Source organism: Python bivittatus, unplaced genomic scaffold (assembly GCF_059951505.1).
Source record: "Python bivittatus isolate LINGU-HERP-01145 unplaced genomic scaffold, Pbiv_v1 ctg000340_np1212, whole genome shotgun sequence".
Classification (NCBI taxonomy): Eukaryota; Metazoa; Chordata; class Lepidosauria; order Squamata; family Pythonidae; genus Python; species Python bivittatus.
Window position 1 is genome coordinate 19,787,572 of NW_028277056.1, and position 52,470 is coordinate 19,840,041.

General features: G+C 39.0%; 1 protein-coding gene across 1 annotated transcript; it reads right to left on the reverse strand.

Annotated features, from left to right (window-relative positions):
• Positions 1-387: 387 nt before the first annotated feature.
• On the reverse strand, positions 388-51,126 carry LATS2 (large tumor suppressor kinase 2). The gene is made up of 8 exons (XM_088140672.1): positions 50,938-51,126; positions 40,791-41,433; positions 12,555-12,687; positions 10,386-11,932; positions 8,777-9,359; positions 7,146-7,328; positions 6,406-6,512; positions 388-2,749 (listed from the first exon to the last, which is right to left on the reverse strand). Exons 2-8 carry the CDS (start codon positions 41,130-41,132, stop codon positions 2,255-2,257), a joined length of 3,390 nt encoding a protein of 1,129 aa, XP_087996798.1. The 5' UTR covers positions 41,133-41,433; positions 50,938-51,126; the 3' UTR covers positions 388-2,254.
• Positions 51,127-52,470: the final 1,344 nt, after the last annotated feature.

Here is a 52,470-nt window from a genome sequence, read left to right on the forward strand (position 1 = left end):
TCATTCCATTATTCCTTATGTTAACATAGCTAATAAAATGCGTATTTTAAACAATTTAAAAAATATCTTAAAAGTATGTTTGCATTTTGATAGAGATGAAAGATTAGTTTGATCTATCATAATATATAACAATATAATGGACCAGATATAATCAAGACCAACATTTGGATGCTTCACTTAAGACAACTATGGCTGCAACCTAAATAGATTCTGTTCTGTATATACTTGGTTAAGATTAATCTCTCCACTTAAACAGGACATAATAATTCACAGTTCCAAGCAGCCCTGGGAGTGTCAGCATTGTTGCGTTCATGTAGTATAGATAAATCATGTGACTGCACGATCTCTAATTTTCTTTATACTGATGATATAGTGCTTACCTGCAGATTTAAACAAAATAAAACGACATGCTTTTTATCATGCATGCAGTTTCTAGGCCTTGAAATCATCACAGACAAGCAACAAGACATGCCAACATTGGTTGGTGTGTCTTCATATGGTCTCAGGGATGCCTAAATCAGGGGTGGGGAACTTTAAGATCTCCAGATGCTGACACGAAATAAAACCCAACATTATTCACTACAGACTATGCTAGGGAACTGATGGGACGGGAACTGTAGTTTAGCAACATCTAAAGGAAAAGTTCTTTACCCTTGCCTAAATGACTAAGGGCAGGTACACACGTTGATTTGCCACCATAAAATGTAATCACAATAATGAAAAACTGCATCTGAAGAAGGACTACAACCTATTGATGTATATGCCTTGTATATATAGAGTCCCATTTTCAATCTCCAGCATATCCAATAAAAGGTCTCAGATAACAGGGCTTGGAAAACCTCTGCTTTAAAGAAACAGCTTGCAAGATTACCCTGTACTGTCTGGAGACAGTACACTATACCTAATAACCTGAATCAATATAAAGGCAACTTTATATGTCCAATACATTCCAGAAATTCATTGTCACTTAGCATTATAGCTCAGAAGAGTCCTATAAAATTTAAAAAGAATATAAGGCTCTTGATTCAATTTTAAGGCACAGAGAATTGAACATTCTCATTATATATTTCTGCATACAGATACTAAATGATAATATTCATGAATACTATGTGGCAACTTACAAACACACTGAATACTGTGTATTGTGCTGGCCATAGATTCTGACCACAAAGTGATCCTGAAAGCTATGTTTTGCTATTTATCCTTTTATACCAGGATAAATATTTTATGAAATAAGACAACTGATTAAACCAAATTCTCCTTCCGCCTATACACACCATCAATCCCTACAAGAATTAGAGCTTTGCCATTTGTCTTAGAGAACATATAATAGATAGCACACAATCATAATAGAAAAACCATCCACACAATCAATACTTTATCAGCACACATTCTGAAGGTCTAAAGTTATAGATCTTCAGTTAAAATGGATACACAGGACCTGCCCGTGAATGGCAAGAAAAAGGTCATTTCAAACAGAAAAACAAAATAACACAACCCATGCAGCACTCTCCACACATCAATCATTGATATCACATCCTGACTGCCACTTGCTCATACTATGATTACACTAAATTCCAATATGTTTTTAAAAAAGGGAAATAAAGCAGCTTCAACAATTGTGTCAGAATTTTGAAATGTGGAAACATACACATAAAGATTAGAGTCTGAATACAAAAATGGCACTGGTAAATTTAGGACATTAGACGCAATACATTTTTTTCTCTTACTAAACATTATTGCACAGAGACTTTTAATCATATGTTCTTCAATCTTACGTATTTTCCTAAAATGTGACACAAGTGCGATGGATCCAATTTTTAACAAATGAGAAAAGAAGAACAGCAGCATGATTTGTCAAAGTTAATTCCTATAATTTAGTAGGAAAAAAACAACCCTGCTATAAACAAAAGTAAGTGCTCTTTGCTCACTTAAAACAAAAAATAGCACAATGCTATGGAAGCATGTAAATGCAACAGCAGATAAGAAGAAAAAGTTGGTTAAGAATGTAACACACCAGGCCTTAGAAACTAGAGTGAAAATCTGGATTTCAAGTGCACTCATCAACAAAGCTATTTACAGTTCTAAATGGCCTAAAATCTGAAACAGCTAGCATTTAGAACTTTCTCTTCAAGTCTTTCTTTCCCCAGACTTGCATGATCCTGAACTGGAACTGATCCCAACTAAGGACTATATAAGGAAGACCTTAACTTTATGAATAAAGTTTTTTTGGAGGGAGATTTTGTACAGTCATTTACACATATACAGGTTGACAGGCTCCATTCTGATCCAGCCCATCTTTGTTTTCTACATCAGAATTCTTAGACTGGCCTATATCTAGCCCAGAAGGTTTTGGGTATCTGAATGGGTAACCATTGTCATCAAAAAACCTTCGGAAAGTGAACTCATAGAAGGCATGTTCTGTATGTTTGCCATTAGATGAGGCCTGTGGGTCCCATGCCCTGGCACTGTCTTCACTGGTGTCATCCCAAGGCCCATCTTCCTCAACTGGATCAAAATTGGAAGTGTCCATTGGATGGCTGATCTTTGGGACATAAGGAGCTGGCTGTCTGCGGATGTCAGTGGAGAAGTCTATGGAGTCAAAGAAAGTATGAGCCTTGATATCATCTGCTCCGTTTCTTCCAAGCCTCTCTTCAGCAGAGCAACAGAGTTTTGTAATGAGATCACTAGCTTCAGGGCTAAGCTTGATCTGAGAGGGAATGTGCAGAGTATTCTCCCAGTTTATCACCTAAAAAACAGAAGTATATAGTTAATGTTGAATATTAATCCTCATGAAGTGCAAAACTTCCACATGTAGAATAACCTTGCTGCACATCACAACTGTATAACTGTGTTGTTCAGTCGTTAAGTCGTGTCCGACTCTTCGTGACCCCATGAACCATATTGCGCCAGGCCTTCCTGTCCTTCACTGCCTCCCTGAGTTTGCTCAGTTTCATGCTCATTGCTTCAGTGATGCTATCTAACCATCTCATCCTCTGCCGTCCTCTTCTCCTTTTGCCTTCAATCTTTCCCAGCATCAGGGTCTTTTCCAATGACAATTCTGCCTTTTGCTTTATTTTGTACGTATCATCTCACTTACAAAGAAAGCAAACTAAATAGATGGCTAGATCATGGCAAAAACAACCTTACTCCATAAAGGGATACCTTGAAGCAATTTAACTGCATATTTAGCATAGTCCCCAGTTGACTCACTTCTTTCACCATCACCATGTTGAAGTCTTGTACTCTCTGAACCAAGGAGAATACTGAATATTTAGTGAAACTACAGCTGGCACTGTTGCAAAGGGACCCATCTCATTGTTAAGTATTCCCTACTAAATGAACAGAAGGGGCAAAGGATTCTAATTAATGCACAGATAATTCCAATAATCCCCACACAACCCAAAAATTATTAAATTGCTTTACATTCTACATAAAGAGACCACTTGAGTTATGTGGCAAGCAATACAATATATATTAGGAATTTCTCTGTTAAATCTATTTAATATATAAGGACGTGTTATTTATAGAACATCAGTAAATGCAAATAATCAAGAGGTTCCTGTATTAAAGCTACAGATCCTCTAAACAAATCATATTCCAACAACTAAGATCTCTCTCTCCCCTCATTGTTTTTGGATAAATTCTCTACATTTCTTCAAAATGTAACACTGACATGTTTCATGCAGAGAGATATAATATTCTCCCCATGGTACTCCAGCCCCCGTCTGTCTGTCACTCTTATGTATACACAGTGTAAAAATCAAAAGAACTTTGATTGCCAACATATCTTTTTAACTCAGATATGAAACTATTTTAATTAGGAGTTCAATAACGATAATTCATATTTAGGGTAAACGGGTGTGTGTGTGTGTGTTTGTGTGTATACATGTGCCCTATCACTTTCTCAGCCCATGGCCAGATAGCATGCAGAAGAATATATCTAGATTTCTTTAGTCAAGGTCCTAAAAAGATCAGAAGATATATATTTCTCAACCCTCTTTTAGAACAAGTTCTGTCATGCTTTTAGTGCAAAGCATTTTCTTTTCTCTATCCTGAATTGCCAGCTCATTCTTTTGTTGCTGTTGTTGAACAGTAAGTTACAAACATTATCAAGTAACTGAATACCATACACCTGTAATGCATAGAAAAAAAATCACTAAAAAACAAATAAGAAATAAACAGATAATAAACAGGGTCATCTTTGCTGTATTTCATAAAACTTACCAATAGTAGGTCTGTTGCAATTAAAATAATACAAAAAATTCACCCAAATTTGGTAGACTTGTGGTTCCTGCCTCGGATGTTTCATTGTTTTAACCTTATATGTAACCTTATATGTAAACTCTTCTGATGTACTATGTTAGAATAGTTTACATATTTGAACAACTGAGATGTGGATTAATTCAATTAGTGTTTACATATTTGAACTGAGATGTGGATTAATTCAATCAGTATGTTAATTAAATCAAATTAATTAACATACTAATTGAATTAATCCACATCTCGATTGTTCAAATTATCTAAGGGTCTGCAATGCCGAACAATTATTATCTTACAGAGGTGTCTACAGAGTATGGGAAAAAAAGTCAAGATGGTGACTACAATGGTACAATCAAAGCTCCACCCATTTTTATGTCTGTTGCACATGCGCCACACATAAAACACAGGAGCAGCTTTCATCACACTGTCATAGCTACCCGAGATGGTAGCTCTATGGACATCCCTGTTATTTTAGCTGCTAAGATTAAGTATATAATAAGCTCTTTATTTTAAGCTTAAGGTTCAATCCCATAAATAAATGCTGTAATCTAACTCCGGGAAGCAGAATTCTTTGACTGGTAATGCTAATCTCACTGAAAATTCTATGTGAGGGTATAACTTTATCACCAGCTCATTCTATGACCTTAGAAACTATTTATGTATTTAATTTATAAGGCTGCCCAACTCTGTAATGATTCTGGGTAGCAGGGAACACACCCTCTCCATTTTATTTTCAGCATGTATAATTTTACACACCCCTATTACACCTACCCGTTTTTTGTCCTTTCCCAACTAAAAAGGGACAGATTTGTAACATTTCCTCATTTTTTTTTTTTTAAATCTGCGCTTAGTCATTACTGACTCTGCAGTGACTGCTTGGATGAGTCCTTGCAGTTTTCAAGGCAAGTGTTTCGGAAGTGGTTTGCCAGAGCCTCCTTCCTAGAGCAGAGCCCAGCTGGCGAGTGCAGGAGGCGGGGTTTCCATTGCTTCGCACCCTTTTTGGGCGAGTGCGGTTTTTGCGTTTTACTGGCAACTGCTCCCGACTCCTTTCCAAGGCGCCGCCAGCATTTTTCCTCCCACCGGAGTGAGAGTCCCCATTTATCTACTCCATGAGTTTTCGACCTGTTGGGTTGACAGGAACTGGGGAGGAAACAGGAGCTCACCCTGTTTAACGCGAAGGCTGGACTCGAACCGCGGAAGCGTCAGCCATTTCTGGCCGGCAACTTTCAGCTGCTGAAAGCCGCTGCGCCACTACGTCCCCCAACATTTCCTCACAAGAGTTGCCATATGATCATTCTGAATCTTCAGCCCTACAATATCCTTTTTCACTTTTGAAAACAGCTTTATTTGTTGGAAACTAAACTTGATAACTATGTAATAACAATTTCAAGATAGCTTTATCATTTGAAAAACAAGGCAAGTGAAAAAAAAAAAAAGGAGAGTTTTTAATTGTGTCCCTGGACAATACAAAAATATAACAATCAATAGAAGATAATATATGTGACTCAGGGTTGAACTGTGGAGTCCTTGGTGCTCTCTTGAGCTTGGTTGTTTGCTTACAGATGTTTCATTACCCAACTAGGTAACATCATCAGTGCTAGTGAGTGTGGGGTTTGCTCCCTGCTTATATGCAGTAGCTTGCCCTGCCAGTTTTGGTAGCAGTGCGGTTTTCTCCTTGGTAATTCCTTGATTAGGGTATTGTTTTCTGCTTGATAGTTTGCCTGGTGTTAATCAATCCCTGCTTATCTGGGTGTTAGCTGCTGGGGAGGATGTGTTCTGGTCTTTTGGTTTCCTTAGTTTTTTTATTGTCTCGTTTGAATGGTGTGTAAATATGGTTTGTTTCTATGTGTCTACTGATGGCCAATTTGTCTGAATGCCAGGCTTCCAGGAATTCCCTAGCATTTTGGGATTTAGCTTGGTCTAGGATGCTCACAAGTTTCTCAGTTGAAATTGTGGTTGAGTCTGCACATGTGTTGTGAGATTAAAGAGTTTTTATTTCTTCTGACCACATGGCTGTAATAGTCTGTTGGTTGTTTCTGAGATGTTTTTGATGTATGGTAGTTATCCTTTTCATAGCCTGTATGAAATATATAAAAATATAACATAAATATAAATAAATATAACAATTAGGAGTGAATTTACCTTTAGCTGAGTTTCTGTAGGAGAAGATGCCAAAAATGGAGGCTGCCCCACTAACATCTCAAAGAGAATTACACCAACACTCCACCAGTCACAAAGCTGAGTATATCCTAAAAGATAAGCAGAAAAAAAAAATACACTATTTCTTTTCACTGTTTCATGCTGGGTTTAAAGATCATCATCATCATCCCATTATATGCAGGTTTGGTTGAATCTTTGAAAAATGAATTTTAACCTAAAAAATGAAATAACTGAAATGGCTCCTGTAGATCCTGCTAATGAAAGCAAAATTTGCATTCAAGAATACTCAGCTTATTTTATTCCCTGAACTTGTAAAGCTAAGAAAACATACAAAGCACTGTATTCTTCATAAAATTTCACCTGTCCTGAATGTTAAGTCATCTGTTTCACCCAATATTTGGTGCAAAAACGGTTCTGCCCATATCTTTTTAAGTATCAGTGATGTGAAAACCTTCTAGGTCTGAAGGCAGCTATGGATTTTCTGTAATTTTATCTTTTGTTCTTGCTGCTTGCCTGCAAGAACAGCTGAACATCTTACACCTTTAAGAGCTTATCCAGATATGGACAGCATATTTATACTTTCACATGGTAAACAGTTGCTTAACAATTGGTGTTAAGCTTCAAGCTTTTCCCATGACATTAAATAGCACAAAGGAGAAAAACTGGAGTCAAAATAACAGTGTCTTTCTAACATATATATAACAGAGATAAGAATCGTCTACCTTTACGTAGAAGAACCTCTGGTGCAATATAGTTGGGAGTACCAACTAAGGAATGAGCCAAGCACCTCTGATGTTGCTTTTTAGCTCTCTGCTCCAAGGTCTTCAACCTGTCTCCGCATCTACAGTTAGACACATCATCCCAAAGATCACTTGGCTCCATGCTATCCTGCCTGATGTGATTCCCTTTCAAAAGAAGAAAAAAACAAAAACAAAGAAAGAGATTACAATCGAAGATCCATAAAAACATTCCCAAGTCACAAAACATAAACTGACATTACTCACTGTTTTATGTCAACTGCAATACAGGTTTCTAGTTATGAAGAGTGTAATTCATTTCTGTTGTAATTTATCTTTACATTTTTCTATGGGTAATTTATTAAAAAGAGTGTTCCACAAATGTTAGGAGCTATAACACATCTCAGCTTTTCAGCCTTTTATTGAAAAATAAGCTCTGGGGCATCAAGTATGTCCAGAAACAGTGACTTATGTTGCATGGTGACATACATTTAACCTGATGTTTTGAACATCCAAACTTCTATCTGACCAGGACCCTCACAGATCTTTCCAGGTTGCCTGATTTTGGACTATCATTTGTTGTATCTGTCTTACCTATGGTTGAAGTTTAGCACAAATGTTGGTGATTACCACTGCTATTTGTACTACAGTTCTATAATAATATATTCTATGTAATTTACTGCATTTTTAAAAGCTTTATTAATAATTACAGGTCTATGTATTTTATTCTTGTGCTTTGTGGCCCAAAGGCCATAATAAAGGTTTGATTTGAACATCTGCATACCTTGGTTCTCTTATTTCTATTCAGAATACTGCTACTAAAATAATTTACTTGTTTGCTGTAAACATCCAACAACTTGTTCCTTAATCCCTATACTGATTTTGTGTCTGTTCCTAGTCTAACATAAATGCTTATCTTTAAATTCCCGCTTAGCCTGCCTTCTACCTTTCTTTTTTCTCTATACTCTTTAATCCCAATAAATCCTGACCAAAGATTTCCTATTCCTTCAAGATACTTTTCTTGCTATCTTTTATGCTTGGAATTGCTTCCCATAACACTGCAGGATATTGCTGTTTTAAAATCTTTTACATGGTCCTGTTTAAAATATTGATATGGTGTTTTCAGTGTTCTGAAAACCATTCTGAGAATTTACCTAACAAGTGGGATATAAATTCTTACAACAAATAAACTTTGGACACTATTTTTAATTTCTACTCTATTTCTGAATTTTGAATTTTTCTGAATAGTTTTTTTCTAAACTGCTAATTGGGTCATATATTCCTCTACTTCAGCCTCCCCCAATCTGGCAGCTTCCATTTGCATTAGATCATAACTCCAAGAATTCTTAGCCAGCAGTGCCTTCCAAGGAAGATGTTAAATTGAAGAGGGTTGCTGTGTTGCATACCTAAGCCTATCTAAGTGTCAATAAAAAGAAATGCATACTTCTATTTAACCTGCACCCAATCCCTCTTCTTCTCTGTGCAATATAATCAGATTGTAAACTCTTCAAAACAGAAATCTGGTTCTTGTACTCTGTAAAGTGACAATTTACTAACCAAAATTTCAAACCTAGCATTATTAGTTATTTCTTCTTAAAACTATATAAACACACTACCTTTCTGATAGTATTTTGAGTTATGTGTCCACCTAAATCCAGTGCAGAGGCCAAAGTCAGTCAGTTTGATGTGTCCATCAAGATCAATCAGAATATTATCAGGTTTGATGTCTCTATGGATAAATCCCATTTTATGCACACTTTCTATGGCTAAAGTTAGTTCAGCTATGTAAAACCGAGCTAGCTTTTCTGGAAAAACTTCCATTCGAATCAACAGACTCATCATGTCTCCCCCTGGGATGTAGTCCATCACAAAGTACAAGTTCTCTTTATCTTGGAAGGAGTAGTAGAGCTTGACCACCCATTCGTTGTCTGCTTCTGCAAGGATATCCCTTTCTGCTTTGACATGAGCCACTTGGTTACGGTTGAGCACATCTTTTTTCCTCAGTGTTTTCATGGCATACAGAGCATGAGTGTCCACTTTGCAAGCAAGGCAGACTTCACCAAAAGCACCAATGCCCAGAGTCTTGATTTTAACAAACATCGATTTATCCATTTTAGCTCTTTTAAGCCTGTTATAGTTTGATTCTTTTTGGTAGAGAATTTTCCTCATTTGCTCTTGCTCTGCTTCACAAAGACCAGCCTTAATAAAAATCAGGTGGGGAAGAGAGGGAGAAAGAAGCAAAATAATCAGTATTACTGCAGAAATTATCAGAAACCTACACAAATATGTTAGTTGTGCTATAATTATAAATTAAAGCCAACCATCTTTTTGTCCCATTCTCGGGTTGTAAGCCAGTTTTCCCTAGCTTGGAGGACATCAGGTTGGGAATGGAGACTCTAAATATTTAAATATAGTACATATAGATTGTGTTCTGGTTTACTACCTTCATGTGTTTGATTAGACCCCTCTTTAAATAAACAAGCTTCTCTCTGGCATCTGCCTGGACAATGCAAAATCCTGCAGAGAAGGACCTTCACATGGGTTACTTTGTACAGATGATATCAGGGGAAGGGTATATTCAGCACAGGTCTCCCCAACAATGAGTTCTTCCCAATGGGTTCAGAACGATATTCATTTCATGACACTGTTGACAGACATAAACGCTGTTGGATTCAATACATTTAATTGTGAGAATTTACTCTGTTTAAGGTCATATGTATAAGAGAGCCAGTTTGATGTAGTGGTTAGGGCACCAGACTAGAAACTGGGAGACTGTAAGTTCTAGTTCCACCTTGGGGACAAAGCCAGCTGAGCGAACTTGGTCCAGTCACTCTCTCTCCACCCTAGAAGCAGGCAATAGCAAACCACTTCTGAAATCTTGCCAAGAAAATTGCAGGGACTTCTCCAAATTATGAAGGAAAGTCTGAGAGAAATCAATAAAGATTTCAGTGCTCAAAAGACAATGCTTAATAGTTTTCTTCTCTGTACTCCATGGCTGGAAGAAAATCTTATATCTAGTACTATATCCACATTTTAAAGGAACAGAAAAATGATGTCCTTTTGGTTTTAGATGAAATGATGCTATACTGTGTATAGAAAAGAGAAATACCTATAAACCTAATTTGTTAACATACAACACTGTTATGTGTGACTTATGTGTGGCTGAAGGTCCTAATTTATTAACTTTTGCAAAATCAAATACAGACACCCACAAAAATAAATCACCTTGGCCATTTCCTGCTCCAGCTGCAGCCGCCTATTCATTTTCTGCTGATAGGTCTTTATAACATTCTCCACATGCTGCTCCATGTAGAATTTAAAGGCAAACGGTGAGTAGCTCTTGATTCGGGACTCTCTCTTCTCTTCATCTTTGCCATTCTTCCGCACTGGCACTGGGGAGGTCTGTATTTGCTTTTTATCTTTGCCCACTTTTTCTGCTTTAGCTGTCTTGATTTTGTCATTCCTTTCTCCGTTTTCCTCAGATTTGCTGCTTGATGAGCTTGGGACTCCCCGAATGGTTTGTTCCATTCCTGGACGTAAACAGTTAATATCAAACTGCTCTGAACTATTGGGTAGCAGCAAATGTTTGGGATACGGTGGTGGTGGACACCTGAGTTCCTGATTACTATAATCAACATCTAACTGATAGGAATTTGCTCCCCCAACAGGAAGGGGGTGTTGCTCCATCATTCCTAAGCTCTCTAGTGCTGAAGACTGTGCAGGTAACCAGCCAGGATGTGCAGGGCCTACAGCAGTCTGAGGTTCAGGCCTCATCACTCTTGTGCTCTTCACCGGCTGGAGAATATGAGCAGCTGTGACAGCCGTGATAGTATTTGGAGAAGGAATGGAGGCATCAGCTTTACCTGAAGCAGCCTGCCTCATAGATACCGGCATTGGTGGTTGGTGGTTGTTAAAAGAATTGGTTCTACTCGGGACACAGGTATCTGGCCTGAAGGGTACATGTTGCCGTGGAGATGCTTCCAAGGCTTGGCTCTGTAGTGAATCACGACGGGATGAAGAGGAAGAAGAGGAGGAAGAGGTTGTTTGCCACTGCTGAATCTGAGAGTTATTCAGATCATACAGGTCCATGTTCAGGCTATTTCTAGATGGGGTTAAGAGACCTTGGGGTGGGCTGTCTGAAAATTCATTACTAAATGCGGCACCTCTAGTGATTACATGCATTGGATGAGAAGTTGGGATTGGCTGCTTGTGATGCGAATGTGGCATATACAGACTAGCCGGTGCCTGCTGGAACCCATGGCCAGAATTGTTAGGTGCAACAGCTGCTTTATTAGGAAGACTCGGATATGCTCCCTCTTGCTGCATTTTATTTTGAAAAGAATGGCTTCGCTGAATTCCATATCCAAGCCCCTCACTCTGCACCATCACAGGCTGTCTGCCATAATGTGGACTATTTGAACTGTGGGTACCCTGCAACTGCAAAGCTTGGTTGCTATGACCAGCCACTGGATAGCTGATGACTGAGGAATCCATGTTAGTAGGGTATGTTTTCTGCTGAAGATTGCCGGGAGTGTTGTGGGAAGCTAAGCATGGTGGTCTTTGCACAGGAGCATTCATAGTTGCAGACTGAGAAGCCGAAAGTAAATAGTCCATATATGGCCTGGGAACATCACTGAGCACATTAGCAGTTTCAGCACCAAAGCCAGTGCCTTCATAGGCTGGGTTGGTTATCTGGTGATAAGGTGGAAATGATTCAGTTGATCCTTCAAAACTTGGCCTACGGCTTACACTGCTTGGCATTATACCTTTTCCTATGGGGAATGACACAATAGATGGGTTAATATGAATAAATGCTGTTATTTCTCTCTCTCTCTCTCTTTCACACACACACAGAATCTTGGGTAACCATGCCAGATTTAAAACAGTTATTCACTGTGTTCACTGTTTATGCATTGGTTCTCAGTCAAGTTTACTTTTCACTGTGCATGAAATCAATTTTGGAGAAAGCAAAATGTTCTTGAATTATTCTTTATAAATATATTTGTCTTGCCCCACATGTAAAGGAATGGGGGAAGAAAAACAGTGAAATGCATAAGGGTATATTATTCTTTTCTTTTTTTGCACTGAAAACAGCACAGAATTCTTACAGGTAATCTGTCCTTGTGAATTCTATCCCAAACTTTTAACACTAAATGCAATGGGGTTCTGCAAGAGTTCCATTCAGTTGCATGAGAGATTATCACACCAAATGATCCAGCCATGGAACTTCACATACAGATTTCCAGAGTCCACAATCTCTCTTCCTCCTCCCTTACACTGTGGAACATTAGCCAAGTTAGGAGAGCTGAAATCTTAATCTTGTAAACAGACAGGGTGAGATCCACCTTAAAATAATTCAGAAAAACATGTAGAAGACTGAAAGAACTTGCTTACTTGAAGAAGTCTGCTTAATTACACGGACTATTTGTTCATTTCTAGGGTCTAGGTATCCCATCTTGCTAATGTATTCCAAAGCTGCTTCGATGCTTCTACTCCCAGTCTGCTTAAGAGCTCTGACAGCCATCTCCTAGACAAAATTAAACGCACACATGCACAAGAGATCTGTAAATGATCTGGAAGCATCTGATATCATAAATCAACAAGTACAACAAAACAGTGAGTTTCAATTTATTGATACATTAAATCTGAATATATTATGCATTTAAAGAAAAAATACAACTGCTTATATTTATTTATTATATCTTGCCTTTCCTCCAGCAGCTCAAAGCAGTATAAACTGCACTTCTCCAATTTTTCCCACAACAACCACTTTGTGAGGCAGATTAGGCTGAGAGTGGTCCAAAGTCCCCCAGTGAGCTTCTGTGATTAAGAGTAGACTGGACCCTGGGTCTCCCTGGTCTTAGACCAACATCTAAACCACTACACTCTACGTACAGATTTCAAAGAAGAATTATATCTTAAAAGGCATTCTTTCCTGCATAGGAGACTAAGATGCACCATCTTTCTGTAAACATTTGTAGGAAAAGTAATTCCCATTTTAAAAAACCACCACTTCTACCTGGTTGTTAAAAGGCTTTTGTTTAATCAGTTTCAAGCTTCAAAATGTACTAACTCAATTATTTGACTATTCAACTATAAGGCAAAACAATTGGACATTTGGAAAACAAGAAAACAGTGCTTTGGAATTTCATTCTGGAAACCCACATATTTTATCACTTAGGAATAGAACAGAGCTTTCTAGAACCAGTTGGCTGAGAATGTTCACCAAATTATAAAGCTTAGCAACTCAAGACAAAAACTCAAGTGAACCAAGTTTTGGCAAGTAGCTAGAATGCTCTAAGTATTTTTTTAAAAAATCAGTTCTGCTTGCAGCAGCAATAACACCCTGCAGCAGCTCTTCTTACAATATACTACAGATAGCAGGCTTCTGAGACTTTTATATTCTTTTAATATAATTCATATAAGAACAAATATATAAAACATGAAGGTAGGAGGCTTCTTTAAAAAAAAAAATCCTATGCCTATTAAAATCCTTTGTCACTTAATGTCTGAATTCACATGGATAAGCCATGGGATAAACATGGTTAATGTATAAACCACAATTGGCTGGGTTTGTATATCACACTAAGCCATAAGCCATGGTTTATGGATACAATTGTCAAGTTCGCAGGCAAACAAAACATCAAAAGAAAAGATGAGGATTTGGCACAGGCTGCAGAGAGAAAAAAGCCCATGGGAAGGATGCTGGAATGAAAGGAATGGTAAAATATGGGAATTAACTGAATAAGGAAAAAGGGAGGAATCAATCATTTTAGACTGCACGCCTGGCTGAAAAGATCACCAAACATCTGACAAAAAGAAAATTTGGACAAGAGGATGATGACAGCAGTATTGTTTGCCATCACATTAGACAAAGCAGAAGAATAACAAAAATCTGTCAGTTTTAGACACAGAATTATTTACTTGTTACCCATTTCATTGTTAATTAGTTCCTTAATCATGTAATTGTATCAAGAAGTTGAGATTAACAGGTTTTCTTCTAGCAGTCTAAGACACATTCACGGATATCTTTCTGAGTAAGTTCTACTGAAGATAAGTGAATCTGAGTTCTTGTGCATACTCCCTGTGTACCATGTGAAGGGAGCCATGAAAATGACCTTGAAGAAAGCATCCAGAAATTGTTAGGATAACAGGTGCAGAAGATCCATGTGTTAAGCGCAGGGAGGTGGAAAAGTATTAGATAAAGACTCAGACTGGCTACTATGATTTCCTGGGGTATAAGAAGGAGGGAAGGGGTAACACAGGCAGACTTGCAACATTCTGCTACTATAGTCTCTCTCAATAAAGTATAGTTCTAGTTCTCCTGTGGAATCAGGTTTCAGATCTGGTCTACCTTGTAGGGCTGACACTATGTGACTTGCTGTAAGAAAAAAAAAATCTTGGTAGATTTATTACTTGCCATAAATGCAGTAAAAACCCACTGGGTTTTACAGAGTAGTATTAGATAGATTAATTGGATAATGTCCATCACAAGAGAGAACATCAATATCTTTATAGCTTGAGAAACTGGAGTAGCAGTTAGAGAGAGTGAAAATCTATCTGGTCTTGACCATGAACTCTTTATATAAGCTTTGGCAAGGCATGCATTCTCAGTTTTAGATCCTCCCTTCCAAACTGCAATTTTGAGATAAAATTGGCCTAATTTACATGGTTGTTGTAACCAACTATGGATGACCTTCCATGGATCAACTGGGAATATGTTTGCCTAAATGACCCCTGGGATCTCAGCCCCAGAATGCAGGAACTGTCCTCTTTTGCCTCCATTGCCTGTTAGAGCCTGCATCTCGCTCACAACTCGGTAAGTGACATGACAATCCAATGCCATCTGATAGAACCTAGGAAGAAGGCCTTTCTTGTGGCACCTGCCCTATGGAACATCATCCCCCAGAGATTAGATTGGCCCTGATCCCATTGGCCTTTTGCAAGGCCTTGAAAACCTGGTTGGGTTCTCAGGCATGGGGATCAGAATGTAAGAGCCCATGAGGTGACTATACTGAAGGTTGTTTGCTGACTTATCTTAGCTGTCAGGTATGTATTTGATATGCTGTTTTTAATTATAGTTAAATGCCCTGAGTCACTTTGTTGAGATGGGCAGCCACATAAATTGAACTGAATTAAATTAAACTCTTTATCCTATCTAGCATAGATTGCCCTATGCACTGAATGGTTGTGACTAATCCACACCAGTGTTACTTAAATCCTAAAATCTTCTGGTGCTTAGAAAAGCTTAGAAGCAACCTGATCCAAAGAGATCCCAAAGTTTTCTGCTTCTACCATATATCCAAGGGACTTTCTATTTTTTGTGATCACTAGATCAACAGCCATTAGTGCCAGCTTAGCTACAACTCTTTGTTATCTCTTCCTTCTATATATTTTCTTGCAATCTATCCAGCATTTTATCCCTATCATATCAACCCTGCTGCAAGTGAAAGGACCTTCATCTGCATTCCCAATATATCTGCAAGTTGGAAGACTGGACTTGCTAGAAAACAATCATGGAATGGTGTGAGTTAATGCTGTCTGAATAGTGAGATTTCTGATTTTATATGTACATTCTTATGAGGTCGGAATAAATTCTACTTGTCACTGTCAAGTCAGATTCAATATAAAAGGGAAGGTCTGGTGGGGAGCTAATTATAACCTGAATCCAAACTTTAGATAGGATGGAGAAGTTTTGGATTTATGTTGAAGGATGGATTTATGTTGAAGTTTCACACTGGAGAATGTTATACTACACACTGTTTAACCTTCTGAACTTCTGCATTGGTTAGAAGGATATGTACAGAGATGCATACATTTAGAAAACTCTTTAACCACAATTAAAGAGTTTATTGTTAGGTTTAACCCTTGAAAAGATAAGAGCCCCCTTCCACAGATGAGGCTCCACCACCCTGCCATGCTCACCTCCGCTTCAACTCCCCCCACCCAATCTCCCCCACCATCTCTGCCCTTTTGGCCGCCCTGCACTCCGCAGCCACTGCCTACCCCTGCTGACCGTCGACATCTTCTTCCTCTCGCTGCTGACAAGGTGCACCAGGCCGAGGCAGCTACTGACCCTTTGCAAGGCCTCCGCGAGATGTCACGAAGGGCCAGCAGCTGCCTTTGGCAGGTGCACCTCATCAGCGGTGGGAGGAAGAAGATGGTGAAGGTCAGCTGGGACAGCGGGGGTAGGTGGCGGAGGGCAGGGTGGCCAAAAGGGCAGAGATGGGGGGAAGATAGGTGGGTGGGGGGAGTTGAAGCACATGCTGTGGTCATTAAATGCAGGGGGCTGCCAAGCACCCAAATTTTGATCACATGACCGGGGGGTGCTGCAATGGCCGTAACTTTAAGGACTGACTGTAACTACCATTCATTCAGCATTGTCACAACTTTGAACAGTCGCTGAACAAATGGTTGTTAAGCGAGGACTACCTGTAACCACCCCCACTTGGAGAAAACTAGTATTGTTTAATAGCAAACAGTTATTTCCATGCACCCTTTACCTAAATACTATTTCAAGGCAGGAATAGCAGCAGACAGCTTCCCCTGTTTTAGCCTCTGTGTTGGCTTTCTTCCCCACTCACATTGGCAGAGACTAGGACTCCAGTTGTTTTATAAGACTGCCCAGCAACATTTTTCATTGAGAGGAAAAAAAAAGATGCTGGTTGCCAGAGTATATTTATAATCACAAGTAAAGATTGTGAAAGAAGTTATGGAAAGATTCCTCCTCTCCTCAAAAACAGACAAAAACCCTTTCCAACTTAGTATATCTGAAGGAGACAACAGGCAGTTCAAGATGTGGACAAAAGAAAATTGCTAACGGTCACATACAGGTAGTCCCCAGTTTAAGAATGAGTTCCGTTCCCAAGGTCTGTCCTTAAGTCAAATTTGTATGTCACTGGAACAGTATTATTGTATAATACTGTATATGTAGTACTGTGTAATTAACTCGAATCACTGGGTATTTAACTCAAATTTTGCTACAATATGCTCCGTTCTTAACTAAGGGTTGTCCTTAACCAGGCATTCTTAACTTGGGGACTACCTGTATCTCACATCTTTATTGGAGCTGATGTGCTGTTCTCAAGAATGACTCAAGTGTACTTAATACAAATATGAAATAACTTGCTTTTCCATTCACAAAGAACGACGGGCAACAGATGCCGGAAAGAGATCAAGAGTTCTTCAAGGGAGGGGCAGAAGAAAAGGCCTCTTCAAAAGAAATGAGAATTAGCCTTTTAAGGAAAGCTCATTGTGATTATTCATGCTGCTAAGTATCTTGCCTACTGGAAGCTCAAGGAAGACAATATTGTTTCCCAGAACACATGGTAATTTCTATTTCTGGGCAATTTATTAATTAGTATACTCGAGGGCCCTAAAATTTGAAAACTATACCTGTTACATACATTAAGGTAGTAAGAAGCTAAATATGGAAAAAACTGTCCAAAAACACACATGAGAAAACTGGATCAACATTATTATAATAGACCTGAATTTAGGGTACTGGCTGAAGGGAGTTATTTAGCTAGTTGGGAGTGGGCCAGCAGCTATTCGATTCTATAAATATCCTGCTAGTCCTAGGAGATGCAATCCTGAGTAGGTAAATGAAGCTGAACCTTTTAGCAGGAAAACCTGAGGGGAAGCTAGCAGATTAGAGGAACATTGACAGAGCACAGTTCTCAGGACATGAGGGGGAGTCGAAGAGAGCACATATCTCAATCTACATGATAAATCATCATTATAATAGGAAGTTATGCAGACAGGTGAGTTTAGCAATGGTGCATGAAGGTAAACAAACTGAAATTAAGGAAGACAGCTATAGAGAGAGAAAACTAGCAAAGATATGGGGCTATCCAATAGTGCTGAGGACACTTTGAAAATAATCTGAATGAACTGCTTCAAACATCATGCAAGCACAACATCTCTCTATTTCTCATTAAAGCAGCCAATTTTTTTCATGCTTCCATGCAAGCCTGTAATGAAAGGTATGGCTCCTTTAATGAGTCCACACACAATCAACAATGAGTCAACAATCATTTTCACAGGGAAGCTGGAAAAAAGATGAGGCTATTTAATAAATAGCAGTTGCACTTGCATGAGATCTAGAACCCTTCTTTTGACTTTCTATAAGTATGCTCAGACCTATTATCTAGTACACTGCAGAGTATCTGCACTTGGATAGTGCTTTGTGGATTGATTTCTTTCTCAGGAAAGAAATTAGAAAACTGATGTGGAGAAATGGAGATATGCAGAGGTTGAAGGTAAGGTCTGCAGGGATAAGACAGTGTCATCCCTCTACAAGGGTAACAGTTCTTCTGCTGTCATGGAGTTTTTTAAGTTTTACGTATGGAAACTGTCATTCCAAAGAAAACGAAAATATCCTTGGTGATGAATGATACCCTCTTTTGTCAAGGATATGCTTCTGAGGTCTCATAGCGGTAGATGATTTGACAGAGACAAAGAGAGCAGGATATGTAAAATGCTGTATGCTGGAGCAAAACTATACATGTCTCACTTTAGCTTGGTAAACAGTTCTGGGACACGGGGGTATTGTCATCTCAGGATAAAAGCCTAGGAGAAATACTGTCACTTTGCACTTCAGAAAGAAGGTACAGTGTCATATAAACTAGAAATTTCAGAAGGGCAGATTCCTATGTAAGAGCAGTATGACTAGGCTATGTCCCCAAAGCATTTTAGTACTCAGCACATACTATCCTAGTGCAGATAGCTGTATCTGAACTGATAATTTAATGAGAGAAATCTGAGGAAAGATTGTGCTGACAAGGTATGTTTTACATCTAAATGGCAAATGGAAAACAAATAAATCCTCTGATCCAGATGGAATCTATCCAAGAGTTTTTAAAGAACTAAAACATAAACTTGCTGACCCTTTAGCAAATATATATGCAATGTCCCTAAGAACAGGACTGAGGAGTGGTTCATTTTTATACAGGAACCAAGAAGGATCCAGGAAACATCTGTTCTGGGTAAACTAGTGCTAGTGTTATTAAAGCTAAAATGATCAGGTTTATACGAAGATAAAGCTTGTTAAGGAATCATCAACACTGCTGTCTCTCTGACCTTTTCGAATTTTCTGAGAGTGTCAACAAGCATGTGAATGAGGTAATGTGATAGACAATGGTTGCCTGAACTCATAAAAAGGCTTTTGATAAGGTTCTTGAGAAAACACAGTAATCACGTAAGAGTAGAGCTCCCCTTAACTTAGTAATTAGCTAAAGAACAGAAAGCAGAGAGGAAGAATACATTAATAATTTATACAGTAGAGAATTTAAATAGTGAAAACTTCCCAGCATACATATTGGTTCATACAGTAATTAATCTAGGATTAGTGAGTGAGTTAGCTGACTTTGCTAGTATTGTATCAAATTATTTAGGGTACTTCAAACAAAGAAACCCCAAAAGAGATGTCTCCAAACTGGGAGGGTGGAATTAAAATAACAAATATAGTATAATACAGTTGTGCACACTGGAGCCAAAATCCTAATTCCACATATAAGCTGATGGAAGTCTGAGATGGGCAGTGATTGGCCAGAAAAGTACTGCTGGGCTTAATGAAAACATTAGGGATCATTAGGAAAGGAGCTGAAAATAAAACTACCAATATGATGCCGTGATTTAGATTAGTGACGTATTCATACATGGAACAATTTTTTTGTAACTGCCCTTCAAAAAGATGAAACAAACACTTAACATTGATCAAGGGACCTACTGTATGAGCATCAGTTACAACTTTCTAACTGACTTTTTATAGCTTCAGAAATAGCTAAATTGGGAGGGATGAGTATGAGAGAAATATCTAAAGATGCATGGTGTAGAAAGGGAGATTTTCTCTCTCATAATACTGGAATCTAAGGTCATCCAATAAAACTGAAAGGTAGTCAAATTAAGAAATGTAAAAGAAATACATCTTTGCAAAGTACCAATCTAAAAATAAATAATTACTATAAGAAGTAATCGTGGCTTTCAATTCACGGTGGCTATATATTCTTTGATATGCAGAGGCAGTATGACTCTCAGTACCATTTGCTGAACAGAAGTTGGAGAGCATTATCCATTCATATCCTGTATCCTGCTGGCCTCTATGGGAACTAAACACTATTATTAGATAAATTTTTCATCCAGCAAAATTCTTTTGTTATGTCTTCCGTATCTTTTAAAACTAGGGCAGTTTGCTGGTAGCCTATGAATAACATTTAACCATTTCCTTTGTTTCTGTTTGGTCCCTATTACCACACCTGTTTGAACATGAGATACAACTTAATTGGCACTTTCACCTGGAAATGAACATCACCCTCCATGACTGTATCTTCTAAATTTGGACAGACTGCGCATTTCTCAAATGCAGGGCTATTAGCCAAGACCTTCAGCCTAGCAGGGCAAAGACTGTCCCTTGCCAACTTGACTAGAATGACAGGGTCAGAGTTGATGGCAGATTACTTACCAGGCTGAAGGACTTGGCAAAGAGTTTCCGTTTCAGAGTTCACTTTTTCAGGATGAAAAAATAGGTTCCTACTCTTCCTAATGATGCTCAGGTTTTGATGTGCCCCTGCTAGCAGCAAAACATTCAAAACACTTGTGCATGTCTTTTGCTGTCCAAATATAATGGATAAATTATAAATTAGCTAATATTAGCAGTGGCCACAGGGCATACCAGAAGATATGGTTGGGGTAAAAAATAAAATCAACTAGATTTTTATTTAAGCCATTCTGCATGCTGTCAAGAACTTCCCAAGTGACCTTCAGTCAGACAACCACAGGTCAAAATTCTGCAAACAGTTAAACTTGGAGATAAATGCTTCTGCTATTCAGCATTATCTCTGCTGATCCTAGTACTAATATCTATTTCAAAAAAGAAACAGTACAAATCCCTAATAACGAGGAAAATAACAAAATTATGGATGTAAACTGATTTAATCTCTATAACAATATATCTGGAGGCCACCAGATTGGGGTAGGCCATTTTATAATGGAGCCTTCCTTTCAGCAGCATTTTCCAGATTTGCTGAAAACCCAGCATAGTTTTAGACATCTATATTTATTTATTTGGATTTATGGATCCATTTTATACAGCCTTTTATTTTAATCTTTGGATTTGTGGCTGTAGGAATTATATGCTATTATTCTATTTTTTTTTAAATTGAAAGAACAATAATCTCTCGAATAAATAAAACAATTTTCATATTAGATCAGATCAACATCTTTTTTTTCAAAGTCAGTCTCTAATATTGTGGATTGAAATACACTTTGAATTCACACAAGGAAAATGTACTTGTAATGCTGAATGTATTTTCAACAGCTATAGCTTATATGCTTGTTTCTCCTCATTGTTTAGCAGCTGAATGCGCTTCATTGTATTACAATGCAAAACCTTAGCATATGAAATCCTTGACAGCCCTCAATATGTTATTTATCCAATATACAGGTAATCCATGGTTAATGACTGCCCTGTTTAGCAACTGTTTGAACTTATGATGATGCTGAAAAAGTAGGTTTACCACCAGTACTCAAACTTACAATGGTTCGCAGCATCCCCATGGTCACATGATCGTAATTTGGGTGCTTGGCAACCAAGGTGCATTTATGATGGTTGCAGCATCTTGCAGTTATGTGATCATAATTTGTGATCTTCACAGCCAGCTTATGACAAGCAAAGTCAATGGGGAAGCCAGCAGGAAGTTGCAAGTTGTGGTCATGTGACATCACACTTAACAACTGTGTGTGATTCACTTAATGACCACAGCAGAACTGACAAAATTAGTCAGTTGCGGTCATGTGATGTTTCACTTAATGACTGTGTCGTTTAGCAACTGAGTTGCCAGTCCCAACTGCAGTTGTTAAGTGAGGACCACCTGTATATTCTGCCTTTCTTCCTTGATATTTCTTGATGTTTCAAGTGATATGTATAGAGAACTTTTGTTTTGCTATCTGATTTCTTTGTAGCATCTTCAAAACACATTTAATTATTCTATATTTGAAAGCAAGCATCACATAATTTACTAACTGCCAATTAAACTGCAAGAAGAGAGTGCCAAAGCCAGTCTGCTGCTCAGTATTAAAAAAACTAATTTAAGAAAGTATCAACAGATAACGCCAACCCAATGCAAAAAGATGAAGTTAAGTGGTAATATATTTTATCTTCCTAAGCTAATCAAGTCATGGTAATGGTGACTGCAGCCATGAAATAAAGAGACAACTGCTACTTGAGGGAAAGACTATGACAACTGTAGACAATTCCTAACAACTGTAGACAGTGCAGTGACATCATATTGACAACAAAGGTTCCTATGATTAAGGCCTTGGTTTTCCAAGCTGTAATATAGGAGAATTGTATCACCAGAAAAGCTGAATAAAGAAAAACTGATGTCTTTTAACTGAGGTGCTGGATAAAACTGTTGAGAATACAGCACTTTGGACTGCAAACCTCTCCCCTCCCCAAATTAAATATTATGTGAAGTAAAACCCTACTTCACATAATAGTGGCTCATTGAAGTGCTATCGAAGCTCATTTGAACACATAATGCAATGGCAAGAGTCACTGGAGAAGACTCTGATGTTTGGAAAAGCCTAATAAAAAGGCAACTGAAAAAGAAGTTGACAGAAGAAAGTAGATACTACCAGGCATGACACAAGCAAGAGCTTATGAGAACTCAAGAGAGCAGCTACTGACAGGTAATCCTGGCAAAATGATGTCTACAGGGGCACAAAGAGTAGAAAGCAACTGAATATATTACATGACCTTTGACTGCCGCTTTGCTGCTCTCTCTGGACTATGACCAGGGCCAGGAGTCCTGACTGAATATATTGCAGGTTAGCCAATCTTTTACACAAGCTCAGACTTACTCATTATTAGCTGAACCATGGTTTATTTAACTAACCTAATGTTCTGGACTTGCATGGACACTGAACCATACAGTAACAACATAGGATGGGTTCACACAACACACTAGGCTAATGTGGCATTGGATGGTTTGTGCTTCAGTGAGCTGCACAAAACTATATTCCACCCTAACCATAACTTCCATTTATGCTTCTATCCTGAATGCCACAAAATCAGTTCAGGCATCAAGCTCAATACTCCTAATTGGTCCAACACTGGTCCTTCAGTGAAGGTTTGCATAAAAGGAAAAGGAAATTTTAGAATTTCTAAAGGTAATTTGTTATTTGAAAATCCACAGAAAAGTATGGTGGCACTTTAAAAAATAATTCATTATTACACAGACTTTGACAGACTAAAGTCCATTTCATCAATTGTATAAAGTATTATTTTGGGAGAGGAGCAATGAATTAAGGGTGGTAAATGCATTGAGCAATATGCACCAAGTATTTGCCACAAAAGAAATGAGATTCTGCAAAAGGGAAAAAAATGGTTCTGATAGTTTTAATGTCTTACAAATGTGTCAAAATATATTGTTAAAAACTTGGCTTGCAGGAGAACATTTAAAACTGAGCTGAGAAATCCTCAGCAACTTATGGCTGTGCAGAGGAATAAGGAAGCTATGGAATGCACAGAGGAAAGTCATGTTTTTTCCCAGTTTTGTTCTGGCACCACCACTGAATGTAACTCAGCTGAGTCAACTGAGGGCAATGTCCCTAAGAAAAAGCTTCGCATCCTCTACGTGACATAGCAACATCTTTCTTCAATTCAAGAAGGCAAGAGAAAGTTCACCATCCTCTTCAAATGCACTTTTTAAATATGGCAGATGTGGTAGTTTATTCATTCACGCATGGCAATTTGCAAACGTACTCAAGTAAGGCAGAGGAAGAAAGAGTCCAATTTGCAAGACAATTCTAATGAGGAAAATATCACAGCTATGCTAAGGGATATCAGATGTGACTGTAAGATCTGGCTATATTTTCTTCTGTAAAACAGAACATACACAAAATGACATTTAAGCAAGATGTGCTTGTTTGTTTTTATCTGCATTTAAAATAAATAGCGCTGTCTGATACTCAGCTTCTTAAGAGAGTAATGCACTGGGACAACAGGCTTTTTTTCCACAGATGTTCTACTAGTTCTCATCTAGACATACTCTCCATGTGTTCAGCTGTCAGAGTGTAATTATACCGCATCATAAATAGCAACCATTCATTCCCTCGCACTCACCCGCAGCCACAAACACAAATACATTTGATAGCAACATCTTGACCCCAACTTTCAGGGTAAGTAATCTGTCTGGATAGCACTTTCAATGAACTGCTGTGATGAGGTTATTCTCCGTCATTAGTATCAATGATGCATTTCGCTAATTTTACCATACGCACTTTTGCCAAATACTATATTTATAAAAAGTATTGCTGGCTGACATTGTATTTATAACAAGTATAATACGGTAATCATTTCAGCATTGCAGTCGCTACTTTTGAAATGACTAGCTTCTATTAATTCCTTCTCTGTTGTCACAAAGATAAATGTAAAGTATGTACAAAATCTGTTCTGTCTATAAACATTCTCAGGACTCAAAAAGAATAATTCTGTCAGGCAGAACGTAAGAAGTCCATCAGCTGTGTGTACAGATCAAGTTATCAAGCTTCCCACAGAAAAACATGTTAAAGATGTGCATAAGCCTTAAACAAATTGCCTGATACTTTGATACACTGACCATTGATTAATTAAAATTTATACCCTTAAGGAATACTGTCCTACCCCTATTTCTGTTAAATTGTTTTCCCAAAGAACTCAGAGAAACTGATAAGGCTACACAAAGTATTCAGAAGATGCAGTTGGCAAACTGAACTAGCCCGAGCAAGGTACTTCTTAAAACTGAATTTAAAAAAAAAAAAAAGTTTAATGAACATTTTAAAAAAGATACGTATCTTTTTTATCTATATATGCTAGAATCAGATAAATAACAAAAAAGGAATTTGCAAATGTGATGGTTTTTCTATATTTGTAAATGATTAAAGATACTTGATACAGATAAAGAAGATAGAGCATAACCATGCTATTTTGTAATGGAGAAGTAGGAATTCTGTGGGTCTTCAGATGTTGCTGAACTACAACATGCATAGGAGGATACAAGCCTTCTTACAGGCAACTTGGGGAGCAATTACTAATGAAATTAGATGGAACTATTGCTCAAATGCTGCACCTTTAGTAACAAGACTCTTCCCCTATTGAATGACAAAATTATTACTGGATAGTTCGTGGCAGACATGCATTCTGCAAAAGCTTTGGGCATGATCCTCAGTGGCTGCAAAAAATTATCAAATTATAATTGTGAATGTGACAAAAGGGGAAAATGGTACAATTCATGATCCGCAATTCGTCTTATCTGCTAAAATTAATGTTGGCCCTTGTTGTGCCCACTACTTTTTGGAGTACTGTACAGGCTTTAATATACTATTTGAAGGCCAAATATGATCCTTGTTCTCTGGAAATGTGCAACACCCATTGTAGCAGAATGACAATAAAAAGCATGGGGTGATGTCACTCTAGCACTAACGCAGTTTATGGATATACGTGGAGAACCGAGTGAGAAAATTAAGAGTTTGGTGGACAGCATAGTTATACATTTAGCACAGAAAGGTATTTTATTTTTAAAACTGAAAAAAAATCTCCTTTGTCTTTAAGGTTAGAAGAAGTTTACTATTATCTGCTTTAAAGAGTGTCATTTCTATCTTTAATGTGCCCTGTAGAAATACTTGATAGGCAGTAAATCCTTATGGTTAGCTGATCTGAATAGGGTCTAATTAAATCATACTCATCATTGGGAATTTTCTATCAGTGTGGGATGCAAACACAGCTTATGTAATAACTTGTTAGCTCAGAGGACAGAACTTCTGCGGCATAATTAAATCCAGAGCTACAATTGCTACATTGCGCCACTTCTTTTTATAAGCCAGAAGTTCATCCTTTTACTGTTCAAGGAAAGTTTGAAATACATTTTATTCACATATATTATGCTTTATGTTACTTGTATACAACTTATTAGATTATCATCCTTTTTAAAAAAAAAAGTACAGTGAAATGTACAGAACAGTGCGTACACTACCTCAGAAACAAATATCAGATCATATGAAATTTCTCCTTCTCTTCCCCCCATCTTTCAAAGAAGGATAATTTGATAATACAAATCCCAAATGTATTGATGCTATAATATTGTAACACGTGAATGAAAGGCTCATTGCTTAGATTAGGAATCACTCCCTACATCAATTCTTAAGTTATGTTCAGCTGGATCAGAAGGACTACTTCTTTCATAGAAGTAAAAGAAAGCTGTTTGGACAGAAAAATAATGTAAAAATCCATATTGAAACAATACCTTTTTATTAGGCCAGTTCAGGCTTTTTGATTCTGGACTCTTTGTCAAGGAAAATGGAAAATGCAGCAAAAAGTAGATGGAAAGAAAAGAATTGGCAGACATTCAAGCTATATCTGTATTTTGTTACAGACTTGGATGAAATGTGGGAGTAAGCTACAGACATGCATCCTGGGTTCCTATCAGGTGCGAAGAGAGTGCCAAGTTGCACCAAAACTCTTTGAATGACTTCTAGGGAGAAGCAGCAAGCATGTATTGTTTGATTCACCAATTCAGAGTAATCTCTAGTCTGCAGCAAAACACACACAGGTCCTTTGGAGAGGGGAGTAAAAGATAAAAGAGAGGGGAAAAATGGAGATAAGTTTTAGAATATTAGATTAGATTAACAAAGTTGAAGCTTCTAAAAAACCTGCCTGGATATATTTCAAAGGCAAAACGTGCTGGGGGAGTAAAAAGCCTTCCCCAGCTGGGTTCCCTCTTGAGGTCTTAACTGGGGAAAGATGGAGTTTATAATCCACCATACATAGAGAGCTGAGCTCCTAATTGGAGAAGGCGGATCTAGACAATTCAAGGACCAGAAAACAGACTGTGGAGAGATGAAGCAGCAGATGGTGGATGGAAGAGCAAAGTGTGGGAGGGATCCATGCTGGAGGAAACAATCAGCAGGAGATAAGGAATGGCAGATAGCAAAGAGAGAGCACAGAGGTTCAAGAACATTGCCAGGATCCATGCAGGCACAGAAAGATGGAGAAAACAGGATGCAGAAATGGAGAGTCTCTGATGGCAACTGTTTTAGGAGTTTCAGGGGTTCCATACCCACACCAGACACTGTTATGATGCAGCTCAAGTTATAAGGGAGAGGAAGGGTGTGTGTGGGGATGAATAGGGTAGTTACTTTTTGTTATTAAATCTTAGGCCAGCATTCTTTAAATTGCAAGAGAGTAGGGCAGTGTTGTCCAAACTTGGCCACTTTAAGATGAGTGGACTTCAACTCCCAGTCCACATACCTTAAAGTTGCTAAGGTTGAGAAACACTGCTCTAGACGGCTTACAATAAAACAAATAAAAACACAAAACACATAATATAAAACAAAAATAAAAATACATAGCAGCTGGGCATGATCTAACTTATCATCCATACCCCCAGAAAACAGGCTCTAATCCACGTCCAGGGCTCCAGGCTCGAGCACAAAGCCAAGCTTTCAAGGCTTTATGAAAGGCCAATAAAGCCAGGGCCAATCTAATCTCAGGGGGAATGATGTTCCAAAGGGCAGGTGCCACAGCAGAAAAGGCTCTCCTTCCGGGCCCTGCCAGCTGACACTTCCTGCCAGAGTGGATAGGATGGGTAGAAACAATTGGGGAGACAATTTCCCCAATATCTTGGTATTTCTGTATTTGGCTTTGTCTTATTATGTTTTTTATTCTGTACACCACCTTGAGCCTTTCTGAATTGGCCTTGTAAATCTAATAAATTATTAGTATTTACTTGCACTGTACTAATCCTTTCCCAGTTAGCTTTCTGATCAGACTCAATTGCAGTCTTTAAATACATCGTCAGTTTGCTTTGAGTTCAAAAATGGTAGGGTACAATTTCTGAATTGTTCAGTGCCTGCTGGAGGCAAAAGAATCAGCTAGATGAAACATCCAAAAGGTCAGGCATTTTCATGCAAAGCAGCTGCAGTAATATTACTCAATTTCTGTCTGTGTCTACAACTGACCAAGAATAAGCTTCCAGGGAGAAATCAAGCAACAGCTGCAGGACCTTCATCTTGGAAAACAGGAAAATACTGTATTAACTATTACATGACAATTATACCACTCTAACGTTATTTGCAGCAATTTCCAATTTGTTGCTAGATTCAATTCAAGGTATTGATTCCTACTTGTATGTTTAGAAGTCTTAAATCTGGAATCACCATGTGCTGTTTATGAAAGTCAAAGTCAGATACCCCCCTTGGGGCCTTCACCAAACCCTTGTTTTGGAAATATTTGCACACCACCACAATCACACATCCCTTGGTGGTGTACAACGTAAAATGTCCAGAGTAAAATACATAGTATAAAATATACAAGGCAGCCCATATCCTCCCCCACCATTTTCAAAATTCCAAATGGGTCCAGTGGCCCCCAAAATTGGAGACTCCTGCATAAATATTTGAGGCCAGTTAGCTTATGAATCTTCCCACCCTTTACTGACTTCTGAAAATGTGGCTGCTGTTTCAAATATGTTTAAACATTCTGTTGCTTTAATCATGGCACTAATGTAAAAAATGCTGTAAGTTAAGAAATATACTTCATGCAAGATGTGTATGGGTATGTGTATATATAACAACTTCGGCCATATTATTAGTTACTAAACCTAGATTGCTGCAAAAGTTTTATGACAGCATGAACTAATTACAGATGGAATTCATTCCTAAATTTGACGTGTATTAGCATAAGCTCCATACACGTCCATAACACAATGTCTCTTTTCTCTTGATGATAAGGTTCCCAATCTTGGAGTATGGTCTGAAGTTTCTAGAATTTGGGGCTTCAACAAACAAGCTACATTTCCAAGCTGGTGAATTCTTACAAGTAAAAGCTGAGAATCTTTACTCTGAATCCTCTTCTTCCAGGATTTCTCTTTTTCTTAAGATGGACAACCTATTACCCCATGGCCACAAATGGTCCCCAAACTCCTTTTTGTGCCCCTCAGTGCCTCTTGTGATCACCACTGCTAAAAAAAATAGCAGCAGAGTTTCCCATTGTTTAGAGCAATGTTTCCCAATCTTGGTAATTCTGGGAATTGAAGTCCACACATCTTAAAGTTGCTAAGGTTGAGAAACATTGGTTTAGAGGAAGAGTGCAAAAACACACAACCCACCTGAATCCCTCCAGAGTGAATGAAGCCAAATATTTCAGCCCCTTCTTTAATACTTTTTACCTTAACTGGTGGGTTTAAGGGGCAAGCTTTGCAGATGTTTAAGACACCCATTTTGCTTCTAAATATGCCTCGTCAAGGATCGTGAACCCACTCACTTTGGTAGGTGGCCCTTGATATGCAACAAAGCCTGGGACAGTCCTCTAGCTGTTAGAAATTGCATGCTTCCAGTTAAGAAAACATACACAAGCTGTAATATAGGGGGTTAACATAATTTTAAAAGCAAACATACTCAACACTTGCCCCCCAAACTAGGAGAAAAAAACAGAAAGTCTTGGTTGCACCCCATATTCTATAAGTTGCTTTAAAAGATACCCCAGTACAAATTGGTATATAGTTTGTGCATTCCAAGGCACCGTGTCATACTTGCCTGACTGATAACATGCTCAATATTACTGGTATTAACAGTCTTTTAGCGTAGGGTGTCTTCTGCAACTCTGTTTTCAGACTTTTCTGTTTTCAAGATCTATTAAATTGTTTATCTCTTCACAACCACATTCATATTGTGAGTCATGCAATTATCGTGTGTATCTCTCTTATTCAACTACCTGTCACCAGGTGAGATATGGTAATTTAGGCATTTGCAAGCTCTAGAACTAACAATACAAATTAAATGATCTCCCCTTCCATGACAGATAGGTGAAGTCTATTTTCATCCCTTCTTTCTGTTGTTCTTCATGTACTATGTCTCTGGAAGCACAAGAAATCAGCACGTAGCCAAAGTCTCTTGGTGGGTTGTAATAAGTCATGAACCATTATTTACCTACCACAATGGCTAGGTTCATTCAACATACTAAGCCAAAACTAAGCAAACCACATTATGGCTTAATATGATGTGTGAAACCAGCCACTGTGATCTATAAACCCAATTCACGGTTTATAGTATATGATGCCTGTGTTTTTGGATTCCAAACAAGATCCTGACCACAGCTAATTTTGTTACATTTTATCTTCCACAGATGTTATATATAAACTCAAAGGCTTTCTTGGGAATTAATTGCTAATCATCTGTAATCTTTTTTTTTTATATATATTTTTTATTTTTTACAACAAACACATACAAACAATAACATAAAAAACATTAAAAAAAACCATCTTCCATTTTAAACCGTGTGTCAGCCAGTTACCAATCATTTGTGCCATCCTTTCATAGTCTTCACTCATCATTTATATAAAATCTCATGTCATCTATCTAACATATATTTATATATTTATCAATTATCAATTATTATTCATTTGTTACTAGTCTATAACATCAGCTTTCATAATAAGATTTATATCATTTTTATCCATTGATTATATATATATATATATATAGTAATTTATATCAGTTTGTCAAGTTTCTATTATATAATTTGCTGATCTATTACATTACTATATCTTTTCATCCAACCATTGATAAAACAGATCCCATATCATATAGAATTGTTTATCTTCTTGCTCTCTAATTTCAAATGTTAATTTACTCATCTCTGCACATTCCATAATTTTCTTAATAACTTCCTCCTGCATAGGTACTTTTTCATTTTTCCAGTTTTTAGCAAATACAATTCTAGCCGCTGTCAAAACATTTACAATCAAATATTTCAGTTCTTTACTATATGTTTCAGGTATAATTCCTAATAGAAATGTCTCTGGTTTAAAGTCTATATGTTGTTTTGTCATTTTTTCCAACCATGTGTGGATTTTAATCCAATATCTTTTAGCTTCTGGACATGTCCACCACATATGGTAATATGTACCGGGCTTCTGATGACACTTCCAACATTTATCAGACTTGTTCTTATACATTCTCGCAATCCTTGCTGGAGGTAAATGCCACCTATAAAACATCTTATACAAGTTTTCTTTATATGCAGTTGACATTGTCATTTTATAGTTTTGAGACCATAGTTTTTGCCACTTCTCTAAATCAATTCCATATCCAAAATTTTTCCCCCATGCAATCATTGTATCTTTAACCTGTTCTTCCTCCATCTTAAATTCTAGTAAATGTCCATAAAGTTTTTAATCACCTTTTCATCAGTGCCCATCAAAATTTTATCTAAAACAGTCAGCTCATCATAGATACCTTCTGTTTTAAAATCTTTATCAAATCTAGATTGTATTTGCAAATATGAAAACCAGTTCATTTTTATACCTTGTTCTTCTAACGCTTGCATAGTTTTAAGTTCACCCTTTTCATTCAATATCTCAGTATATCTAACTGTTTGTTCCTTTTTATATGTTATTGGATAAGAAAAAGCTTCAATAGTGGATATCCATCGTGGAACTTTTAAATAATATTGTCTTCTTATCTTCTCCCAGTTTAAAAACAATGCCTCTCGAATATAGTGCCTTCTAAAGTAGCCCTGTGTTTTCGTTCCCTTATACCATAAGAAAGCATGCCAGCCCAACAACAGGTCATGTCCCTCTAAAGTCAATAGTCTATTATTTCTTAAAGTTATCCAGTCCTTTACCCACATCAGATTTGTCGCCTGATAGTATAATTCCCAGTTAGGCAAGGCAAACCCACCTCTTACTCTTGCATCTTGTAGTAATTTAAGCTTTATTCTTGCTTTTTGCCCTGCCAGATATATTTCAATACAATTTTATTTAAATCATCAAAAAACTCTTTCCCTAAACGAATTGGAATTGTCTGGAATAAATATAACATCCTAGGCAATATATTCATCTTAATAGTGGATATTCTCCCAGTCATTGATAATTGTAAATTCTCCCATTTTGTCAGATCTATTACAATCTGTCGTTTAAGTTTAAGATAATTATCCTCCTTCAATGTACTACATCTTGGTGTAATGTATATCCCTAGGTATTTAACCCTGTTTGTAACCTGTATTTCCAAGACTTCTTCCAATTCTTTCTTTTGCCTTGCTAGCATATTCTTTGTTAATATCTTTGTTTTGTCTTTATTTATTTTTAGTCCTGCTACTTTTCCATATTCTTCTATCTTTTCAACTAATTTAGGTGCTGTTTCCAGTGGGTCCTCTAGTATAAATACTAGGTCATCTGCAAAAGCTTGCAATTTGTACTCTTCCTTTTTAATCTTCATTCCTTTTATTTCTTTCTCTTCTCTTATATTCCTGTTCAACACTTCTAGTGTTAAGACAAACAACAAGGGCGATAGTGGACAACCTTGTCTCGTCCCTTTTGTTATGTCTATCTGTTCTGTTAAATCTCCATTTATCATGATTTTTGCAGTCTGTTTATGATATATTGTTTCAATGGCTTGGGTAAATTTTCTACCAAAGCCCATTTGTTCCAGTTGCAGTAGCATAAATTGCCAATTCACGTTGTCAAAGGCTTTTTGTGCGTCTAAAAATATCAGGGCCATTTGCTTTTCAGGGTGTGCCTCATAGTATTCCAGTGTGTCCAGAATTACTCTCATGTTGTCTTTAATTTGTCTCTTTGGCAAAAATCCGTTTTGATCGGCATGGATAAAATTATTTAAATATCTTTTTAGTCTTTCTGCCAATATTGAAGCAAAAATTTTATAATCTGAATTTAGTAGAGATATAGGTCTATAATTTTTAACCTGTTGTGGGTCAGTGTCCTCCTTTGGTATAAGTGTAATATATGCTTCAGTCCATGTTTGGGGTATCCTCTTCTTTGTCATAACTTCATTCATAACTTCCAATAGTTGAAGGCTCAATATGTCCTGGAAGGTTTTGTAAAATTCCACTGGCAGCCCATCTGGACCCGGGGCTTTCCCGACATTCTGCTTTTTAGAGCTTCTGTTAGTTCCATCATAGTTATATTCCCCTCTAACATTATTTCAATGTCTTTAGGTATCTGAGGTAATTTCGCTTTCTGTAAATGTTGTCTTACTTCTTCTTCTTGTACATTCTCTTGATAGTACAATTTTCCATAGTAATCTTGTATAATTTTTTTCTTGTCCTCATTACCAAAGCAGATCTGTCCTTCTTCATTTATCAATTGATTAATCCTTTTGATTTTCTCTCTTTTCTCAGTTTATAAGCTAGCCATCTACCTGGTTTATTTGCATCTTCAAAATAATTCTGTTTAGCACTTCTAATTTTTTGTGCCAGCTCCTCCTTTTCCATTAATCCCATTTTATGTTTAATTAAATCCATTTTAGCTTTAATATCTTTTTTTTGCGGGGATTTCTGTAACTCTTCTTCCAATTTTTTATGGTCATCCTCCAATAGTTTAAAAGTCTTTTTCTGCGTTATGTTTCTTTTCCTTGTATAATCTATTATTAAACCTCTTGTATAAGCCTTCATTGTATCCCAAAGATTCTGTAATGATGTATCCTCTTTTTTATTTACATTAAAAAAGAAGGTAAGTTCTTTCTAATCATCTGTAATCTTAAGGAACACATCTGCATGGATAAATACTGTAACAATAAATACAAATGCCTACATTGGACATAAGGTATTATTCATTTCAACCAAGGAGCTCTGCTATTTCTGCTGAAATAATTTCTAATGATAAATATTTCCTGATCAGTAAAATGAATTTATCATTTCATACTACAAAATCAACATTCTGTGAGGCCAGGGAACAAGAGGAGACCATCTGAAAATAAACAAATGTAGAAAAATTCAGAGCTACAAACCTAAACTTGGATGGAGATCACTGGAAATGCCTAATAAGCAGCTGTTTTTTTTTCCTATATGCTTTTCTTTTTTAAAGAAGATTCAGTCTATCTGCAAAACATAGCTTCTGTGGTTTTTTTCTAAAACTATCTGGAATCCTGTCAAGGCTAAGCTATCAAGAAGAGTGAAGGTTTCATAAAAACCTTCCAAGAGGAACCACTACACCCTGATAATATTGTGATATCACTTCCTGAAGCATTAGTAGCATTCTTAACCTTTTGGTCAGAAGTTACTTTTTTGACAATAGGAATGCACAAATAATAGAAATGTCAATGACTTGGTGAAGCCTTTTTCTCTTTGCAAAATAAGATGTAGTTCTCACACTTATATAGTGTGTGTAGTTCTCACACTTATACAGATGGTTTTATTTCTTTTAACCCCTTATTTTTCTTTAATGTAGCCAAAACCATGGACAAAATAATATCAAGTGGGTTATTATAGCATTACTTATATAGTCTGCTTATACAAAGCAGTCACATCCTATTCTAAGGAAACTGATTTTAGGTGCAGAAGTTATGTATTTGCTTTTAATTATTCTGCATACGCAATATTTTACAAACTAAACTCGCCAAAAAGACCCTGGGTTGCTCAGCTGATAGATGCACAACACACTGGTTGAGTGCTCTAAGCTGTAACGTGGTTTGGTTTTGGCACAGCATGATATATTAACCCAGCTATTGTGGTTTATAAACCATAATTTATGACTTAGCTTAATGTGTGAAGCAGACCACTATGGCTTGTTCAACAAATCACAGCTATTCATGGTATCTAAATCCAGAAAGTGTGCTCTCATGTTTGTATTTTCAATGTCAATATCAGAAAAAGAACTGTGGAAAACAGCAGACATAAAATCATTGTTGTTGTTATTTTTTAAATTTATATGGCAGCCCATCTCACTTCCATAAAAAGACAGAGGAGAGTGCACTCTAACTATATACAATGTAACCATTTAATCAGCTTCATACGTCCTTGGGATCCCCAAACCTGATTGCACATCCATGTTTTGAGGGCCTTCCGGAAGGCCAGAAGGGTTGGGGCCAATCTCACCTCAGGGGGAATGCTGTTCCAGAGGGCTGGGTGCCATGGCAGAAATTATTTGATAGGCAACTTTCTCTTAACTATCATCGGTATCAGAGCTAGGGAAGTAATAATAGCAAACTACTCTGTCATCAATTCTACAAAGACACCTTAAAGAACAAGTCTCCATCTGTTTCAATATTTATGAAAAAAAAAAGAGTTTTTAGATACTGAATCCTTTGGCATTCTAGTTGGTGAGCTAGCTAAATAGTCTACTCCAAATCTAAGGAAAAAAAAATCCTGGCACATAGTATTGGTGGAGAACCTATGACCTACAGATGTAGCTGGAGTTCAATTCCTATCAGCTTGAGCCAGCAGAGGTTAATAGCTAGGGACATGGGACATGGGATTCAAAATAGCTGGAGGACTAGCGTTTCCCTACCTGTAGTTCCTTTGGCTTCCAAATATCTCTAATGTACTACCTGCATATTTTGAAATCTTTCAACAATAGAAACCAGGATTTCTATGACAAATCATAAAAAAGGAGGAAAAAATGCCTCTTGAATATTAAATATTGACTAGATTACATTAAGCCCTGTTTTTTTCAACAAACCACAATAGCTGGATTCATACATAGCGCCAAACCATACAGCTAGCTTTACAAAACCTACTGGCTAGGTCCACACGACATACTAAGACAAAATCAAATAAACCATATTTGGGCCTGTTTGAACCAGGCAACTGAGTGCATTCTAAATGCTTTCTTGTTAATTTTTATATTACCTATAACTGGAAAGTCAGCAGGTATTTCTTAAAATCGCCAATATCTGTACTAAAATTAAATAAACAATGACATTAAATAAATGTTTATCACAATGTGGTTGAATGCAAGGAAGAATATGTCAATTTAATAGGACTGTACAGTGCTTCAGATTCAAAGACACAAAGATGCTTTGGAGCATGAAAACACCTGTCTCTGCAACTCCTGAAAGCAACTGTGTCTTTTCTGAAGCTTATGCAAGCGCCCTCTGCAGCTGCAGTTCAGTCCTGGGAAAAGAATGTTTACTTGCAGGTAAACTGCAGGTAAGTGCTCTATTGTATGTCCCCATGTGCTCTGAAGCACCTTTTTATTTTTGAATCTGAAGCACTACACAGCCCTACAATTTGGAAGAGCTAATTTTTAATCCAAGATTATTTATACTAATTCTACAAAACTGTTGTTGTCCTCTCCTTCAGTTGCGTATTCATAGAAAATGAGAAATATACTCAGTCTTGTTTTAGACCTAAAAATGCTCCTTGTCATTAAAAAAAAACAAAAACGGAGTACTGGAAACTCTTATGGCTAATTATTTACATATCTGTTTAATTAATAATTTGGGGAAAAGGCTTCAGCTCTACTAGTGAATTTTACAGGAAAATTAGCAAGTGTAAAAATTACATTTTTTCCAAGGAGGAAATCAGACACCAGGAGACAAGATCAGATTATTTTTGGCTGGAGTTGTACATATTTTTAAAAAGAGAGAACAATTCATAATGCATTCTACAATTATAGCTGTGCAAAACCTCTTCTTCACAATCAAAGTGTTCCCAAATTTATGCGTAATTGAATACCCATCCATCTCGCTCCTCCTACCTGCCTGATCAACTGTGTCATCCACCTTCACTAGGGAAGAGCACCCTGTAAGTCACTTGCATATTATGAAAGCAGTGTCATCTCTTCCCATCACAAGCTTTTTGCCAGGAAATGTGTTATTAACTTTCCCAGCAGACAAAGAAAACGCCCAGTGTTCGAACAAGCATTTAATCTGACAATGATGGTTCCCTTTCTCAAGTAGCCTTTTAAGCATCATAAACATGCAGTGCATCTTCCAGAAACACAGGAAGGTTGGTCTCTTGCAACAGATTAAAAAAAGCTTTGTCACCCATCAAAAATGCAACAAAATGTTGCATTAGTCTTTATGCCACAGCATAATTTCAGAATGCATCTAGCACAGTGTTTTTCAAACTTGGCAACTTGAAGATGTGTGAACTGCAACTCCCAAAATTCTCCAGCCAGCATGGTGACTGGGGAATTCTGGGAATTGAAGTCCACACATCTTCAAGTGGCCAAGGTTGAGAAACACTGATCTAGCCCAGCATGCTGTAACTAAAATTTATAAATTTCTTAGCTTTTCAGGAATCACAGTATTCTTTGCTGCTTTTATTTTTTATCTTACAGTAGGTCTTCTGCTTTCACCAGGATTTATATCACAGCAATTTTAAAGGATTTTGCAATGTAATCAAGAATGTTGCCATAACAAATTTCAAGCCCGACTTTAAGATAGGCATAACTAGATGTTCTCAGATATATATTGTCCATAAGTAGTTATCAATATCTCATTGCTTCTCAGCCTTTTGGCTAAGATCAAGTGTCTGTGTAGTATTTCAGATCCTTGAAAGGCATTGTCATAACCTAAACAGCAGCTCCTTTGGGGCAGAACAGAATATCACTCAGTTCTGCCCAAGCAAAGAACTTGGGAGTGGGTGCAGACTTGAGCATTTTGACAACCACAGTTGCTGAAGCCCCAGATGCCAGAGAACAGAGCACTGACAACAGAAGGATTTGGCTGAGTTTCCAGTGGCATGAAGTAGAAGATGCCATGGAGTTGTGTTTGACTCTTGGTGGAAACATAAATGTGTCTATGCATTTTTCTCAGTTAAGGAAATGGTCTGCCTTTGTCTTCTTCCAAGATGTTTTTCAACAATATTTTTACCCTACAATCCTGAGGTTTCTGTTGATCCTAATACCAAGAAAGGCAGCCTGGAGGCCACTGACTTTGCTGACTTGGAAAGAGCTGAGCAGGATCAGATCCGGTTGACATTTGGTAAGCTGCCCAAAGTCTTTTTGGAGTCAGGTGCCCTTAACAAATCTAAATAACAGATTTATAACAACAACAGCAACAATGACCACCACTAAATCTCAGGGTTGCAGACCATGGTGGGAAGTAAAACAAACCAGAAGGCAGTAATGGAAAACTGTATTCTTCCAAAAATATAGAGTCATCAGGAACTGAGCTTAATTCAAGGACTCTATCTTCTATCACAGGCATAGAATTTTTTACTCAAAATGCAAGCTTCATAGGAACTAAGGGTTAAACTTCTCCACTAGATCAATATTGCTAAACCCCAAGTGCGTAGACGCAGTTGCTCAAGGCACCTTTGTAGCCTAACGATGACAAATTGAAGCAATTCAACAAGGTATATCAGCAGTACTGATTTACAATGGAAACAAAAAATCCTGCCAGCTTTTTCATTTCAAAGAGGGAGAAGGGGAAAGATCACAATACAATTTGAACCTCTTCAAGTGGTTGAACACTTCCAATCACATGCTCAGTTGCATTCCGTGAAATTAAAGTTCTGAAAGCTGCTATCTATAACTGCTTGCAGCATTCCACGTCTAATAGCCTGGGGTGTTTCTAAATGGCTTACTGATCTGCAAGAAACACATCTTGACTCCTGCTCCACTCTTCCTTGAAGGCTGCAGCAAACACTTTCAAGCTAAGCAAGTTTTGCTTACCAACTGATGGGCACCTAGCAGCATTTCTGGCTTCATATTTTTAAAATGAGTAAGGTCATGCTTTTTGGCATGAAGTTGTACAAGTCCTAGGACTTTCTTCGTAATTGCTGAAAGAGTAATACCTATAGCGGTGTGAGCTTCAAACAGATGTTATTAAGAGAACAAAACTAAGAATAGTGGTTTTATTAAGACCTTCTTTGTATACAGTTTTACAAATAAAATATAAAATGCTTAACAGACTGGGTTCATATATCGCATTATGCCATTCCCTGCCTAAGTATGCTTTGCTAAATAAGCCACAACTGGCTGGGATCACACCTAATGATAATCATAAGTGACAGTTTACCAACCACAAGGCCTGGGTTAATACAACAGGCCATTTCACACAATGTGGGAACAGTTGCTATTCCCCAGCCACATTTAGGAAGGAATTCAGTAAACTTAATGGGGCTTATTTTCGAGTCAGCATGTGCTAGATTTCAGTGTTAAACTTTCAATTGGAAACATAAAAATTCAGGGCATTTTAGTTATTGGATTTAGAACTCCAGGTTTTGCAGGGTTTATATCACATGATTTGCAATAAATGCATAAGAGCTGAGGACTAGGCAAAAGCAAAAGCAACCCCCCCCAAACCCAGCCACAGTGCTTTGCAGACTATTACTCAGTTATGTGTCAGCGGTCGTACTTTCCTTTAGTTCAGTAGTACAGTTCATGCTTTCCATGAAGAAGTATTTTTCAAGCTTGGCAACTTTAAGATGTGTGGACTTCAACTCCCAGAATTCCCCAGTCACCATGCTGGCTGGGGAATTCTGGGAATTGAAGTCTACACATCTTGAAGTTGCCAAGCTTGAAAAATGTTGATGTAGAAGGTTCAAAATTGTAATCCCTTGCATCTCCATATAGCGAGACTGTGCAAATCTTTTGCAAGACATGCCTTGGAATGCATGGGAGCACATACAAAGCACGTCGTTTTGAATTGTTAAAGCAGCTGCATTACCAGAGAAGGGAAACATTAGCTTGCATGGACAACAGTGGGGAGGGTCAGGAGCAGTTTCCGAAGCAGCCACAGAGGTCTGGAAGCTGGCGCAAGCTTCTAATAAGACTAAGCTGCTTTAGCATTCTGAAACAAGGTGCTTCACGCAAGCTCTTGTTATTTACGAAGCACCTATCGGAAAGATTTTAGAGGGACATTCTGGAGTTGCCAAACAAAACAAAGGTTGGTAAAAACAATACTGGATTAGATGGATCAAAGGCTTGATTTAGTAGCTTCCTACGCAGCAGAATTAATCCAATGCAGTGAAGAATGCTTCTCCTGATCACCATCGGTCGCAGATATTTAAGAACCCAAAGGAACGTAGAACCCTTCTGGCAATTTTCAGCAAGCAGAAGTGGTCCAAAATGATTGATTACTAGGTTGGTACAAAACATAATGGCTTGGTTCACAACCATTAAGATTCCAAAGTCCTCAGATTGATGACTGCACAGTACAGTGCCTGGATTCACATATGACATTAAATAGTCTGATTAATGTTGGCTTAGAATGTTGTGTGTCCCTTAACATTCTGATTTACAAGTTAGGGTTTATAACTGTAGGTGAACCCATGGCCTACAAGCTACATGCAGCCCTCAGCCCCCGTTTGGTTACCCCATCCTATGTTGCCCAATAGGCAAAATGTCAGATTTTCAGTGATACATTTTAAGTAATGTTTTTACTGAAATGAAGTTTAAAAGGGATGCATTACACATCACATTCATTCTTGAAGCCTCCAGCTTCACTTTCCCCCCCCAAAACAAGTCTAAGCTGAAAATATTTGGTCTGTCTTCCTGGTGCAGTTAAGGATGTGAAGCCCTCACAGACCAACGTCATAACTTTAAAAGTGTGGCCCCTAGGCAAAGAAAGTTGCTTACCTCTTGTTTGTGAATTAGTGCGATGTGTGACCCTAATGACTGTTGGCTTAGTCAAGAAACCATGGTTAACAGAATCTTGATTTAGCATGAGGTAGGCCCCTAGCCATTAGCTTAGCCCCCCCCCGCCACACCAATTTAACATGACAGAGTAAATACTGTTGCCGAGTATATGAAATGGCAACAGGACAAAAGTCATGGCCTAAATGAATGCATTGCACACACTCAAGAGGAGCTTAACTGCCCACCGATATTTCCAACATATCCAGAACTCAATACAACTGGCACAGAATGGCTTCCTTGCACAACTCTGCTCTAAATGCATGCTTACCTGGTCACATCCTGCATTCACCAGTTCCTGCAACATCTGCCTATTGACTTCAACAATTGCAGAGGTAGTGCCCAACTCATTAGCAAAGGGCAATAGAGAGTATCTGATTTCTCGCAGTGCTTTCTGGTAATTTCCAAATTTGGCAGCTGGTCGGATTTGCTGTTGCCTGGCAGCATCTTTCCCCACTAGAATTTTAGGGTCCAGAGAACTTTCGCCGCTTGGTCCAATGGCTAATCCCTGACTAGAAGATTTGGCAGGCTGTTTCAAACCTTCCCGAATCTCCTGTAGTCTTTGTCTGCTGTTCCCAGAGTAAGTAGTAGCAGGGAAAGTCTTTGGCCTCATGGTTAATCCAATTTTGTTTCAGCATCAATACCGATTTCTTTTGCGTATAATCAAAGGGATGTAGATATTTAACCTTGTTCTCCTGGAAGATATCAGTTTGTTATAAAACATTATTCCCTGATAGCAATTCGCAGGTAGATGGCAAACCTCTGTGGCAAATCTTGTCACTTTTCCCCGTCCCTGACACACAAATGGATCGTCATGGAGCAGTAGCTGACATCATTTCTCTTCCACTCAGTTTTTATGGTTCCTATAGCTAGAGAGAAATCCTAAAACTTCTTGTGGTTTTTTTCTCCAGTGTCTGAAAGAAAAAAGAACAAAGATATTTCCATGCAAGTCTTTCTTACTTTAATTTTTTTGTCTTAAGATATGAAAAAGAATCTGGAATTACCTTGTTTTTATTTATAAAGTATTTTTCTTATAAAACCAAAAGCAACAATTAATAAAAGATAAAAACTATGTAGGATATAGAAATACCTCAGAGTTAGAATCAACTATAAAGTGTTATATTAAACCAATCCACCACTAAACCCAGCATTAAAAAACCTTCTCATACAAGAAGCTCTTAATCTTTCCCTTTAACAGCATTATATATCAAGGGGATTGATTAGAAGGAAATTCTAAAGAACTGGACTAACAAAAACAGCTCAGTATTGAAAGTAGAACAAGAAGCCTGGGATTTCAACCTTTGATCTATGATGATTAGGTAGCACTGCACAAATCACTTATGGGAGCTTCACAGAAAAAATGATCATGAGATCTTTTCTTCATGTTGTCTTCAGTTTTGAGGAGGAATAATGGACATCGTTTCATCAATGGCAATAATGACAGAACCACAGGAATGGATCCAATGCCTTTATAGGTCACTAGATTCATTTTCGGATCTGGAATTGTTTTTCCAGCAACTGAGAATGGGTACAGACTTTTATAGTTTAATTCTACAGTGTGCAACACAGAGAGAACAGGACTGGGGGAAAGGGCAAGTTGCTCAAAAGCAAGTTATGGGGAATGGAATGTGGTTGGGATAAAAACATGATGAGATAAACTGCTACACGCAGCAAGATGATCAGGAAATCTGCCTTCCTCCACTTCGCAACACGGTACAATAGTTGAGTCATAATAGCTCACAAACATATGTACAGTGGGACAAAGCACATTGACCATTGTTCCCAGAAAAAACAGGGTCACCCAAAAGGAATGAATGATGAATGATGAAGCCCACAGAGACCAGACCAGAAAGGCTGGAGATGGAATCAAGAAGCCTACGAGAAGCATGCTGAACCAAAGACACACACACACACACACACACACACCCCAGATGGTCACAAACCACTAGATGATGACTTCTTTAAGAAAGCAAGGCTGAGTTGGAGAGGTTTGGACCTAACCCACCCAAGCATTCATGAAAAGGTAGATCAATCAGGCTTCCTAATTTCAAGCAATATTGTCTCCCTGGTCTGGGTGTCTTCTTTCTTCTCGGATCAAATCAATGTAGCTCCAAAGCAGTATGACCTGCAGTATGTATCTTCAGCATTTTAATGCTCTCATACGATTCCCATTCACTGGCACTCATGCAGGAGATCTTTTCAGAGCCAAATGCATAATTAGGACTCTGTTATCAAATTCCTGAGCAAATGTATATGGCAACCCTACCTTTCAACTAAAAACAAAAAAATCTTTTTTTAAAAGATTTTTATCCTGCCTTTATTATTTTTATAAATAACTCAAGGCGGCAAGCGTACCTATTCTCCTCCTATTTTCCCCACAACAACCACCCTGTGCGGTGGGTTGGGCTGAGAGAGAGTCACCCAGCTGGCTTTCATGCCTAAGGCGCGACTAGAACTCACAGTCTCCTGCTTCCGAACCTGGAGCCTTCACCACTAGACCAAACTGGCTCTTGCAGTCCTTTCAACCCGAACCCTTTCAAGACTAGTATGTTCATTATCATTATTATACCTTCATCATAATCAGAGGAGTAGAAGAGACTTTCCTGCAGCTGACTTAATGGAGTACCAAGCATCTCAGAAATATTACTGATATTCCTGGAAGCCTTGGCAAGGAATATGCAAAACAAAATTAAGTATTTAAGTATTTTTCCTCTGTATCCGTGATGCAGAATGGGAATAAACCACAGTCATTTCTGTCACTGCTTTGGAAAGAAGGCTTATTTTCATTCCAGCTTCTACGATTTTTGGAAAAATGGAAAGCCCCTTTTCCTCTATAAATAACTGCAAAGACCACATGTACACTGGAAGAATGTGAAGATAAGCCATACACATTTATTTTACAATAACTGAGTGCACACATTAAATTCTTTGGGGCACTTATTCCTCTTCCAAATCACCAGTTAAATGTATTAAAAATGACGTACTGCGATTGACTGAAGTAAGCTATAATATCTAGTTAAAAAAATCAAAGACTCCTTTAACTCAGACTTGACTCCTGTAAGTCCATGTAGTTTTCTTGGCAACAATACAAAGATCTTTTCTCATTCCCTTCTTTTGGGATGTATTTCCAACTAGTCCAAAGCCCTCCTGGTATTCATGAGGAGTCTCCCATCCATGTAACAAGGCCCAGCTTCTCAACCCAGACAAGTACATTGAAGCTCTGAGATCTAATAGCACTACACTTTAATTCAATTAAAAACAGATTAAGAGGAATATTTGGGAATATGACCTTCTCATCTGGTCTAGGTGGATTTAGTTTAGGATTTACTGTACATCAACAAGAACTCTTGACTTCCAATGGTTTTAGCATTACTAAATAAAACTAATTTTTAAAAAAGTTTCTGACCTGGTGGCCAGCCCTGTATGAATTACATACTGCTTGCCTTCAGTGTCCTGCATCTGCAAAATGGGAGTGTTTATTAGTAATCTTTGATTAGGTCTTTGGGCATATCTCCTAGATACTTTGAAAAGTGCATGTTAGAATCCCTGATCTATTGACTCAGATAAAGAGCTGTATATTCAGTGCAAGGCTCATGGGTTGAAACTTCCTCATCCTGCCATTACTTTTTACCTAGCTGAGCTCTTTGCATCTAAACTTGGGATTCCAAAAAAATTAAGTAAATCCCATAAACCATAGCTTGTCTGTCCACTGCCAACACTGGACTCAATCACTATGACATTCATACAAGATTGGTACAGTTTTGATATTTTAAAATAGCATGGACTTCCTGAAAAGTTATTTGTGCTAAGGAGTTATCAAAGAAATACGTACATTAAACAGGCAGTATGTTTAACCATATCCCAATTACATCACTCAATAAACCTTAGAAAAGGAGGCAGACTTGTCAGTATGATACTGTTTTTCTTGAATCCTCAAAGCCTTAGAAAGTTAGTTAGAAAGGTCTAACTCTTCAGCAAAGGCATTACTTAAAGCAGCCAAAGAGCGGGAATTAGGCAGAGCTGTGTGTCCTATATGATTGACCCTATACTCCTAGAGCCTTCAGCAGAGGTAGATACTGTCCTGCTCTCCAGATGTTTTGAATCTAACTTCCATAGTCCCAAACTACCTAGGGGGCAATCTATTTATACAACATCATCAAGATTAGCAAAGCAAAATCAAACACAAAATGAGAAGTCAGTGGCAGGAAAGGGAATATCCTGGACCACAACTGGAAATGAAGCATGGTGAACAGTTATAGCCCATTCACAAGTGTTTGCTAAGGCCTGCCTGCATGGAAGATTCAATACTTCAGGACATCCAGTAAGCGATATTACTGAAAACCTTTCAAAAAGCAGATAACTAGGTTATGATTAGGAGCTAGGCTTAGACTTAGCTGCTATGTCTGGGATCACACATCATACTAAACCAGGTTCATTTTAACACGTTTGTTGAATAAGCCAAAACTGGCTGGGTTTGGCTAGTCAGTTTGGTAAACAAAGTCATGACTGAGCACAAGGGATAAATTCATCCTACGTGTCTTGCAAAGACCAGCCTCTCACCAAGACCCCTTAAAGCACTCCATCGGTACTCGCCAACCAAGAAATACAAAGGGATTGTCTGGGGAACCCAGCATGAGGTGATCTGTAATTTTAGGAACAGGATCCTCATCAGTGTAGTGTAAAGAAATCCAACCAAGTGGCGGCAAATTGCTAACATCAAAAGCTAAGCAGAATCAGGCTTAGTTATAGTATTTGGATGGGAGACCACAGGAAATACTAGATTTGTAGGACAGGTTGAGAAGTCAACAAGATATCCTAGAAGAAGGCAATATCCATGCTGTTGCCAAGGAAAGCACAAGCTCAGATTGAAGACTTTATCTTGAGATTTTATTTAATCTAGCATTATCACTAACCACTACCTAGCAAGGCCATCAGATTGTAATTTGATGAAAAAATATGTTAGGCCTTATTTTGGAGATGATATGATTCATCTCTGGCCTTTGGTATGATTGCATTATTATAGTATGATTATTATTGTATGATGATGATATAGTATGATTATTGTATGATTATTATTGTATGATCGTATTGTAATACAGATATGATTGTATTATATTGTATTATAGCACTGTATCACACATTCAGATGGATGGTCAGTCCAGCCCCAGTAGTCAGTAATAACTGACTAAACCATCATAGTTTTATTATCCAAGATCTTTTACCTTGAAGTACAATGAGCTAAACTTGGCTTTTGAGCATGAAAACATTAAGTCTATGCTAAATTCTACCATAACATTTTCCTATAGTCTTCTCAATATATCTACATTTTATCTCAAATATAATCAATGTTTGCTACCACCAACTAAGCTTATACTCTGCATCCAAGACCACTGTATGATGACTGTTTTTCTTTTGAAATGAGACCTGCTGCTACTTAATTACTCAGTATTCTTTTAGCACTCTGTATATGCTCAGGAACACATCTTCTAACAAGGACTCCTGCTGAATTCAAATCTCCAAGAATATGTCAATCCCCACTTGGATGGAGAGGGTTCTCCCCAAAAGGACTTCTGCACAAAATGTACCACTAGTAGATTTCGGAGGAAGATCAAAGTGGGCCATACAACTTCTGTTCACGCTGAGAACTAGCTCTTATGGATTCAGTAAAGAAAATGTGCTCTACTTCAGGTATAAATTATGACCTATGTTAAGAAATGTGTCAGTTCCATAGAACTAATTGATAATAGGTTTCTCTATAGCTTAAACCAGTTGGAGCAATAGTGACTGTTAAAATGTATTTCTGGAGCTGTTCCACAGATAGAATTTGTCTTAACTTCTCAATCACATTAATGAGAATCATACACAAGTAATAATAAGGTAATTTGTTTTGCACTGACTGCAAATGGAATTCCAGGAGGGCTATTTTAATGCACAAGGCTTTATTCCCCTGGAAACTGGAAAACTGAAATTGAAATATTCCCAATGCAATTTGCCACAGAAAAAAGACTATGCAGTCAGAAATTTAATGATTTAGTACAGTAATATACTACGCAAAGAGCATATAGGGCCTTTGTTACCTGTCTAGTTAATTTCCCTCTTTTAAAACAGGAAACTCAATGCATAGTCTTGTGACTTCATTCTATATGGCTGATGTTTTTCACCCTGCCCCCTCCCCCCCCCACATCCTGTGCTACACAATTGTGCAACGTGTATTTGCAAATTTGCCAAATCAGTTTAATGACACACTAATTGCTGCTATATTACATTCACTTTTGTGCCTGACATATGGAGTGGGTAGAATGTTGCCCAATTTCTTGGGACCTCAGAAGAAAAGAGCCCAGTTGTCCCAGTATGACCTTCATACAGACAGACTACTGCCGTATCTTGGGTGCAAACCATTCCCACTCGGCCCCAAAGACATCCCCTTTTGTCCAGCATAACCTGTGTGCAGATAGAAAAATCACACCTCTCTTGGAAGTAACACTCTCAAGAGTAAGGTATGCAAAAGGACATAACACGTAGCACAGACAAGTCTACACAAATGTCAGGTAAAGTCCCTTACTGCAGAAATACATCAATCTATGAATATTTCCTCGTGAACTCCTATTCTCTGGCACTGTTTCATAAGCTATGTAACAATTAAAAAAAATCAAAATACCAGTTTTGTTGGCCCAATCTCTGTTTTACATTTCAGTTTGATATAGTTATGTCAATTAAAATCATCATAGTGCAGTCTGATGCTGATATACTGTTAAGTGGGTTGAGTTTAATTTAACAAGACTTATTTTTCAGGTATTTATTTATTATTTATTAATTCAATTTTGATGTTGCCTGACTCCAACCAACTCTGGATAGTTGGTAAGCATGTAGAAGCTTGTAGTTTCATGGCACAATTACTGTCAATACTGAACTTTCATTTCTGGAATTAAAATCAGCTTAATGCAGCAGTCAACAAAAGGAAACTCGTTTTGTGGCCAAAAACATTTTTGTGATATTAGTTTTCATAGGGGAGATTCATCAGATACTTCACCGGGTATGATGAAATAAAACTGTTGACTAGAAAAGCCCATACCATAAGAAATTTGCAGATTTTCTTAAATAAGCAGTTGAAAAATTTGATCTATCTGCTCTCATTACAAGCCACCAGGGAAGTTTTAATTCTCAAGAGAAAATTAACTCCACCCAGAGCACTCCTTAAAAATGACTGATCAAACACCTGAAACCAGAAAATCATTTATCCCCAAGAATGGGAAATTAATATTTATAAACATCAAAATTAGCTTCTTCTCTTATCAAAATTATCAATTACCTCCTCCCAGCCCTGTCCCATATTTCTGTCCAATTGGGTCTTCTTTAACTTTCCTTTGATATCACTGCTGCTACCTCTCGAACTCTGCAAAAGAATTTCTCTTCCCCACTAACATCGGCAGGGGAGTAGAAGAAAGTCACATTTCTGATAATAATATAGATTTCACCTTCAAATGGAATACAACAGGTTTAGCATCACATGTAGAAACGTCTACAGGACTCAAACATGGAGAGAGGTATGCATGGGTTCTCTCCTGGATTCATTGCTCTTCATGTTCATAAATGTGTTAGGCAAAAAGATGCTCATCAAATCTGTAGAGGACACCAGGTTTGGTGGGATTGCTAACACCACCAGAACCAGGCTCAAGGTTCAAAAGGATCTTGAGAGACTTCAACCCCGGACCCTGCCCAACAAGATGCTGTTGAACGGCAAGAAATGTTAGGTTCTCCTGCAGCTGCCCAGATAGCCAGCACAATCTAGGTTGTATCAATAGAGGTATAATGTTGAAATCACAGGCAGCAATAGTTTTGCTCCATGCTGTACTGGTCAGACCACACCTGGAAAACTCTGTTCAGTTCTGGTTGCCACAATACAAGGACGCTGAGAAACTGCAAAGAGACACAAAGATGCTGAGGGGGTTGGTGACTACATACTATGAAGAACGGTGAAAGAACTTGGTATGTTTAACCCAGTGTTTCTCAACCTTGGCAACTTTAAGATGTGTGGACTTCAACTCCCAGGATTCCCCAGCCAGCATGGCTGGCTGGGGAATCCTGGGAGTTGAAGTCCACACATCTTAAAGTTGCCAAGGTTGAGAAACACTGGGTTAGCCTAAAGAAGAGAAGGCTAAGGGGAGACCTGATGGCAATCTTCCAATATTTGAAGGGCTGTCACAGCGCAGAGGATAGGACAGTCCTGAGGATAGGACAGGAACCAGAGCTTCACAGACAGAGATGCAAACCTAACATAAGGAGCAATTTCATGACTATGAGAGTTATTAAGCAGGAGAACAGCCTGTCTCCTGGAGCAGTGGCTGGAAGTTTTAAAAGGAAGAGTAGACAGCCATTTGTCTGGGTGGTACGAGGATTCCTGCCCAGGGCAGGGGATTGGACTGGAAGCCTTCCAAGGTCCTTTTCAACATTACGATCCTATGAAACATACGGACACAGCAGAGGCAATCAATGAAAAAGTCAATTTATTACTGTGGCCGAATTCCCACCTCCCCGCCCCTTCTCAAACTTCGGCCAGGAGACTACCCAGGAAATGTCAGGAAGGGGCGGCGTCCTCAACGCAGAGGTGCCCGGCCCGAAAAGGAATCGGGATGGTCCTGCCCATTCCTCATGCCAACTCGTGTCGACCTCAGAAGCCAAGCCAAGCCAAGCCCAGGGAAGGGGGCGGCGGCGGCGGCTCGTCCGACGGAAAGTTGAGGACAGAGCGGAATCAAGGCTCCCTCCGCGCAGCGCGGGCCTGATTTAGTAAGGCTGGAAAGTTTATTCGGCGTTGGCCGCGGCTCTTCCGGCAGGGGCCAGGAGAGGCCTCCAGCGCGGTCAGAGGGAGCGCCCGCTCCGGCCCAGGGCGGGCTCGGGAACGGCCAGGCACCAAGCCCCTCGGCCCCGACCCTCCAGTTCGCCTTGGAAAGGCCTCTCTGGAAGGGCGCAAAACCCCGGAGCGGATGCGGCCCCCGGAGGCGCGGCGCTTCTTCGGAGGATGAGCCTAAGGTCCCTCGGCCACTCCTGTCCGCAGGAGCTGGAAGACCGCGAGCCTTTTGCACCATTCTTAGCACTCTGTTTCCTTTGTATTAAAAAAAAAACCAACCCGAATAAGAACCCACCCACCCCCAGATTTCAGATAGGCTATATAGGATCGGCCGGCGGAGCTCCGCCTCTGGCCGCGTTCCTGGCACATCTTCCAGGACAGAAATAAAATCATAAAAGCACATCCTTGTACTCCACATTTTTAATCCGAAATAAACCTCCCCAGACCGATCAGATTCCGCCATGTTATGCACCGAAAGGATCGAACCATTAGCACTCCAGTGGGCTCGGACAGGTCCCCTGCAGGAGTAACAACTTCCAAGAGGCTTCGACCGAGGTTGCCCGTTCAAACGTTCCACGGTCCCGCCACTTACCCCCCCACTAACCGTGCAAGTTCATTCGCATGTAACGCTCGTTTGCCCGCGGCACACCCGTCCAGGGCAACACTCAGTGATCATTCTCACGAAACAAACGAATGTGCTCCGTGACATCCAAACGCTCCTGCGCGCGATGGGGCTGCACGCAGCGTTTCCCGGGGCGTCTGCACGGCCAGGAGATGCTGTCCCGGCCATTTCAGCCTGATCCAGCTAGAACACGTGCCTGGGACACGAAAAGGGCAGGCAAACCATTTGACGTTCCCTTGGCCACAAAAAAGGATCCAGGCAAAAGGGCTTTCTAGACGGCAACGGCTTTTCCCACCGGGCCTGGAAGAGAAAAGGTGTCCCAACCTTCGCCTACTGAGGCCGGCCAATTCAGCGGCCGACGATCCACCTTCCAAATCGCTGCGCGATTTTTCGCGTCCAGGTCGGCGGCGGAGCTGAGCGGACTTCAGCCTGAATGCAAATGGGTGGGTTTGGCCCAGGGGCCTCCCACGGCTAACTGCTCCCGCCAACTTAAGAATGCTGGCCGATCCAGCCCCTCTTCCTCCTTACCCCCAAGCCTGCGGTATCCTGCCCCCCTCCCGGCCGCTCCTGCCCGCGACCCCGCCACTCCGTCTGCCGCTCCTCAGCCAGGGCTCCCCTCCTCCGCGGCATGGTACCAACTTCGGCTTCCCGAGCCTCTTGCAACTTCCAAGAAGGCACCGCTGCCCTTCGCGGGCTCCCCGGCTCTCCTGCCTGCCCTGAGTAATTAGAACAATTTCTGCACCACCGCCAGCGCCGAAGAAGCTCCCAGGGAAATCTGCCCCCTTTCCAGGACTGTTCCCACCTCACTCTTCAAAGAAGGACGGCAGAAAGCTGCAGAGGAGCAAGGAAAGAGGGAGGGGGACCAACCTCCCCCCCCGGGGAAACCCTGGCCCCACCCCTCCGCAGCCCTTGCCTTCTTGCAGTAACAGGAACAGGGTTTCCCGTACTCACCCCCCTTCTTTCCCTTAATGCCCAATGGAAAGTCAGGGGGCAGCTTCCGCGATTCCCCTCCTGTGGCTGCGGCGGCAGCGGCGGCGTCCGCCCCCGGCGCGCGGCTCCGTCTCCATTCTTCTCTTTCCCCCTCTTGGGCTCCGAATGCGGCGACCGCGGGACACAGTTGGGACATTCGCTACATTGTTAGCATTCCATCGGCCCCACGTGATCCAGACTCGGCGTCATTCCATCTCCCTCCCTTCGCATACCAGCGGCGGAGCTGGGGGGGGGGGGGCAGCGGGATCTCGAGCTTCTGCTCGTCAAACACCGGCTGGGCGGAGCCAGCTCGGAGCTGCTGCGCCCGCCTCTTCCCTTTGCTCCGTTCTGGAGTAGGAAGGAGGTTCGCGGTCGGGACTTTAGTGGGTCGCCCCAAAGTGGGCTCGTAGCATCTGCCCGCACGAATGTCAGACAGCTGCAAACGCGTTCGGTTATAGCATGTTGGGGTTTTATAAGCGAAGTGACACGTTCTGGGACTAAAGCCATGCTCCGTTAAAATCAATGGGAGTGCATACATCATAGTTTTCTCGATGATGCACAGGACGGATGCAGACTAAAATATGTGCAAAACCAACTGCTGGGTTTATAAAGCATGGCTTATGGCTTGGTGTCTCATTGGGGTATTAGCTTATTCAGTAAATAATGGTAAAGAAAACCATGGCTTCTTAGTGCGATGGGTGGTTCATACATGTTGCTAACCCAGAGTGCAGTTTAGTTCTGAACTGCTTTGGTGAACCTAGCCATTGTGGCTTTCAAATTATGGTTTATGACTTAGCTGTCCATATGAAAGAATTTAATGCTGGCTTTTGCAGCAAAGTACTGCCTAGTTCAGCAAACTCTGTGCAAGGTGTGAATCAGGGATGAAGTTAATGAGCTGGTCTAGCTAGCTCAACAGGTCTATTCTGATGGAGAAGCTGTGATTCTTTTTACTTGAAAATGGACTGAACATGGGACTTTATACTGTACATGCAAAACTTCTATATCATTTTCTATGATTTATAGCATCTTCAACAAGAGCTGTATTGAACTCCCCTCTCATAGTCATATCCAGAAGAATTATTTATTCTGAAACACTATAAATCCCATTGAATTCAGGATCAACTTCCAAGCTTGCAGATTAACAGTCAAATTGCTGCATTTAAAAATAAATACCACTCTGTCCAAGAGTGGCTTATTCCTTAATAAAATATCCAAATCCATATTAGGACAAAACTTTTATTATGCCAGCTCAAAGGCCACAAAATATGTAAGTTTTTAACATCTCCTAATCTTTTCTTTCTTTCTTGGGCTCAATTTTCTTTTTTAGCAGGGCGGAGAGATCTTTCTTACAAGCCTCATCTAGCTTGGTTGGGCTTGATAAAGTTTTAAAGAGATACAAAATGGGGCTATTACAACATTCAGGGCGTTGAAATGGGACATCTATGGTGGATTGAATCTCAGTCATCAAAGTCTTTAAAAAAGAAAAAAACTGGTGAAAGGTAGAGCACTGAGTAC

Excerpts from the sequence above, each read along its gene's own strand:
- LATS2 (XM_088140672.1), bottom strand. The coding sequence starts at position 41,132 with ATGAGGCCAAAGACTTTCCCTGCTACTACTTACTCTGGGAACAGCAGA. Across the intron at positions 12,688-40,790 it reads TGAATGCAGGATGTGACCAG|GAGATGGCTGTCAGAGCTCT; the intron begins GTAAGCATGCAT and ends AATTTTGTCTAG. Across the intron at positions 2,750-6,405 it reads CTACAGAAACTCAGCTAAAG|GTGATAAACTGGGAGAATAC; the intron begins GTAAATTCACTC and ends TCTGTTTTTTAG.